At 34.3% G+C, this 52,636-nt stretch overlaps 9 protein-coding genes and 2 non-coding genes across 12 annotated transcripts; 3 read left to right on the top strand and 8 right to left on the bottom strand.

Moving 5' to 3' along the window:
• Window positions 1–11,718: 11,718 nt before the first annotated feature.
• On the bottom strand, window positions 11,719–13,289 carry LOC118051228 (probable sugar phosphate/phosphate translocator At4g32390). The gene has a single exon (XM_035061837.2). The coding sequence runs from the start codon at window positions 13,148–13,150 to the stop codon at window positions 12,101–12,103; it is 1,050 nt and encodes a 349-aa protein (XP_034917728.1). The 5' UTR covers window positions 13,151–13,289; the 3' UTR covers window positions 11,719–12,100.
• Window positions 13,290–21,434: 8,145 nt separating this feature from the next.
• On the top strand, window positions 21,435–21,506 carry TRNAG-UCC (transfer RNA glycine (anticodon UCC)). The gene has a single exon. It is a non-coding gene; the product is annotated as a tRNA-Gly (tRNA).
• Window positions 21,507–22,294: 788 nt separating this feature from the next.
• On the bottom strand, window positions 22,295–25,111 carry LOC118051233 (L-type lectin-domain containing receptor kinase S.7-like). The gene is made up of 2 exons (XM_035061846.2): window positions 24,254–25,111; window positions 22,295–24,062 (listed from the first exon to the last, which is right to left on the bottom strand). The coding sequence occupies exon 2, from the start codon at window positions 23,237–23,239 to the stop codon at window positions 22,634–22,636; it is 606 nt and encodes a 201-aa protein (XP_034917737.1). The 5' UTR covers window positions 23,240–24,062; window positions 24,254–25,111; the 3' UTR covers window positions 22,295–22,633.
• LOC118051285 (probable L-type lectin-domain containing receptor kinase S.5) lies at window positions 23,338–24,740 on the bottom strand. The gene is made up of 4 exons (XM_035061913.1): window positions 24,254–24,740; window positions 23,988–24,062; window positions 23,702–23,834; window positions 23,338–23,572 (listed from the first exon to the last, which is right to left on the bottom strand). The coding sequence occupies exons 1-4, from the start codon at window positions 24,738–24,740 to the stop codon at window positions 23,338–23,340; spliced, it is 930 nt and encodes a 309-aa protein (XP_034917804.1).
• A 3,733-nt stretch (window positions 25,112–28,844) lies between the features above and the next one.
• On the bottom strand, window positions 28,845–33,959 carry LOC118051225 (DEAD-box ATP-dependent RNA helicase 15). Its single transcript, XM_035061833.2, has 12 exons — window positions 33,815–33,959; window positions 33,558–33,678; window positions 33,321–33,421; window positions 32,678–32,850; window positions 32,344–32,575; window positions 32,108–32,226; window positions 31,501–31,557; window positions 30,814–30,998; window positions 29,903–30,047; window positions 29,704–29,787; window positions 29,555–29,618; window positions 28,845–29,186 (listed from the first exon to the last, which is right to left on the bottom strand). Exons 2-12 carry the CDS (start codon window positions 33,671–33,673, stop codon window positions 29,176–29,178), a joined length of 1,287 nt encoding a protein of 428 aa, XP_034917724.1. The 5' UTR covers window positions 33,674–33,678; window positions 33,815–33,959; the 3' UTR covers window positions 28,845–29,175.
• A 676-nt stretch (window positions 33,960–34,635) lies between these two features.
• Window positions 34,636–35,776, top strand: LOC118051235 (protein BUNDLE SHEATH DEFECTIVE 2, chloroplastic). 2 transcript variants are annotated; one of them, XM_035061849.2, is made up of 5 exons: window positions 34,636–34,738; window positions 34,817–34,920; window positions 35,061–35,124; window positions 35,225–35,321; window positions 35,426–35,776. In XM_035061849.2, the coding sequence occupies exons 1-5, from the start codon at window positions 34,678–34,680 to the stop codon at window positions 35,502–35,504; spliced, it is 405 nt and encodes a 134-aa protein (XP_034917740.1). In that variant the 5' UTR covers window positions 34,636–34,677; the 3' UTR covers window positions 35,505–35,776. The 2 variants fall into 2 exon arrangements, with proteins under 2 accessions (XP_034917740.1, XP_034917739.1); XM_035061848.1 differs by having other exon boundaries at window positions 34,684–34,920.
• Window positions 35,777–36,332: 556 nt separating this feature from the next.
• Window positions 36,333–38,268, bottom strand: LOC118051229 (probable carboxylesterase 6). Its single transcript, XM_035061838.2, has one exon. The coding sequence runs from the start codon at window positions 37,403–37,405 to the stop codon at window positions 36,473–36,475; it is 933 nt and encodes a 310-aa protein (XP_034917729.1). The 5' UTR covers window positions 37,406–38,268; the 3' UTR covers window positions 36,333–36,472.
• TRNAR-CCU (transfer RNA arginine (anticodon CCU)) lies at window positions 37,767–37,839 on the bottom strand. Its single transcript has one exon. It is a non-coding gene; the product is annotated as a tRNA-Arg (tRNA).
• A 142-nt stretch (window positions 38,269–38,410) lies between the features above and the next one.
• Window positions 38,411–40,702, bottom strand: LOC118051230 (SPX domain-containing protein 1). Its single transcript, XM_035061839.2, has 3 exons — window positions 40,226–40,702; window positions 39,494–39,620; window positions 38,411–39,066 (listed from the first exon to the last, which is right to left on the bottom strand). Exons 1-3 carry the CDS (start codon window positions 40,505–40,507, stop codon window positions 38,624–38,626), a joined length of 852 nt encoding a protein of 283 aa, XP_034917730.1. The 5' UTR covers window positions 40,508–40,702; the 3' UTR covers window positions 38,411–38,623.
• Window positions 40,703–40,896: 194 nt separating this feature from the next.
• On the top strand, window positions 40,897–47,307 carry LOC118051216 (RNA-dependent RNA polymerase 6). Its single transcript, XM_035061820.2, has 3 exons — window positions 40,897–41,207; window positions 42,499–45,283; window positions 46,059–47,307. Exons 2-3 carry the CDS (start codon window positions 42,557–42,559, stop codon window positions 46,932–46,934), a joined length of 3,603 nt encoding a protein of 1,200 aa, XP_034917711.1. The 5' UTR covers window positions 40,897–41,207; window positions 42,499–42,556; the 3' UTR covers window positions 46,935–47,307.
• Window positions 47,308–50,358: 3,051 nt separating this feature from the next.
• On the bottom strand, window positions 50,359–51,711 carry LOC118051234 (ethylene-responsive transcription factor SHINE 2). Its single transcript, XM_035061847.2, has 2 exons — window positions 51,430–51,711; window positions 50,359–51,211 (listed from the first exon to the last, which is right to left on the bottom strand). The coding sequence occupies exons 1-2, from the start codon at window positions 51,507–51,509 to the stop codon at window positions 50,752–50,754; spliced, it is 540 nt and encodes a 179-aa protein (XP_034917738.1). The 5' UTR covers window positions 51,510–51,711; the 3' UTR covers window positions 50,359–50,751.
• Between the last annotated feature and the right edge of the window lie 925 nt (window positions 51,712–52,636).

Here is a 52,636-nt window from a genome sequence, read left to right as displayed (position 1 = left end):
TAGCTTTTACTTTTATTGGAGGACGGCTTTATGCCATCCGTCCAACCACTTTAAAACCTTTTGTTTTCAATCCTTCTAATTGTGTATCAAATATTTTATTTATTATTATTTTTTAATAATACATTAACTCATGATAAGGAGAAATCTCAAGATCATGTGGATAACTATAAAAAAATTAAGACGCTACATCACGAGAAAGATAAAAAAGATAAACAAAAGAGACTTAGTACAAATTATAAGTTTTTGCACAAAAGATAAGATGATACAAAAAAGACCACCCATAAAAAAAAAAAAAAAAAGAGCTCTTCCCAAAAAAAGAAGAAGGAAAATAGCAAAGAAATTATCATAAGAAGAATGCATCAATCCGATGAACAGTGAGATAAAATAGAATAACCATTTGAAGAATCAAATATTGAAAATAGATGTTTGGTTAAAGAAATGTGTTAGCAGTTATAAGAGGATAAAAATAACTAAGAATTGACATGTTAGAAAAATATAATTTTAAAAGATAAGCATACGGGCTATAATGGCCATAAAAATAGTATATATTAAAACACATAAAAATTAAAATTATGGTGAGTATGAGGGGTGTGTGTTAAGGAGATAATCAAGATAAATATCCTTGATTATTTTATAATTAATTTACTTTAAGGGATTAAGAAATTGAACAACTCAAGATAATCATTAAGTTATTTTAATAATCTAATTAAAGGAGATCATCAAGCATTATCTATAATTTATTTTATTCCATTTCCTTATATATTTTGAATGTAAAATATATATTAAATTATCAATGATAACATCCTGAATTTTCTTCATATTTAGCAGTTCGCATTCGTCCTTTGAACTGTGCCCTCTCCTTTCCACTGACCCAGGAGTGTCGAGTGGGATCTGTAATCTGTCCCACAAAATGACATGGTCAAAGCTCAGCTAGGTGACTATCCTTAAAAGGGACAGTCTTACTCATTCAAAACATCGATACCTTCTTCAACAACTCTTCAAGGGTTCATATTGGAAGTTACGAGTGCGCATGATCATCGATCTTTGTCTTCTTCTCGCATGCGTCCTCCTTAACTTTAGCTCTATTACAGCTTCTGGCTGATGTTTGGCTGTGATTCTAGCATCAATGAAACCTATCTCTCGAAGCTTTCCACCTATATATCCATAGAGCTGTCAAATCTTTGGCTGTGTGTATATATATATATATATATAGACTGATCATGGGCACCAGTAAACCAGAGTGACTCCTCAATCATGGCTATCTTATCACGTAGTTAGTGGTAGAATAGTTATCTCATATATAGTGGTCTAATACCTTGTTGAAAATGTGATTTTTGAAATCACATTCGAGTCCTAATCATAGAGCATAATGCTCTGGGTGGTGAGATCCATCATTCTTAAATAGCAGTCATTCAAGTCAAAGCATCATCCTGATGGGGTTCCCCTTCCAACTAGGGCATATTAATATGCACAAAATTAAAGATCACTCCTAAATTAAAGAGAGGCTGGAGGAAATATGAATCATTTCATCTAATAGTTTAAGTTATTAGATGAGTTTCATGATATAATTTATATTATTTTCTAACACATCTTCTTAAGTGAAAGTTTTTTGGACTTGAAACTTGCATAGATCCATATTACATTATACTTGATTTTTTTATCAAATAAATAGGAATGGTGAAATTTAAACTTGTGATCGCTTAGTCATCAAAGCTCTGATATCATGTCAAAGAGATATCTCAACCTAATACATTAAACTATTAAATAGGGTTCAAAATATGATTTATATTATTCTTTAACGGTAAATTACTTTAAGCTATATGTTTTTATTTTTGGTAGAGTTGACCGTGGCATAGTGAAGGGCTGGGTTGAGTCGGAGATGACAATTCGTAATTCATGGCGTTTACTTTTAGGTCAAAAGATCCCACAGAAGAATCCTTTCTAGCTGGTTCTAAAAAAACTGGCCTCCTTTTGCAGCACCAACCAACCAACCAAATTTCTTATCACATCACGTTTCTCTTCATGATATTCAAATTGTGTGAGAAACATTGGGTGGATCAGTCACCTTCGGGTCAAGAGTGCTCACCTGCGGGTCAAGAGTGCTCACCTTAGCAGCAAGGAAAAGACAGGCGGTGTAACCATTTAATTTATGGCCCTCATAGATGGCTGCGATTGACAAGGCACAATACCAAAAACCTGTTACAAATGGAGATGAAATGGTACAAATCGATCTAACCAACGATATTTCATGCTTGAATCATGCCAGGGACGACAAATAAAAATGCTAGAATCATGTCAGGGACGACAGATAAATTTACAGCCCTTATCTGTAATTAAAGGGAATTATTAAAAAAAAACTATTATATATTCTAAGTGTTTCTTTTTTGTAATATTTCTTTTTAAAAAAGTATCAAAATCCTAATTAAATTGAAAGTTCTAAGCTAAATATAAAAAATAAAAAAAATCTGAAATAGTATATCCTAATTCAAGTATGAAAACAAAAACAGCTGGAAAGCCAACTACACTAGTGTCGTATAACTAAACCTTTAGAATTATATGGCAAGATTTCAATTATATAAAGCATTATGCTTGTTTTTCTCGTGTAGCACATTGAACTCGTTGGAATCTTCTTAAAACCTAAAAAATCTTAATAATTAAAATTTTAACATAATAAAATAAAAATAAAAATAATAAAAAGTGATGTAACTTAACTGATAAAAACTGAAGATTCTAAATATTTAAGTGAGAATATGATATTACTAAATGAAATTTTGATTTAAATAAACTACGTGGATGATCTAATATATGTTATTATGGACAGTTAGGATAAGCTTAAGTCAAAGAAAATATTTAATCACGTCATATTACATTAGCAACTTAAAATTAAGATAACGAGAGAATCAATCGTTGGATCGGTTTTAAATTTTTTCAGATAATTCCAAAATCATTTTTTTTATTTAAAGTCACTACATCACTTTTCAGACTATTGAATTTTTATAATCAAGATGTTTGGGCTAATTTTGAAAATTTTTTCTAGAGTGTTTCTGATTTATTATTTTATTTTATGGATTCTGTTTTTAATTTCCTTAAATTTGTTTTGGATTTTATGTTGTATTTTAGCGGAAGAATATTTTTTTAGCATATTTAAAGATCTTTTAAATCTCTTAAAGTGACATCTACCATAAATCTAAATTTCAGAGATAAACTAACACACACACACACCTGCAACTCTTTTCGGTTATTAAATTCTTAGTATTTTTTTTATATATGTTATTGTTGTTTTATTATCTTCCGCCTGCATAAAAAAAGTTCCCACGTCAATTACAACATCACATTCTTGTGTTGGAAGGGCTAAATATGGATTACAAGTACGATTATATATTTAGTTCCCAGGACGATGCTCGAGATTGAAGATTGCCTGAATGGTCATTTCCAAATCCTTGGTGTTGCTTCTGGAAATAAGGATGAAGACTACGAACACCTTTGAATCTTCATCAAACGAGAAACCTACATGGACAGCTTGTATGTTAATGTGATATACGCAATATATTCTTTGCTATTTCAGTCTACATAAACAGCAAAGCATCATTAATTGTATGTTAATGTTATATACGCAATAAATAAATTCTTTGCTATTTCAGTCTACATAAACAGCAAAGCATCATTAATTGCTATACATTCTAAATATTGATGATTATACAAACCCCAAACGTGACATTCTATCCAAAATTTGCAGTGGGATGACAGTGGCTGGCAGACACCATTTAACTTAATCATGCCTTCTCTGAGCATCATGCATGTGTGGCAGATAGATGATTATATCATAATTAGCTACTGATAACTGCAAATACATTGAGGCTCTGAATCTCAAGCTCATGGCCTACCTGCTATGGCGGCAGTCTGTTCGTTTTCCGGGCAAGATCCCCACATCTGCAACAGAAGGAAAGCAACACCGCATGCATTCATAGTGCACCTAGTGTTGATTTCAAGAGAACCCATCTGCTATATCCCATTACGGGAAGTCTCATTTAGTTTAAAATTCCCATATCATTTTGGACCATTTTGGACTCTGTTACCTGGCAGCTTGCATTATAGGAACAAAGCAACGGTTCATGGCGTGTGGAAGCTCGTTAAGTTTTTCCAGTTTTTATATTCTAATGATACGTCTCTAAGTATAATATTTCAACCTTATATATCTAATAACAGTGTTTCTGTGAAAGAGGAAGGAAGGCATGAGCATGACAAAGAGGAAGTTGTGTTGAAAGGAAGAGGAACACAACTTACAGCTACGTGGAAGGCAAACATCTCTTCTTGTCTAGATAGCATAGGAACTGATGAAATATCATTATATCTTTACTTAAAAAAAAAAAAAAACATTGGATAAAGAAAAAGAGTATAAATTTTTCAGAATATAAACATTTCATAGTGAAGATGTACTGGATTTGACGTTAGTCACAATTGGACTTGATAATACACAAACTCCCAAGCATTGGATCTAATGCTGGTTAGACCCAACCACGATTGGGCTTGATAGTACACCAAGTCCCTAACCGCAATGGGCTTAGCTAATGCATTAAGCCTTGGACATTGGATCTTGTGTTGATAAATTTAAGAGATGATTGAGTCTAACATCATTAATTTTATAGATTTTTATATAAAATCATAAATAAATTATTTCTCAATAAATAAGTTTAATTAAATAAGTTTATACTATACTAAGATCATGTTAGATGCATTAAAGTCTTTCATCGTCATTTCTTTATTTTTTTTTAGTTGAATAAAATGAATGGAATACAACTCAAAAATATTACAAAAATAAAGTTACACTCTAATCTCCTTTCTCCACAAAATAACAATTCATGAGTTATAAATACATCATGAGAATTTTAGAATAAATATTCACAATCTTCATTCTTCACTACATATATATTTTCATAGCATTTCTCTAGAATATTATTATATATATATTTCTTAAGAAAATACTTACTTAAGTATCGGAGAGTTTTAAAGAGAACATTTTACATGTATTAGTCATAAACTATCTTGACCTAACAAGTATCAAATATAAAATATCAATTATCTTGACTAAGAAAAATAAATAAAATTATTAGAACTAATTAATTAATTCATTATTCAATTCTGAAATACTTGAATTTTTTTGTAACAAGTAACTATCCTAGATGATGCACCTCCTGAGCCTACATTGCCTTCAGCTGAAACAGTTGTGCGAAGTTTTCCGCCTTCTGTCTCTATTTCAAATTGGAAACTGGAAACCATAAAAGTAACAGGCTCATATGATCATGAAGACATCTTGGTAATATTGCAGTGATATAAAATGTAGTGGACATACATCAATGGAGGTTTCTTTTTACTTTATTTTTTGGATCATGTATCTACTAACTGTAAAAGGTTGGAAAGGGACGACACAGGAAATCTCACAATCGAAGGAAGATTCAAGCTGTAATCCAGAATTATATCAGGTAATCACTGTTAAGCTACACAAACCTTTAGAGGAATGAATATGAAGAAAAGAAAGGAAATAAAAGAAAAGAAAAGAAAAAAGAAACCCTGATTTAAGTCCCTCGGTGCTCGATTACTGGAGGCCACAAGAACAGTTCCAGTAGTCAGCAATCTGCTTAGAATTCCCAGCAAGCTACACAAATCTGCTTAGAATTCCCAGATAAACAACTTCTTTAAACAATCCCCTATTGGATTTCTTGCTAGAATCTAGAAAGGCAATCCAGGTAGAAGTTTGAAGAAAAAAGTTAGCCACAGACTGCCATAACATTCAACAAGATGCAACAAGATTCTCAACCAATAGCATATCATGAATTGATTCAATGGAGACCTATGGCTGCAAAAGCACAAGCTCACAGCTACAAGTACAATATGCAGAAACTCCCCGGCGATAGGTTTACATCGGGGGAATATATAAAAACAGCTTAAACACCGACGGAATATTTCGCAGATGAAAATCATTGTTTTAGTCATGAATAAAAGGATTAGAGGTAAGGAAATATAAATGATTTTCTTAATAAATTTCTCATGTTACCTGTATTTCATCAAAGCAAAGAATGCTAGCCCCTCTTTGATCTGCTTGCTGGTCTCTGAGAAACTCATCTGCTACAGCAGGAAGAAATTATTTATAAGAAATTAATTTTTGTCATTAAATTATTTATTTATATATGAGTACACAACAGTCAAATCCCAAACTACATTCCAATCCCTGTAGATTCCGAGATGCTCAACTTCAGCCGTATGCATGGTTTCCAGTTTATCAATGTTAACCCTCAATTTCTCTTGAAGTTCTCTTAATTAATGTTTATAAGCTATATTGTTAACGTTGAAAATTGTTTAATTGTATATAGGTTAAAGTGAGATCTTTATGAATTTATAAGGACTAAAATATACTTTACCCCATCTATTTAACCCTTCGAAGCAATTTACGAGCCCTTTTTCCTTTCAAATGCAAATCCAAAACACCAAAGTCCAAAAGTGTTAAATCACTGCTAATCCATACAACAACCAGCACCACCAACCACCAAGGCTGCCGGAAACACAAGAATGGCGGGGCAGAGCCTGCAAAAGTTTCTCATAACTAACCCAAATCCACACTCACATTCTCAAATCAGGTCTCCAAAACAACCCATTTGTCCTCACCAAATTCACTGCCACATCCTCTGATCTTCAAGCCATGAGCTATGCTATTTTTTTCTATTCTCACCGAATCCGATACCAGTCAATATGATATATTTTTATACAATACTACCATCAGGGCATATGCCCAAACTAGTGGTTTAAAGGCTAAAGCTATTGATTTGTATAATAATGTCATGCTTGAAAGAAAAAATTGCCCCTAACAAATTCACTTACCCTTTTGTTCTTAAGGCTTGTAATCGTATTGGGGACTTGAACTTGGGTAAATCGGTTCATGGGCTGAGATTTAGGTTTGGTGATGAAGTTAATGTGCAAAATACTTTGGTGCGTACATGTTGTTGTGGAGAGGAAGGAGGGGTTGAGTTTCCACGAAAGGTGCTCGATGAAATGTGCAAGTTGGATTCCGTTTCGTGGAGTGCGATGATTGGTGGGTACGTGCAGGTGAGGAGGTCTAGTGATGCGATTAGTTTGTTTAGGGAATTGCAAATCGAGGGTGTTTGTCCTGATGAGATCATAATGGTTTCAGTTTGAGTGCGTGTATGGGTTTAGGTGTGCTCGAGTTAGGGAAGTGAGAGGAGTCTTACGGTGAAAGGGTAGGGTACAGAAGAGTGCTGAGCTTAGTAAAGCGTTGATTGACATGTTTGCCAAGTGTGGTGATGTTGATAAAAAAATGTACGATTGGGAAAAGAAAACTAGGATTAGAGAGGCAATGGGCATGAACGGGATGAAGAAGATACCTGGACATTATTTCTGAAGAAACAATTCTTCCATGTTCATATCATAGGACAATGTAATGTCATTACAGCATGCTAATCAATCCACATCTGTGGTCGATTAATAATATTGGCACTGGTCTTTGTATAGCCTGCAATTGGCAAAATTGGTGGCCCTTGTATAGTTGTAAGCGATCCCGGGGGACATCGAATCGCAAGGGGTGGATATTCAAAAGCCAAAAACACATGGTCAAAATTCTAAAAGCAGGGAAAAACATACATAAATCAGTTTCCTAAGGCGTTATTGGGACCCTCTTGTGGACTTCTTGCTCGATCCAACGGGCAAATCCACAGGAAAAATCGATCAACCAATACTCTTATAACGAGGACTCCTTGACGTCTTTCGCCGGTCAAAAAAAACTTCTCAGCCGATATGGGTTGTTCGAATAAACTTGGATTCCATGAGCTGGAAACGTAAGAATTTTCCATGAGCTGTACATGGAGGTACTTCTATGAATCAGCCGGCAGCAAATACAATGGAGGTACTTCTATTTCGCAGCTTCCGGGGGGAAATGCAGCCGGCAAGAGTTCACTTCCGATTATGACACCAAGTTATTGCCCCTCTGGCGCCACGATTGCAGCAGATCAGCTAGAGAGTGAGACATTTTGATCCAAAGGGTTCATCACTGTCATCATTATTTCACATATTAGATTTAAAATTGTTAATGGTCTTCACCTTTGAAAATTCCATTTTCATATATATGAGTTGAGAGAGATTAGATGCTAGGATTATCAATTTCACTGAGTAAAAATGGTTACAGCCCATGAGTCCAAGACAAGAATGATAAACCTTGAAATCCCCATGTATTTTTCTTTGAGAATCCCTTTTCCCATGTGCTTCTAGTTGACTGTAAATGGCATCTCTGGTTTTCAGGAACAGCAAAGGGGTGTCCTCTTTTCTCATAGAAGAAACTTTGAACACCAGACACCACAACAGACTGTCTAGGGCAAAATATTGCAAAAACTAGCAGAAATTCTGAAATTTCGTTAAAAAAAATTAAATTGTTGATCTTGGTTGAGATAGGGCCGTCTATAATTGGACAAACTAATAGTGAAATTAATGTGTTTGATATATAAAAATAATTTTTAATTTTTTTTTTTTAATATGACACATCAAAACTATTTGATTAGGTGCACTCCTGTTGAAATATAGATAGGAAAACTCCATTCAGTTCTCTAATTCAATATCCATATAATGATTTTTTGAAGATATTTATTACATGTAATTATTAAAATATGTTAGTTTAAAATAGTATAATACACAACTTACTATTTTAAAAAAATAAAATATATAAAAAAAACATCTTAGAAAATATAGAAATCTCTCTAAGTGGTGCAAACATGTATGTTTTAAGTGGACTCTAAGCATATATATATATATATATTAAAAGAAGCTAAGTCGAAATAGCATCGTAAATTGTGAATTAAAATAATATTAAAAAAAACTAAACCGAGGAGAGAAACCACTATAGCGTTTTTTTATTGTTCGCTTTCTTATAAATCATAGTAAATTGGAGTAGTGTTTTTCATTTAAAATTTTTAGTTTGATACTAATTTTTTTTTTTTTTTTGAGTTCTTTTGAGCCTATATTCACATTCAATTACATAGAGAATCAAAGTAAAAATAATATTTAAAATAGATGGTGATTTTGAATTTTATTTAAAAAGTTTATTTTAGTCCTTCATTGTTTTTATTGGATGGCCGGTCCCTTTAATTGTTCCAAATTCAATTTTAATACCAAATTTTATTTTATTTTTTAGTCATTTCTTCTTCTTTTTTGTGAGAGGAGAAAAAGGCTTGCCGCATTCTAGTGTAAAGAAAAAATAGTTATTCTCAACTATTCCGACCATAAAAATGGTCAATATTGATGTTAATAAATTTTATTTAATGAGAAAAGTTTCATCTTAATTTTTTTTCCTTCAACTTTCTTGATGAGGTAGATCTAATTGCGAGAAGAATTTTAGGTTCGGATTGATTTCAAGTTCTTTTAGTCATTTATTTATTTATTATTAAAAATCATAGATAAATTTATCAAGATTTTTAGGGTGTCTAATATATGCTTTTAGTCAAAATAGATTGAAAAACAAGCTTTTTAAATATAAAAAACCAAATGCTTGATTTTTGGGCAATGGGGTGCCCCTTTAAGAAATATAAAAAAAGACAGACCCACACATAGGGGTTGTGCTGTTTTTTTTTTTTTTTATATATGTTGAGGCCTACATAATTGTGCCTCTTGTTTTTTTTTGTTATTTTATATTTGGTTTAAAAAATTAAAAAAATAAATTATTGAGTCCAATTAAGTTCATTTGTCAAATGGCAGGCTTAACAAGTTAATCCACAATATTCGAATTATTATTATTATTATTTTTTCAATGCTTTTTATGTCTCTCAATTCAATAAAAAAATAATTTTTATTGGTAATCTATTTTTTTTATTTAACTCAAATTTAAAAAAAAATACAAATTTATTATTTGTTATCTTTTACTACCTTTACTATTTAGGCCGCATGCGTTTATAACATTTTTTTTAAAAACTTTTTAAACATATGTTCCATAAAAATAAATTATGAAAATAATATTTTAAAAATTATAGCTGCTTTATTTAAACATAAAACCGCCCCAACGCGGAAGGCAGGTACAAAACTTGAACTTCCTAATCGGGATACAGAAACGTTAACTCTCAAATTCCCAGATCTGTTGGCAAAGCAGTGGGTATGATTTAGTCAAGACTTGAAGGAAGGCTCTTTATCTTCAAATCCCCCTAGGAAGTGGTCTTTGCACTAGTTAATAATCAAAGGATAATATCAATAAATAGAACCGGAAAACACTCAAGCAATGCCGGCGAGCAAAGTCAAGCAAAAGAAAGGAAGGACATGTCTCATTGCCGTGGACGACTGAAGTTGTTTTTTCACCGGCGCTGTCATCTTCTCAATTTTACTGCCTTTTGTTACAGTATTCCTCCCCATGTTCTTCCAAGGACAAAACCAAACGACATGAGTGGTTTGTTTTTGTACATGTTTTTTTTTTATAAAAGGCAGAGAAAAGTGATTGAACAATCCTACGCTTTTCCATGAGTCAATTGACCAAAGCATCATGACATACAGGCTCTTTATGGAAAAGGGTACAGAAATTGCTTCGAAAATTTACATTGCTGGGGAGTTCTTGCCTCATTGACGAGCTCCTATGTCACTGGCTTCACGATTCATGCATTGCCCTAGAACATCGATGACCTTGACTATTCCCTTGCACTAACCAAGCTACAGAGGCATTAGTCTAGCTGTTAAGGACACAAGTAGAGGCCCCGTGAGCTGGAAGGTTCAGGTTTATGGATTGGAATGTGTACAATTCACTTTGTCAAATCCATTTCTTTATTATGCGTAGCAGATGGTTCATCGAAGATATAAAAATGCTTTCAAATTCCATAATCGAAGCAACTTAAGATCAGAAAGATGCAGATCTGATCCAGCACATGTCAGACCTTGCGATGAGCTTGGGGTTTTACCAGGGCTACCAAGTTCCAGGAGATGGGGAACACTCATCTGACGACATGACAATTGCCAAAGCACAGTCCTCGCCAGAGCCCCCTATGTCCAAATGCAAGAAAATTGCATTTGACAAACAAAGTCTGATTTCCGTGTTCCTCGTTCTGGGTGAATTCTTTCACTGTCGTTTTCTTAGAAGGACTTTTGACTTTCATCATAGATAAATTCTTAGTTCATACTGAACAACAATGCCATTTACTATGGTTAGAGTTTCCATTTTGAATCGATGATTTCGACATGACGTGGCAAGACAAGTGATTGCCGATCTAACCTCGCCGGAATTAGAGGGATCAGCATTGGCTCAACTTGGCTCGTGGTAACCTAGGGCCATATATGCCCAAGCTGGGCCAATCTAACCTGTGTGCAAGAACAGCTGGCAGCAAGAATCAGGGTGGCCAGCCTCCACCACATCTAATTGCAGACCAAAGGCATTTTCCCATTGTTGGCAGTAAATAAGGTTGATCCACATGCAATTGACTTCAGATAAATTAATGGTTTCCTAGCAAAAACAGTGATTTATCTATATTGATTAGTAAATAACTCCACAGTTCACAAAGATTGCATTTTCGCATCCCCGAAGATGCACAGCTTCAACTGGCAAAATTGCACAGATCAATGCACAATGCATCAAAAAAGAAAGCAAAGTGTGATTCAAACCACAATAGGATCCACCTGTGATGTAAACATAGCATCTCCACAATAGCATTGTGTCGAGAAAAGAAAAAAAAATCCATAAGAAGAAAGTACTAAGAATAAATAAGAACTAAAAACACTTCATCAATAAAAGATGTTCCTACATCGGCACCAGTAATATAAATGATCAGAAGGTAAAAAAAACAAAAATTAAAATACAGGCATTTGAGATTCATCCTCTGTTGAGAGATGTAATTCGGCAAAGCCAGCAAATGCAGATCTCAAATCCCTAACATTTAACTGACTAAGACTCATAACTAGCATATGACAAACATAAACCTAAAACCAACATACCGAATGACCAAAGGCAAACAGAAGCATAAAACTCCCTTCGTTTCAACACCAATCCTTTGTAGTCCATTTCTCCCTTCTGCTCTTATTTTCATACTCTCTTCATCCAATCCTTATAACTAAATAAACTCTTTATAATGAAAAGTTAGTCTTCCGATTCAATTCTCTTCACATTTCCCTCAACTTCCCTCTCCTCCAACAACCTTCCAGCCTCCTCATCAGCCTCCTGAGCCTTCTTCTGTGCATCTTTTGCCTTCATAGCCTGCAGCTTAGCGTGATTGTAGTATGCGACGCCCAAGAACGCAAGCCCGTAGCCAAACAAATTGATGGGGGTCACAGTATCCTTAATAACGGACCAAGAGAAGGCGATCAACAACCAATCCTTAACCACACCAGCCACGTTCATGGTCAACGCCGAAGTCTTTCCCACAAGCAAGAACACGGCGAGATTCAAGGCAAAAGCACACAAAGAATTGGTCCCAAAGATGACAAAATCAAAATGAAAACTTGAAGTCTCCTTCAAAACAGGATATTCCACGAAAATCCATGGGATAAACAAGAAAGCCAAACAACAAGGCGCTACATAGTAAAGAGAAGTAATTGGATTCAATGTGATTCCTTTAGATGTAAGCAAGATTTGAATCATTACCAATCTTGTAGCCTCAAAAGCTACAGCACCAAGTTGAAGAATAACCCCCCAAGTATCAAATCTTGCCTCACCATAAGCAGCAATCCCAACCCCAAAAGAGATTGACAACATATTAGCCATGGTATTACTCTTAAAGTTCTCTTTTTTGAGCAAAACCCCAATAGAATAAACAGCAACAGGCATCAGGGCTTTTAACATCTGAATGAAAGAAACAGATAAGTAAATATAAGCAGAGTTAGAAAGCCAAAGACTGAGAGAATATAGAGCACCGATGGGGACAACAGATTTGAGATAAACATCTCTTGACATAGAGACAGGTTCAACAAATTTGAAAACTTTAATGAGAAGGATAGCAAGAGTGGCACAAAAAGACATGTGGATCATGGTTAGAGAAATTGGGAATGGCCAATTATACATCTTTTTGTCAAGGATGTATTTGTTGTAAACAATAACAGTGAAGGAGAGGAAGATCCAGATGGCTACATAGGTGTAGGAAAGCAAGATCTTTTTCAGAACACTGTCACTCAGGGATCCACCCTTGCCCATTTTGGCTGATTTAGTGAAGCTGCCGTGGGACGGCGGTGGAGAGATTTGGGAGGAAAGGTGTGGCAGGGGAGAGAATGGTGGTGTGGAGATGGAGAAGGTGAGGGTTTGGGGTTGTTGATGTAGAGAAGATAGAGGTGGCAATCTTCGAGTGTGCGCTTCTACCCGATGTATGGATTGTGGGCTTGGGCTTTTTTCGTTTGACTACATTTCTGTAATATTTTTTTATTTTTACTAATATTTTTTATTTTTTTTATTGTTTTTACTTTATAGTATTTAATAATAGGATTAATCACTTGTTGTAGGGTTCTTCATATAAAAAATAAAATAAAAGAAATGCTAAATCTGTGAGCATTAATTATTTTCAAGCTGATCGACACTTGCATTAATCAAATATAATTATTTTTTTATAGCTAAAAAGTTATTTTCTTATCATTCTTAGGCAAAAAAAAATTAATTAATTGATCAAATAATTATTTTTACCACGATACCATTAAATTAATTTCAATGCAAAAAGGCCCATTTTCGAGGGCAATTTTTGTTTGGAGAAGGGGATAAGGAAAGTGAAAATAAAATTGGAAGTTTCAATCAAGTCCTTAGATTCGGAAATAAAATAGGAAAAACGCTTGTTTTGGGGGAAATAACGGTTCCAAAAAAATAATATTCTACTCATCACGTGAGGCAGCATCGTGTGCGGTGCTGGCTATCCTTGCAAAACTAGTGTGACGTGCGCGTGTTTAGTCAAGTGTGACCGACCCTTTGCTTCAAAAAATGAAATGAACACGAAAAGCCTCCTTTCTTTCCTAATAAACCCTCACCTTTCCCTTTAATTACAATTCTACTTTAAAACAAAAAAAAGGATTTATTTATTGATTGGAAGTTTAAACAGAGTAACAGATCTTTTTCTTCTAAAATTGGAAATAAAAAGTTATGTTTTGGTATCTAATAACACATGTTTTTTTTCTAAACAAAGGAAGAAAAAGACATTAAAAGTCTTTTTGAGATTGTGCGGGTTTATATTTATATATACAAAGAGAAAAGAAATAGTGCTAAAAATCTATTTAATCAAAATATATTGCAGGTAAAGTCATTAAATTTAATCTGGTCTATCAAGTCGAATTGAGACTTTTTTTATTAAAAAAATCAATGTTTTTTTATTTTTTTAAATAATATTACTTTTATTTACTTAGATTAACTCGTTCAACTTTTAGCCCCGTTTGTTTACTGAAAAATAGTTTTTTTAAAAAAAAATGAATTCCAGGAAAGTGAATTATGAAAAAGTAAATTATTTTTTTATGTTTGGTTGTATAATAAAAAATAAGTAGGAAAACACTTTCCAGTGTTTGGTTATGTCATGGAAAATGAGTTGAAAAATAACTTATTAATGTTTTATTTTTTGCAAGTTTATTAAAATAATGAGGAACAAATCTTATAAATTGAAAAGTTGAATGAGAATGAAATTAAAAAATATATATAATTTCATAAATTATTTCAAATAAAATAAATAATAATCAAACTAATAGAAATCAAATCAAAATAATATAATTTTTCAGGAAAATACTTTCCTGGAAACCAAGCTAAATTTTTCTTTGACTAGAAAGTGTTTTCTGTTAACTAATTTGTATAATAGCAAACAAACATAGAAAAATTTAAAAAATTATTTTTAAAAAGTTATTTTTCAGAAAACAAATATAACCGTAATTTAAGTTTTGTACCAAATGGGGTTTCATTACTCTAATGGTGGGAGAAAAACTGTGAGTTTTAGAAATTTTTTTGAGTTTTTATTAGGACAGAAAATGAAGCAGGCATGATAAGTCCTGCTTTGAGTCGAGGAAAAGCGAGCTTGTATGTAAATAAATGCCATCTAATAATGCAAGTGTGTGACTCTATCGATGGCTTAATTGTATAGTTTCGAGCTTAATTGTGGGAGGACTGAGCAAGATTTTGCTTCAAACCAAATGAAGGGAGGTGGGACTTCGAATGGTTGATTTAGAAGGAAACCATGTCTTCATTCCACTTCTTGGATGCACGTACGTAATGTTTTCTCAGCAAAAAGTTAGCAAAGATTATAATCTTGTTTGGAGAATTGTATTTATTTATGATAGGTAATGATGCATTAAAGGTATATTTGTATTTGCGTTTTAAAAATATATTTTTTAAAAAAATATTTTTTTGTTTTAAATTAATATTTTTTTGTGTTTTTTTTTATTTTTTTATGTGCTGATATCAAAAATAATTTTAAAAAAATAAAAAATATTATTCTAATATATTTTTTAATAAAAAAATATTTTAAAAAACAACTATTATTATACTTCCAAATACTTTCAAAGTATCCAAAGTTTTTCTATTTTCAAAGTTGAGTGTTTTGATATTAATTTATATTAATGGGGCTGCTTATATTATTTATTGATAACGGTGCAATTATATATCTTCATCTTTTTTATGATATAAAAATTTATAAAATTATTTGAGATATATATAAATTAATCTAAATATCCATGTTAATTAAAAAAAAAAATCAAAACTACTTGCCATATTAAATCTTGGATGGGCACTTTTAATTGGGATTCGAAGCTTTCTTTGTCATGACTTTTGTTATCCTGCTACTAGGTTGATGCAAATTTAATGCTGCCAAACTCATTAAAGACGAAGGTCATGGAAACATTAGAAAAGCTTTGTTACGGGCCGGGAAAGGCGGGACCATTTTGTACAAGGGAGAGGGAGGATGTAACCGGGTCCATTAATTCATAATCACACAATAACTTTTCCTTTTAGAATAGAGCAAGATCATTTCCCATGTATTATGTCGAGGGTCGGATAAAAAAAATTTGGATGTATTTTATTTATGTATTTTTTAAACAAAAAAAATAAAATTAAAACCATACAAAGATTGATTTGATATGATTTTAAGGATTGATTTGATATGATTTTGTTAACTTGATAAGTTAAAAAACAACTCAAATGATCGATAAAAATATAATTAACTAAAACAAAAATCAAAAGGATATATTTATTTAAATATTAAAACAATAATATATTATATTGACTTGGACCAACTCGAACTAATCTATCAAAGTTGCTACCCAAATCATAAAATCCTGATAATTCTATAGAAAATAAATTTTAAAAAAATATTAAATCAAACTTCTAGTGAATCTAATGTTGAAGAATAAAATTGAAAATAAAATTTAACTGAAAAAATGAATAAAGTCAACTTGGGTTAAGCTGCTAAACTTGGATTATGAGACTAGGATAACCTTATAGAAAACAAGTTAAAATAAAATCATGAGGTTCAATTCTCAATCAACCTAAATTTAAATGATGAAATTATTTATAAAAAAATCAATTAAAAAAAACAAAAAAAAAACTCGAGTCAACTATCCAAACACATGACCCGGGACACGAGATTGATAACCTTGTAGAATGCAAACCAAAAAAATTATGAAAGTTAATTCTCAATCAACCCAATATTATGGATGAAATTAAAATAAATCAACTAAAAAAGAATAAAAAAACCTGTGTCAACCGAGCTAACTTGTGACCCGGGTCATAAGATTGTAATAACCCCTCATAGAAAGTAAATAAAAAAATTATGAAATTCAATTCTCAATCAACCAATATTGAAGGGTTAAATTAAAAAAAAAAAATAACCCAATTTAATTTGGATTAACTTGTCGAACTCGAGTCAGGAAACCAAAATAACTCTATATAAAACAAATCGAGAAAAACTATAAGTTCAATTTCAAATCAATCTAATGTTCAATGATGAAATTAAAAAAATAACACAAAAACCCGAATCAACTTGGCTAACTAGCAAAACTCGCGATCCAGATAAAGAAATCGTGATAACCTCATAAAAAATAAATAAAAAAATAATTATGAAAGCCAATTCCTAATTAACTTAATATTAAAAGATAAAGTTGAAAAAAAAATTAATTAAAAATAAAATAAAAAAACTAACTCAAGTCAATAAGATTAATCCACAAAACTTAAAGGACTGAAATGAAACCATCATTAATATTCCATGAGTGATACAAAGGACTTGATCCAATGTGCGGAACGTGGTAACACTTAAAGTGTTGTTAATGCATGACTGGTGTGCTTCCTTTTCTTTTAAATGGAATACACTGCTCAAGCAAACGCTGTAATTATGAATGGATTGTACAGGAATTTTCCTGATTGTTTTTATATTTTTAAAAAATTTAATTTTTTTAAATTAATATTATTTTAATATTTTATTATTATTTTAATACACTAATATCAAAAATAATTTTTTAAAAACAAAAAAAATATTATTTTAAATAAAAAATATTTTAAAAAATAACTGTAATTGCTTTGAAAAAAAAAATCTGTAAATGCTCACCAAACAAATTCCGACATGAAATCATTAATGCTAAGCTATTAATTAAAAAAAAAAACAAAAAAAAAAAACTGTGAAGATAGGGTTGTACTTGTAAATACTTGTCAGAGCATATCGACTATTATTAAGTTGAATACTGCCCGCAGGGCGGAGTCTGAATTAATTGAAAACAAAAGGGTTTGGTAAAATATTCCACGAAAAATACCTAACGTAGTTAAAGACTTTAGACTTTTTCATGCGTGTGGTCTCCACCTCTCAGGCTTTGAATTAGTCCATGCTCTATTGGTCAGGTTCCTGACCAATTGGATTGGACCAAGTTTAGGCCACTGCCCATTTCTTCTACGGTTGGACGAAGTCGATAGAGAACCAAGACCAAATCCAGTTTACACGTATTGCTATTCAAGGGACCACAGTACCAAAATATAATTACCGTTATTTTTTAAAGTAATTTTTATTTAAAAATATATTAAAATAATATTTTTTATTTTTAAAAATTATTTTTAATGTCAATGCATTAAAATAATCTAAAAAATAAAAAAATATTAATTTAAAATAAAAAAAAATTTAAAATACAAAAACAAATAAAAATAACCGTAGTCAGCATTTCGACCACAAATGGATCAGAGGGAACCCGTTGATTCGAATAAATTTTATTTATAGGAGTCTCTTTTGGCTTTGACTGCGGTGATCTTTAAGGCTCGTAAATTGTGCAATTTGTCAAATTGGGTATGAGCTCACCAGTTTTTTTTTTTTTTTTTCTTAAAATAAATAGCAAGTGGGTGAAAAAATATTCAAAATAGCACAGTAGAAAACTTAATTTCCAAAATAATATTGCGAGGACGCACAAGTGGCATATGCTTTACTTGTCAGCAATTATTTTTTACCGTCCCGTGCGATACGCACATTGGCATGCTCTTTTTTAGTCTGGCGCGTGTTACACGAGCCAAAAAAACAAACATGCCATTATTTTTATTTTTAATTCTGAGAATAACTTAATTATTTAAGTTCTAATTTTTTTTTTAAGTTTATCAATTTAAATTTTATAAATTTTATAATTATTGATGATTTATATAGTTATTAATTTCAGAATTTATAAAATTAATTTAGATATACGATTCTAACTTTCATATTAATTAAAATAATATTTTATTTTTAATATTTATGGATTCTATCTCTTCTAAAGCTTTTCAATAGTTATAGGAATGTTGTAATAGAGTATCTCCGACATCTCATTCATTCATCCCTTTTCTATTTTTCTCAATTGCTTTAGTTATTGTGTCGGCTAGTAATAATTTTTATATTTAGTTAACTATAGTTATATCATTATGATTATTTTATTAATTAAGCTTATTTTTTTTATTTAAGTTGGGTAAAAAAATAACTATTTTTTGAGAAAACAAATTAACTATTATTTTTTAGCAATCTTATTTGAAAATAAATATTTCAACGTAAAAAAATGTCTAGGCGTTGTTTATATTTTTTCTAGTAGAAACAAATTAAAACATGTAACTTGGTCACTTTGATAGGTTTAAAAACAACCTGAATAACTAATAAAAACATAGTTTGACTCAAAGTAAATATTTAAGATAAATTTTTCATGTACAAATACTAAGACAACAACATATTTAATTGATTCAGATTTATTTGAGTTAACTTGTATTTGAGTCATGAGACTATAATAAACTCATAGAAAATAAATTATAAAGATTAATTGTCAATAAATTTAAAATAAAAGGATAAAATTAAGAAAAAAATCAATTGAAAAAAATGTAAATAAAGACTCGAACCAATTAAGTTAACCTATCAAAATCACGATCTAGGTTATGAGATTAAGATAACCCAATAAAAAAATAATTGAAACATGTCATTAAATTCAATTCCCAAATAATTCAATATTGTAAGATGAAATTAAAAAAAAAAAAACTAATTATTCTTTTAATTTCAGTCCATGAAGATTAATGGAAAACACTAGCTTTGTAAAACAAGAGAGAAAAAGGCAAGAACTACTGTTTTACCTCATATCCTCTGAAATTCTAACTCTTTACTGTTAGATAATGACCAAATTAAGAGCAAATCAAACAACATGTAATTCAGACGGCAGCTCTTGTTCATGTTCAAGTAACCAATCAAAGACACTGACATATTTATCATATGAAACAATAGACTCCCACCATCTTAATCTGTGTTTTACTCCATGTCTCACACGGGCTGCAAACAAGTCATTCTTCCACGCTAATTTACTGAACAAACAAAAAACTAGTCTTAGATTACACTAATCATCAATCCCAAAAGCAAAAATCACTTTTCTTACCTGGTTTTGGGATAGACAAAATATCTGATCCTTCCTGGATTGTCTAGCCTATTCAATATGGCTGTGTTAGCTCTAAACCGAGAACATATTGTAAGAAGAGTATCTCCATGTGGAACCAGCTTGCAGATTACCATGTCTGCATTGTTAGAACAGCTACATAAAAGATCAAGAGTCACTACTAGCGATGGAATCAACACCTTTTCTGGCATTACAACCACAGATGAACCAAATCTCAACGAAATGGTCTCCCAAATATCCCCCCTTTAGACCTCGTACCTAGTCGAAGTGCCAGGTGAAGAATCTGTTCTCAGCCAGACAGCTGCAGTTTATCATAACCAGAAAACCATCACTGGTTCTCTTCACTATATCATCATCTACATTGAATAATGAAGCTGTTTCATCGAGACTCCTCATCGGACGCAGGGCATGATGCACCAATTAAAGACACGCGTTGCATGCATTGCACTGGAGAGACATGAAAGCTGTGGCAAAAACTAAAGAGAGAGATCAAAATTACGAAACTAACAAATGTGTCCTTACTTACAGAAAATGGGAAACGCATTTTCCCAGTTAGTAATCAAACTTGCTCCCCTCCCTTTTATAGATCACTATATACCTCAAGCAAACATTAAATACCAACTAGTTACATTGAAAAGTACAGCAGAAAGTTTGTGTTCTTTCTCTCGAAGAAACAGCAAAAGACATCTTCTTTTCATCAAAATGATCAATGGAGATAGACACAAGTAAAAGGGTCTCATGTGTGAATGAGCGAGAGGAGGTGTTACTGTAATGGACTTGATAATTAAGGGAAAGATTCTGGAATTCTTATTGCTTTTCTTGTACCTGAGCCTTAATGTAAAAACTGGAGATATTAAAATAACAAATGAAACGAAATATTTTAAAGAACTTGAATTGAAAGAACAATGCAACGTAGGTAAACTCTAATCTAAATTTCTGGGCAACTTTGAGGTAACCCGAGCCTTTGAGTGAATGAGATTTGCTTCAAAGCAATTTCCTGTTTATCTGCAACCATTTCCTCCCTTTTTATTATAATTCTCGGTTAGTTGAAAATTAGAAATAACAGATGGGCTTCCCAACTGTATTTATTTATCTATTTTGTATTTGAATTCCTTTTCTTCTTCTAAACGGTGCTGTTTATCTTTGAACTTATTCCCTGCCAACTGTAAGTCACAGGAACTTCATTATCTCAGCCCTCCATGTAAATACTTCTTAACCAATCTTGACCATACACGTGCTCATCTTATCTTTTTGCTGTAGGTAGTCTTTTCCAACACGCCTCCCTCATTTCTTCTCCAGCTTCAACTTGGGTCTTGCTCCTTCATGCACTGCCGGACCGTCACAGTTACCTGGTGGGTGGTTAGATAAACGACGTTGAAAGGGAAGAAAGAGACATGAAAGGGAGTCTATAGCCAAGAATTTGACTTGGATTCTCGAATTGTACTTTGATCTCATTTATTTTATTTTTATTTTGTACCATGTTTTCAACATCCTAACACTACAGCCGGCCTTTGCTTTCTTCTCTGTCCGTTTCTTGACGATAGCTCATATGTATCATACTGTTATATCTAAAATATATATTAACAGTACATCAGCAGGCGTTTGTAGTCCAACGGTTAGGATAATTGCCTTCCAAGCAATAAACCCGGGTTCGACTCCCGGCAGACGCACTTTTGCATTTCTTTTCTCCTATTTGATCTCACTAAACTCTTCCTTTAAGGTTTCATTTTGGCCCCTGTAGTGTTAAACCTCTTACTTTCAATCCAGATTTTCCAAAAAATTTCAATATAGAGCTTTGTTGTTAAGTAGCTGATGTCAATTAAGACAAGATCACCTTTTCGGATTTTTTTTGTTTTATATTTTAGGGCTTATTTAGGAGTATAATTGTGGTTGTTTTTCAAAGTATTTTTATATCGAAATATATTAAAATGATATTTTTTTATTTTTAAAAATTATTTTTGAGATCAACACATCAAAACAATCCAAAAGATACAAAAAAAATTATTTTTAGTAAAAAAAAAAAAATTTTTTTGAGAACACGGTTTGCACTGCATTCCCAAACAGCTTCTTAAATAGAGAAAAGATAGGAGAAAAAAAATGTTAAAAAAATAGCATTTTATATATATAACTTCTTTTCTGATATATTGTGAAGGAAAAAAAAAATTATGTATAAGGTATTTATAGGAAAAACACATCATAATTTATTGTCATCGTCAAACAATGTCATTAGAGCCACAACAATTGCAAAAGCCAACAGCATCATCAAACCAAACTTTAACAACAAAAGACATAATTGGAACTTGTATGAAACTGAAGAGTTAATATTGCAAAATTTCAATCTATAGGGACCAAAGTGGAACATTGCAAAATCTACAAAGTCTAAAATGAAAGTATTTTATATATATAATTATTTCTTATAATAAACTGATCTATCCACAAATCTTAAAATTAAGCGTGTTGGCTTTTCTTTTTTTGATCAAAGGAATTGTACGTGTGTTTATGTAATATATTTATTTTTTTCATACAATTTTTGTAACTATCAAATTGGTCTTGCAGGCAGTGAAGCAAGGAGACACCATTTTTGCTGGTCAAAACCTCTTCACTGGAAGTGAAACTACTTCTGTATGGCTGGAGGTAAGAGAATTACATCTGTTGCTAGTCTTTGATTATAGTCCTCTGTCAGCTTCTTTCCAAGTGTAAATGATAAAATTAACAGCTGAAAAACGTACACAAAATGCAGATGGAAATAAGGAAATGGAAGTAAAATTCTATCTTCAACACCCACAAGAGCACAATTTTATATGTCAGAATCTTCATGGTGGACAACAATCTCATCAAGGACCATCTCTTCAGGGGTTGACTGCAACAAGACATCGTCGTCACTTTTAGACCCAAAATCAGTTGCAGACCTTGTGGTTGAAGCAGAGGAAGAAAGAGGCACAAAAAATGCATTTGGCCTCCATTCTGGCACCTCCATCAGAGGCTCATCGGGGTTCAAGAAAATCTGCTCTACTTTTCTAATAGTTGGACGAGTCTTAGCGTCAGGATGCAAGCAAGCAAGTCCAACAAGTAATGTCCTCTTCACTTGTTGTTCATCGTACTTGCCTTCTAGCTTTCGGTCAACACCTTCAAGCAATGTTTTTCTTCCATGTGAACTCCATACATAATCTAGTAATCTATTTTCTTCGAAAATACCCCTTGAGCGTTGTCCTGTCACGACTTCTATTACAACCATGCCAAAGCTGTAGACATCAGATTCTGGTGCAGCCTTTCCTGTGTAAGCTACTTCAGGAGCCAAGTATCCAGGAGTGCCAGCAAGCATTGTTGTAACTGCAGAATCGCTGCTGAGCAATCTTGCAAGGCCGAAATCGCCTAATCGAGCATTGAAATCGGAGTCCAACATTACATTATTCGGTTTAACATCTCGGTGAACAATAGGATGGCCACATTGCTCATGGAGGTAAAGTAATGCCTGATGCCAGGCCTGTTAATAATTTGTACCTAGCTAGTTGCTGAGATCTTTTTTACTGCTAAGATCATGGGAGGATCCGAGGAAATGATACCTTTGTAAACACTTCCAAAACCACCAGTTCCCAACAGGTTTTCCCTGCTGAATTTAAGAGTAGCCTTTGAGAGTTGTCTATATGTAAACATTTTGGGTGCATTTGCTGCTCTCATTGACCGGCTTTCAACTTCAGCTCTCCTTTTACTCCTCTCTTTTCTCTTCCTTAAATCCCTTAAAGCAAGCGGTAAAGTGAATAGTATCAGCACCCCCAATCCTGCCACGACAATTGCAACAGTCAAGAAGAACCTTTTTCTATTTTCTTTCTCAGAAGCTTTCTTCAAGTCTGGCAATGATGTTTACTGAAAAGTCCAATTCAAAACCTCATGAGCCTCTGCGAAAGGCCCTGTAGCGGCTGAGAAGCCCACATAAACAGAATTCGGAACCCATTTTGACATGTCAATAGACTGATTCAGGAAACTCACTAGTGGGTTCCCTGCATAAGCAACAAATATTGGAGCTCCTCTGTCGAGCTATCGTAAACAATTTGAACCGTGATATCTCTTCCACTTGTAAGGTAAATGCCTGTTCTGTTCAGACTCTTAGCTGCTACTGGATTTGTTATGCTTGCTGTATCAATGCCCATTGCCCATATGGTTTCCATCTGTATCGAACTCATTCGGGTAAGTGTCAAGCTCCACAGCTATCTGTCGAGTAACACCACCTGTCTCTCATTTCACAGAGAGAAAATATTCTTACGAATTAAGCTCTTGATTAGGATCAATCAACAACTGTGCTACATGAATTTTCCTCCTGATGCATTTAGATTTGTGATGGACTAAACTATGCAGACGCTCAACATCAACACATGATCAAAAAACTTACATATGCATGCAGTTTATAGTGGAGATTCACCTTCTGTTGACTTATCCAGGACTCCAAGATATGAGCCCTCGCTATCAGGTGGAGAAGGACTGTTGTTCTGAGCCATTATAAACGCCATCCCATCTCCATTGGTGGCCGTATTTGGAAAGGCAAAAATCCTGACTGTGAACGTTGTATTGATATACGAGAGCCATGCAATCACAGGGTGATGAAATAGAACCCTGCCAATCTGGTCCTTCAGCACAGGTTGTGTCGAGTTCGAATCGACTGGCAGTGGTTCTGGTGTAAGTTTCAAGCTCCTGTCGCCAACGCTTACTGAGCCCCTACATATCAGAGTAGAATTGCAACTATCAGCATCGAACGAGGGGTACGAGAAGGATGTCTCCTTCACACTGGGATCTAAAGAAGCTTGGTTTAGAGCTGCTTCATTGAGAAAGATGCAGATTAGGAAGAGAAGAATACCCCTTGCTGTGGCTACAGAATAGAGCCCAAGACTTCTGTTATTTTTCTTACACATATATAAGTCCTGACTCGATTCTACAGGCAACTGAAGTGTCTGTTGTAATGTATTGTTGTTTTCTAGTTGAAAACAGTGATGTTTGAGGAGAGATTCGGATTATTGGACAATATAAATTCCTCTTTTTGTATGCATTTGGAAAGCTGTGAGTGGTCGGCGCTGTTTTGATACTTGAGACCCAAGAAATGCAATTACTCCTAATCTTCTCACTCTCATTGTTTTGGAAAATTGACAATTGATGGAGACAAAAGCTCATTCGACAAGTAGAACAAATTCAAAACACTCACCAGGAGAAGAAAAAATGAAACTACTTCTAATATCGATCTTATTTGTTTTACTTAGGTCTTATCAGTTTAGAATGAAGAATTATCAAGAAACTCCCACAGATTTTCCCCCCCCAAGATTGCAGAGATACTCGTCGATCGATTTGGTTCATTTTCTAGAATGCACAATGAATTAAATTTCATGTTCTATAAGAACATTCGTGTCATTTACCAAATATAAAATACCGATGGAAAATACCAACGAAATGGATGATGTGATATTGTTATCAAAAACTTGCTCGTCAGAGTTTTCTATTTTTTCAGTATTTCCGTTGTTTTCATTTTCATTTTTTGGTTTAATCTCTGATGCTACCAGTAGTTCTCCTTCATCTTTTCTTTTTCTAGCTATCCACATGTTTTTAAGTTTGACTCTGCACTAACTTTCCTAACATAAGCACCTTTTCCATCAATAATTTACTCTCAAGCATCAATGTATTGACCAAAGACAAGCTGGCACATTAATCAATGACTCGTGTTCTAAGAAATGAAATATTTTTTTATTATTTTTTCTCTCACCAGGTAAGCTTATGTGGCTTTTGATATCTATAAATATCATATGTTACCAAGTAAAAAGATAAATTCGCCCAAACATACTTGACACTATATATTACTCTTACTCTTAGTACTCCACACAAACACTACCTCATTACCAGCTTCGTTTGTTTGCAGGAAAATAATTTCTTTTTGAAAAGTGAATTCTTAGAAAAAGTGAATTCATGAAAAGTGAATTCTGAAAAAGTATTTTTCCGATGTTTGGTAGTGTTATGAAAAACACTTTCCAGTGTTTGGTTGTATTATGGAAAATGAATTGGAAAATAATTTATTAATAAATTATTTTTTTTTTCAAATTTATCTAATATATATAAAATATTTAATCACTTACAATAAAAAAAAAATCTAAAATGTATAATGATGAATTTTTTTTATTATATTCTATATTCGTACATAGCTTATTTTATAAAATATAACTATATATATCATATCATATTATAAAGAAATAAGCTTGTGAAATATTTTTTACTATTCTATGAAATCCATTTATAATTTCATTATGTACGAAATACATCCGACAAAAACTATAGTTTTAATAATATTTTTAGCATGTAATAAAATTGGATAAAATATTAAGGTATAAAATTCACTCTAAACTATTTTTTTTAAAATGTTAAAAAAATAGTACACTTAAAAAAAAAAAAAGAGTTCCCGCAGGCAAGTGAACAGTGCACTAAACTGCACTGTTCACTGAACAGTGCAATTAACATGAATAGTTACAGAAAAAACATGACAACGCAGTATTGGCCCACATCAGGAAAGTGTTTTCCAAGAATTAAAAGCGGAAAACACTTTACTTATGTTAAACTTAACCTTTTTCTTTGACTGAAATTGAATTTCCTTTGACTCACTTTCCATGTATTTGCCAAACATGAAAAAGTGAGGAAAATAATTTCCAGAAAAGTGAATTTCTGAAAACAAACGGAACTTAGTACTCCACACAAACACTATCTCATTACCCATCTCTTTTTTCACACGCATTTCTCTTACATTTGTCAACTTAAACAATTGAGAATCTCATGTCCTGATAAGAAACTTGTTTTACATTTCAGTCATTATCTCGAGACTTAGCCAAAAAAAGTCACAAGTTTCAATACTCCGAGCCTCCAACTCACAATGTGTCAGATTTTAAAATCTCATTGTTCATAGCACATGATTTCTATACAATTGAAATTAGTTTCCAACATAAATTATCATCAATTTTGATATGAATTAATTAATATCTCAATATAACCTATGATGAGTTGAAGAAACAATTTAATGTTCATAATATTTTTTAAGAATTATTTAGCATTAAATAATTGGTCATCTTAAACATCCTTGTCACACGATAATTGTAATTAAAAGCAATTTAATTATTTATTTTTTATATTTCTAATCAAATTTTTATATATAAAAAAATTATATTCATTAATAAATAAATCAATTAGATCTAAAATTTTTTAATAAATTCTTGTCTAATTCCATTTCTTAACTATAAAGTTTCATAATTCTAGTCGTAAACGAAATCTTTTTTATTTTCTTAGTATTTTACATGAGTATTACAAGACATGTATTATGAGTGTAATAAGAATTCAAATTTAAGATTATATTTAAATATACTACAATCACACCGCCATAATTATAAGGGAGGGTGGTGTGCCTTAAGGTTGGTCTTCAAAAGATAAAACCTTGTAGCACTCGTTAATCTCTATTTGAAACAAGTTTAAATTGAAGACAGTTGTTCATCATCTGATCCCATACAAAATAAAAATAAATTTTTATAAGTTTTGTGCATGCATGATACATCATATTAGAACACAAATACATTGCATCTATGTTGTCACACTATAAAACTGGTGTAGAAGATATAATAATGTATAAAAATAATTTAAATTTTTAATATATATATATTTATATATATATAATATATATTATTTTTTCAATATAAAATTTGAAACCTTTTAATATATATACTCCATATTTATAAGAAAAAAATTATGTTTTTTAATGTGGAATAAAATTTTTTTTTTTTAAAATACTTCAACTTAAAAAAATTAATATAATATCTTTTTAATATGTAAAATAAAAAAACTTTTTTTTTAAAATATTTTTTTAATACATTTAAATTAATCCATGAAACCTAAAACCTGATCCCTTAACCCAAGTAAATCTCTAAATCGAATTTAATAACTATGCTACCAAGTCCAACCTTAATATCCCTAGTCAACTACCAAGTCAGGCCGCCACCACAATCAAATTAATAGATCCCTTAATATCCCTAGTCAACTACCAAGTCAGGTCACCACTCAATCAAATTAATAGATCAATAACAAGAGTTTAGGTTTTTAAAAAAATGGAGAAGAAATTAACCTAACCAAGATAAAAATCTAAGAAGACCTGTAACTAATAAAACCCACTGATTTTATTTTTTTTAAATCTCGTTTTGATCTTTTCAAAAGATATTATATAAAAAACATAAATAGTAAAGAATTAACCAAGTTTGTCTTATCCATATCCCTTTTAATAGACAAATTTATCCACTGGGACATTATCTAAACATAAATAGATTGTCAGCATACTACTAAACACTTGAAAAGACTTCAAAACAAAATCTTAGTTGATAGAAGGCCTCAAGTCACTAGATGTGAACCTGATCTGCTAGCAACTAGCAAATAATCATTCTAATCGCCCGACTCTGATTTCCTCAGCTCAGGATCAATACATCAAGATTTGATAACAAGCTTCGTATTAGTAAAGATAATAAATCCTCTAGTTTAGTTTAGGATTATCGATAGGATGAAGATACAGGAAAAAGCCAAAACACGTCATTCATTTCACCCTGATATCAAAGGGTAAAAACAACACATCACCAAGCAGACATGACTTTCTACTATTAAACAGAATGACCAGCATTTGATCGGGTATTCAACAAAACCTAATGTAAAGCAACTACTACTTCAAATTAAGAGACGAGTAAAGGAAGCGAAGGGGTAAATTCTGAGATGATTTAATGACCCCATGACCCGATTGGACATGCTTGACCACAACGATTTTTAAACACCTTGTATCCATTTAATCTATATCTTTTATCTCCCATGCTGAATCTCTCCATGCTTATTAGCCCATCTCACCTCTACCTATACATTAATTACACGCGTTGCTCAATCCATTACTAATACCACCCGAATAAAATCAAAGCACACTCGCGCTCATGTTACCACTAGCAAATCCCTTATATAGAAAGAACTTAATAAAAACCTTGCCGATCAAACGCCACCAAGGCTAAGCTAACATTAAAAAAGCGAAAAAGCACTAAAAATATTTCAATTTTAGCTTATCTAAAACATTAATACATAAGATAATATGGCGCTCTCCTGCAAATCTAAACTAGTTATACTGCGAATAGTTACGCAAACTCCACGTCCAAAAAAGCGCGGCCCCAAGAGTTCCCAAAGGCTACAGGGAGTTCAAAAGTAGCATACACACCATTGAGTAGATTCACCAATACAAACCATTAGGCAGTATGCAGAACAAATAAGATAGAAAGGGACTACCACCATATGCTGATTGAATCTCCTTTACGATGGCACTGCAAATGAGAATGTTTGCAAACAATGAGCATATAGTGCCATATTATTCCAACAATGCCATAAACATAAAGAGTTAGGAAACGAAATTGCAGGCCAATAACAAAAGGGTGAAGCCTATTTAGGTTGCACGGTTGCTCTCATAATTCCCAATTAACCAGCAAGCACGCTCATAGTATTGCTGGTTACTGTTACTATCCCACAAGTTTAAAAAGGACAAGAAGATGCCAACAAGGACAGGAGAATGGAAAGCAGGGTCTGTTCTTATTTGCTTTTTGGATAAACATAGAAAAGGTAAAACAAAATAATGAAGACAACAAATTCTTACAACTTTTTTTTTTTTGAAAAAAATGTGCATTGAGAAACTTACTATATGTAGATGTATCAATCTGCTCCGGTAGCTCCTTTATATCCACCTCAAACCTCTCTTGAACCTGCAATCAAAATAGTAAGTTTTAGAACAAGCAAGAAATTTAAGAAAACGCTACCAATTTGATGAAACAAAATTAATTGCAGGACCTGGTTGAGAACATCAGAGTCGGAAGCTGATGATACAAAGGTAATTGCAAGGCCCTTTGTGCCAAACCTACCAGCTCTACCAACCTGTCATGGATTTTTTTAATAAAAAAAGCACAACTGTAAGACATTTCAACAAATATGATGCGCTGGAAAGGAAAGCCAGCAAGCAGATATGTTGAACAAGTTCAATTGAATTTACCCTGTGCAAGTAGGTGTCAGCAGAGTCTGGCATATCATAGTTAATAACAATGTTGACACGTTCAATATCAATACCCCTGCCAACCAAATCAGTGGCAACAAGAATCCTTTTATGACCCTCCTTGAAACCCTTGTAGCGCATCAACCTGCAAATGAGATACATTCAGCATATAGAACATGTCACTACTAAAACTATATTCCAACTACAGTACACATGCTAACCAAGAGCCAGAACAGAAGCGCATTATATTATTGAAATTAAAATACACTAAAATGACAGTCACTTCTAAGATAACAACCGCAAAAATCATTTTCAATGAGCTCATAAAAATCAACATAACCCCATAAAAAAAAACAGCATCCGATGCATGGTGAAAAGTAAGGTGTAATAGCCTAGAAAGAAGCCAAGTAAATTTCAATTCCATGTCAACAACACACATTCCATACACAATCAAATCCATACCAAAGAAACAAACCAATACAATACAAAATAACAAGTTTACTATGCATATTCTAGCTTCTCAAATGAGGTTTCTAAGACTACATCCAAGGCAAAGGAATATATGAAGCACTCAAATTTTGATTTTTTCAAAACATGGGTTTGCAAAAACAAACCAACACCATTTTTACGTTGTTCTGAAACATCCAAAACCATGGTAATAAAACATAATCAAACACTGAAAACATGATTCATGCACCAAACCCGACCCAACTCTCAAATGACCCTAGACTGGCATTCACAGAAATACCATTGACATCAATTAAAGCAATAAATTTCGTCCAGAACAAATGCACCAGCAGACCAAGTAACCAAAGGCAAAACAAAGTAGATTACAACATGAGGGAAAAAAAGACCATTAATGGCTGCAGCAGAGGGTGTTTATAATAATATAATATGTAAAATCTACAAACCTTTCTTCCTGTGACATGCCAGAATGGATGCAAATAGAGGGGAAATTACACTCCACGAGTAACTTGTTCAGCTCAGCTGCTCTGCTCACACTTTTAACAAAGATAACAACTTGATTGAAGTCCAATGCATCAAGAAGATCGTTCAACTTCCGATTTTTCTCCAGCTCAGTCAGTTTGATGTAGTGCTGCCATTCCAATTTTGATAGTCAGATGGAGGTTCAAAAACTGGTATAGTACTGTCTTGTCAAGAGGAGAAGAATTATAACATTGGCATGGCATCACCATCCCCCAACCAATTGGATTTCTCAATGTGGAGCATTGTTTTAAAGGTTCAAAGATGAACACATCTCTCACAAAGAGCCAGACCTGTCCCCAGTGAAAAGCTAGCCTCAATGCAATTCCTTTATTTCATACTTGAGACTTTATTTTCTCTCATTAATCTATATCCTCTCTCCATATGGTAAGACCACATCTCCACTTTCCATCTTCTTCACTCATTCTACATCTCTCTGTAACATCTGCTCTGTCCCACCTCTCTTCTCCTTCCTACCCTCTTATTTCTTAACCCATTTTTTCCCTCTCCTCAATATCTTCTCACTCAAACCCCAGCTCTATAGCATTGTAGCCTGGAATTGTCTAGCTCCTTTAAAACCACTGTAAAACAACAACACAAATCTGAATGCATACCTGTACAAGACCATGGAGGGTCAACTTGGCTTCATCATCGACGTAAATTTCCATTGGCTGAAAGGAACAAATGTCACAGTAAATCATATTAGGAGCCTTCGTGAAGCTAATGCTATCCAGAAGGAAATGATAGATGGATTTGCATCCCTTCAATCGAGATTCTGGTCCATATGAATTGTCTCCTTGCAGATACTTTTTATAGTCATAACAAGCAAGGCCACTGTAGCTCAACAGAACTCTATTTTACAACTGAAGGCGCCACAGATAAAGGAGAACCCCCCACCCCATCCACCAAATTCCCACTCCCCAAAGCCCCCCCCCCACCCCCAAAAAAAAAAAAAGTAAAAAGGGGCCCAACCTAGCAGCGGTAAAAAAAAAATTAAACAAAAAAAAAAAGACACAACCACACCCCACTTCAGCACCTGCCACAAACTTGAGGCTTGTGATTCCCAGCCCAACAAAATACAATTTCCCCACAGTGACCACTTATCACTATTCCTGATGGAGAACTAAATCCTAAATATCTATAGAAGACTCACAGAGACATCTTGCAATATTAAAAAGAAAAGACTTCTAAATTCAAGTAGAACTGGCCATAGGACATTACATCTTGCATGAATTTTTTGCAAACTGGGCGGATTTCTTTGCTGAGTGTTGCAGAAAACATCATAACTTGCTTATCATGAGGAGTCATCTTGAAGATCTCCTGAACATCTCTCCTCATGTCTGCAGAAAATATCAATTATACAAAGAAATAAGGAGTATGCATGATTAAGACATTAATATCGAATTAAGATGGAGAAAAAAGGACCTCTGGGCCAAGATTTTAGGATAAAAACATACCGAGTGATTCCAGCATTTTGTCACATTCATCAAGGATAAAATGCCTGACATTCTTCAAAGAAAGGTCTTTATCTCTAGCCAGTGCCAGGATTCTTCCAGGAGTTCCAACAACAATATGAGGGCATTCATTTTTCAGTAGATCCTTGTGAGTTTTGACATTGACACCACCATAGAAAACAGCAACCTTTGTATCGGGCAAGTAAGTACTGAACCTCTCAAACTCGTGACAGATCTATTAAGTAAAAAATAGTAAAAAATGAGGAAACATGCATTGCAACACGGAGCAAAAGTATCATAAGTAAATGGGAAGTCAAGTTTGTTACTTTAAAATTACCTGGTAAGCCAACTCTCTAGTGTGACATAGAACAAGGGCAATAACTTGTCCAGAGGTAGGCTCAATCTGCTGAAGAGTAGACAGAACAAAAACGGCAGTCTTTCCCATTCCAGATTTAGCTTGGCAGATGACATCCATTCCCAAGATGGCTTGGGGAATACACTCATGTTGCACTGATGAATTACCAAAGAAAATTGTACGGAAGGAACCCTTGGTAAGTAAAACATAACCTCTCTGATCCTTTAATTGAAAGGGCTTAGCATAGAAGAATACAGCTCCAAAATCAAGATTGTGATAATTGTATATTACCTGAAAAGATAAACACCACAATGATTTAAGGGTGCAAAAAAGGCATCAACGAACATGGGAAAGCTACAAATGCAGTTAATTAAAGTGCTAGCGCATTCAGATAAAAGCATAAAAAAAAAAAAAATGGTGCTATGCATTCCACTTGAATTTATATATTAATATGCATGATGTCATTGGAAACTGTATACTTTTTTGGGCAGATAGTCAAAGTTTATTAGCACGGCTAAAAAACACAATTTCAACACAAATCCCTCAGAAGAAATAAAACTTGTACATTAAAAACAATACTAAAGTAAAAATTGAGAAAATCAGAAGAGCTCTAGCAATAGATTACCTTCGGAAGGATGCTCAAAACCCGAGTCAACAATGGACCGAAGAAGCTCTGGCTTCAAAAGGAAGTCTCTGAATCCCGAACTGTGAATTCCAACATAACCCCTGTACACCAAAAAATAAAACACCAACGTTAATAAAAACACAAACAAAACTACACGACACAAGCTTGGACAACTGATCTATCAATCTCCATCAAAATTTATAAAAATCCAGCCTTTCAACACAAAAAAAAACTCACTTCTTAACGGCTTCGCCGTTAACTTTAGCTCCGACGGAGTCAGGTGCTTTGTCATCTTCTTCTTCGTAGTCGAGAAGCTCCTCCTCGTAAGCATCGTTGTCTTTTGTTTCACCCATGATTTCTACAACAAACAAACACAGATCTCGAAATTAGTGTAAATGAAATTTGGGTTTTCTAACGAAAACGAAGATAGATCTAATAAATTAGGGTTTTGCAGTGAAATTGAGTTGTGAATTGGAGAGAGAAAGGGGGAATACCTGTGAAAGTAAAATGAAGACGGGGTTTGGGGGTTTAGGGTTAGGGTTTGCTGCAAAGTAAAACGGTTAGCGAGAAATTTAAATAAAATACTTTTTTTAAGAGAGTTAAGAAAGAGAGAGAGCAAAGCCCGAAGCGTAGAGCGCAACAAGATAGAAGTATAAAGCTCTGTGATGGTAAATGATTTTTATAGTAAAGAGGGTGTGAGAGATTGAGAGAGAGGCAGGGAGATATTTTGTTGGAGTTGACCTTGATGGCCCTGTGGTTCGTCGTTAATTTCGATTGAGCTTTTTGTTTTTCCGATTTATCTCTTACACTCGCTTTTTCTTCTTCTTTTTTTTCTTTAGCCAGGATTGGATTTTAATGCAATTTATTTGGCAAAGTCTATTTTTGCGTTTACACCTGTATTTTAAAATATTAAATTAATTTTTTAAAAAATATTTTTCATTATTTTTTATATGATAATATTAAAAAATAGTAAAAAATCTTTTTTAATATTAATCTTGTTTTTATGTTAATCTTTATTATTATTATTATTATTATTATAAACAAGATCATTGAGATTTTTTTAATAACAAGTATTTTTTATTTTATTTTAATTATTATTTTTTTGAATTTTTTTATTATCATTAGTTTTTAAAATTATATTATTAAATTAATTAAGATTATTGAACTCTTTTAAATTAATAAACCGGGTTCTAGATTTTCTTAATCCTTTAAAAATATTATCCTTTTTTCGCTAAAAACAAATTCACGTGGAAGCTAATTTTGAATTGAAAATAGCCCAGCCCACCAAGACTACAAGAAGCCCATTTATTCACGATCTAATCCTCAAGATTGCCAACCACTGCCAAAACTGTCTTCTATGGCCATGGCTTCATGCTCACCATTTGTTCCTCCAATTAGAGCCAAGCAACCAGATTCAGGTAACTGTCTCAAACATCCATATACGACATGTTCTTCAAGTATAGCGTTATATATCCACTCTGAATCTTGTTTCACAGGAATACATGGAACCAATTCTGGTATGCAAGAAATTAAGATTCTTGGGGTCCGTGATTTTTTTCACAACTCTTCAACTGCTAGACGTTGCTGTGTTAGAGTTAAGGTCAGAGTTCATATCACTCTTCCTGTTTAAAATCACAAGTCTTGCTTATATTATGACTCTCTGAGCTCCAATGGTGGAGTATTCAGACTTGCAAGAGCATATATATGTTCATTTGTTGCATTAATTTAGTGTGATGATAGGCTGCTCCAGGTAATCAAAACACGAAGCCGAATAGTATGATTTGTGCTGACTGTGATGGAAATGGTAAGCTAACTAAAGTTAATTAGCCCATCTTAGAATTGTGATAGAAAATGCATGAACGCGGCTACTGATTTAGAGTTTTGTTTCGTTGTCCGATTACCAGGTGCTGTTCTGTGCTCTCAGTGCAAAGGCAGTGGAGTGAACTCTGCTGATCTTTTCAATGGCCGATTTAAAGCTGGTGATTCATGTTGGCTTTGTGGGTAAGTACTCATCGCAGACCAAGGACCACAGAGTTTAATTAGTACTTGATCTTGTGGACTGTGGCACGCATGAATCACTTCTTATTTGTTGAGTTATCTTGCAGAGGCAGAAAGGAAATGCTGTGTGGGAATTGCAATGGAGCTGGATTCATCGGTGGTTTCATGAGCACTTTTGATGAGTAGAAGCATCTGTATGATACAATTGGATGGAGATATTCATGAAAATGCAGCCAGTCATGTGTTTAATCTGTTCAAATGGATAAAAACAAGATCCAATATGGGCTCCCTGACTGTTTCTGTATAGGTTCAACAGTATATAATGATAAAGTAGATATCATGTAATTCTGTATTGATTTGCATAAGATACTCTGATATTTCTTGAAACTGCTGGTGTACAAAACCAGACAGATCATTCGGTAATGGAAGGAGTTGAGGTTTCTACCTTTCACTCTGAATATTTATTGCGATAGCAGTCCTAGAGAATCCAAACAAGACTAGTATTTTTGCGTACTAGCTTTAGACCCCAAAACATATCATTAATCAACACGTCTTCTCTTTCTTAGTCCTTTTCTCACTCCCGAAACAAGGATGAATCAGCACCAATCCTTTGGTTTTAATATTACAATCTCCTCTCCTCATTGTTCTGATTGCAACCTGGCGTGTTATGTTTCATCCAGCGCTATCTCCAGAAAGAAACAATCGGAGAAAGATCAGCCTGCTTAATAAGCCAAGGGTCAGAGCTCGCATTGTTACATAGACATTCAAGTGAGCTGAAACAATCATCATAACCAATCGGAAGGCGATTCTGCGGTGCCAAATGATAGTCAGCAGAAAGGACAATAGACTGAGACGCCACAGATAAACCTCCAAGGAAGTGATGGATCCCAAGCCATGTGGTTGAGCAAAGGCGAAAGCAACCTCCATGAAAGGGCTGAATCATGGAAAGTATCAAGTTAGTTATGTTCTTAGATGAAATGGTCAATCTTGAATAAACCAAACCGTGTAATGCACTTCATTGAGAATATTTATTTCAATCTTTATTTATTAGAATATCAGAGCTAGAGATCCTTCCTACTAACATTTTGTCAATTTCTATGATTTAGCAAACTGGAAGCAGGCACCTGCGATCTATATGGAAGACTCCTGACATGCTAATGGATCTTCATAAACTCACTCATCTGTTGTTGAAGAACGAGAGTTGCCTCAGATTTGGGATAAAACACATGAAAGACATGATTTTGCCCCTCAGCTTCCACCAGTGTCACTTCTTTCACCCCTTTCTTTGCCAGAAACTGTGCATACATCACTCCCCTTTCATTCAAGAAATCCAAGCCTGCCACATAAACCGCCACTGCTGGAAAAGCACTCCACTCAGCTGCAGATACATCTTGCATCTCGAAGTTACATCCAAAGTAATCTCGGTTAGACCCTTCTGGTATACTTAGACCCCAGAACATGTCATTCATCGCCAGGTCTCCTGGTGCCCCTTCAGACATCTCTTTCTTAGTCCTTTTCTCACTTCCGAAATAAGGATGGATCAACATCAATCCTTTGATTTCAACCTGATAGGTTTTACTCCTTACTGCCCTGATAGCAACCTGGTGTGTAATGTTCCCTCCAGCACTGTCTCCAGATAGAAACACTCGAGAAAGATCAGCCTGCTTAAGCCAAGGTTCAGAACTCACATTGTTACTTAGCCATTCAAGTGAGCGGAAACAATCATCGTAAGCAATAGGAAGGCGATTCTCCGGTGCCAAACGATAGTCAACGGAAAGGACAATGGACTGGGATGCAACGGAGAAGTCTCCAAGGAAGTGATGGAATCCAAGCCAGGTGGTTGAGCAAATACAAAAGCCACCACCATGAAAATAAACCACAACTGGAAGCTGACTCACAGACCCGTGAGTATCAGGAACGAACAACCTCGCGGTTATTGGCTTCGATGAGTCAATCACCACATCCTTGAACTTGAATCCATCGGAATATGATTCCGCTGAGTCAGGGACTGCTTCTGAGGCAAACCGTTTTACAGAACCATCAGAAAAGACTTGGAGGTATCCAGGTGCTTCTGCAACAATGGACATTTTTGTAAAAGATGGATATATTCAATGATATTAAGGCCTTGAAGTTTCACAGAAAGCAATGGAGACTAAGTGCAGGGATATAAAGGATCATACGGTTCTGCTGAGATACAAGTAAAGGTGATGGGCAGCAGTTCAGAGTCAGAAGAGGAACAGGATGGTCATTTAGAGGGCATTAGGAAATCAATATTATTATTAATAAATAAGCGGAATTGGCATGGAAATTTCATTCAAGAAATGAAGAAGAAGATGGAGTCTCTGTTAGGTTGATCACGTAAAAATGTGCAATTAATTAGTCAACCTAACCTTCTCAGGTGCAACAAAAACCAAATTCATTAAAAATAACAAAAATTATAGAATTTAACGCGCCAGATAGGGGTCGAACCTATGACCTTCTGCTTAGGAAACAGACGCTCTATCCACTGAGCTACAGGCGCTTGTTGTTGCTATCAGTTTGCAGTAAATATTATTTACCATTGTTGACAATCATAAGTCACAAAACTTGGTAATGTCCCGCTTTTCAAAGATAATAAAATAATATAATTTAGTTTTAATATTACCCGACCAATGTTTTTTTGCACTTTACATAAAAATTAGTTAAATCACATTACCAAATACCCCGTGATGGCAATATGGATATTATTAAACACAACTTAAAATTCAACACAGATATATACAGGTGTATGTGTTACACAGCATTGATATACATAATATTTATAATTTTATTATTTAATATATGTATATATATATGCATGCATATTACTCTTTTATTTTATATCGTATAATAAATAATATTCAGTTAATAAATAATTGAATAAATATCAACCTATCTGAATATATAAATATAATTGAACTGAGCCATGAATATTCATTTATTATTAAAAGCAAAAACCATCTTCCCAGAAATATAAAACCAAAATTGAGTGAAGCTGAAGTACAGGATAGATACATTTTGAGGCACATAAGTTGATAAAAATGATGTGAAATTAATTATTTAACAGCGACATAAAAGTCACAACCAAATTTATATTCCACAAAAAAACAAATATCAGGGCATCCTTCTAATATTTAAGAATTTACAGGCATACAATGGAGAGTCACTAAGCTATGATTTAAGCACACCAATGTCACGGTATCAGAATCCATGTGTATAAAATATAAATGAAGAGAAAATTAACAAGTTAGCTATTCTGATTTTCTCGAAAAACAGAATGAAGAAGTCTATTTGGCTGCTTGTTCCAAGACATTAACTTTCTTCCAATCCCCCTCCTGTGTATTAATTTGCAAAGGGGGCAATGAATACACGCTTACAGTTGAGCTTCCACTCCGAACATCCTTCAAGACGCGAAGTGCTGACAGTGTTAGCTTCACGTACATGCTTTCCATATACTCTATCTCTGGGAGTTCGCCGGGAACTCTGAGCGACCTCTCTGAACTTTCAGTTGAAGTTTTGGTATCAAGGCCGCTTATCTCATCAGTTATTTGAGGAGAGACTGATGGTTCTTTTCTGGAGAAAATATGATCCAGCATCGTCTCGCACTCCTTAATAAGCTTGTTAAGTACATGAGTTGTGTAGAATGGCTGTTGCATAATCCTTTGGATGAAGGGCATGCGGACAAGAGCTCCAGTTCTCTTATCATATTTCTTCAGTATCTTCACTAGTCCTGCAAACAGAATGCAAAGATTCAGAAGAATCATTTCAAGTTGTTGAATGAGAAAAACCTCCATTCCAAGCACTTCTTCGACTTAGGCCTGGTTTAGGATAAGTAGCTGCCTCAGTGGCAAGTTTCTTTGTTGCCCTTTTTTTCCTCCCACTAAACAGGTGACCCTCATGCACGCAATACCAGAGACTTATCTCTATACAAGTCTAAGCAATTCCCATCAAGTGGCACTATTGAGCTCATGTCAACTTAATATGCATTCTTATTTGCCATAGTCTCTCGATTTGTAAGCCAGTCACCATAACATTGACAATGTCACCGGAAGGCTAGTTGCTCACAAGGATATAAATCATATTCAATGAACTGTCCATGACGCTTAATCCACAAAGATCACAGGATTTCACCAACCACAGAAAAGGGAGACAAATACCTGTATAGTTGAGGGCACTGTAATTCTCCAACAACACCATCTCTCCATGAAAATCCACTATCTCTCTCCCTACTTTCATCAGCTCTTCATTTGAATCCTTCGCCTTTTCTGCTCTATCTTGTAGCTCCTGCATTGCAACCACAGCCCGAAAATCACGTTTCAATTAAAATACATGTCAACTCCAACCACATTCTCCCAAATCCCATCACTTTATAAAAAGAAATGCACTTCAAGTTTATAAATTTCACTCTCTTTTACATGTTCATGTCAACCAATCACTTGGATTCCATATCAACCATTAAACACACAAATTCCTATCTTCTACAAATACAATTCAAACCCAAAACGTTTATTCAATGCACTCGATATCACTCGCATGCAAATGAGCCCTGAATCCAGATTACCTCCCTCTCGCACACATGCGGGACCCACTTGAAAAGGAGGGAGCATGATCCATGAGATAACCTGCTTTCTTTCTTCTCTTCTCTTCTTCTTCTTCTTTTTTTTTTTGTTTTTTTTTTTCCATATACTCACTAGCAATTTCATATAAACCGTAAGAAAAAATATATTTTCTACCCAAAACTCAATCACTGAAGACATATTAATATTGAAAAAATAAATAAATAAATAAACATATAATATCAATTAAAAAAAGGCCAAGACCAAACAAACATGAACTACAAAAATAAAAACTAAATCGAAATTAAAATTCAAATAAGCAAAAAAATATACCTTCCATTTGATAACATAATCCTCTTCTTTCTCGACAATAAAAGAATTAAACTTCTCCATCTCATCTTCCAAAACCCTAACAAAATCAATTACCTCCTTCTCCACCTCACCACTGTCCATTTGATCATCATCCAATCTAGGCCGTTTATTCAGTGGCTTATCACCCTCCTTAGGATAAATTAACTTCAATTGTTTCTTCAAATCTTTATAAGATAAGAACTTATCTCTCCAATCCGGCAACGTTTCCTCCATTAAATTACTTAAGCTCTTCCAGAACTTCATTGTTTTCCTCACCGCACCAGATCACTGCCGCTGGAGAAGACAATCGTTAAATGATTGGTGATGGTAATTATTTATTTAACTTTTTTTATCATGAGAGATAATTATGAGAGAGAGAGAGAAGAGGAGAGAGAAATTAGAGGCGGCTGGCTGTGGGTTAGAGAGAGAAAATGCGGGGCGTAGTGGAGAATAGAATATTCGTAGGATCTCGAATATCCTCTTTGTGCTTGTCTCCTCAGAGAGTGAGAGGATATAATCTTTTCTGATTATTACAAATTGATCCCTAAACTATAAATTATCTTTTCATAATGTCATCAAAGTTTCAATATTAACCGGAAAAAAAAACATGTTAATAAGCAAAAATACCAACCCCAGGCGGGGAAAAGAAAAGGTGACCTCAGCTTAAAAAAACATGTTTACTTTCTCTCGGAACAACTTCTCATAGGAGGTAACCACAAGTCGAAAAGAACTTCAAATGCAGGCTGTTGACCAAAACAGCTTCACAAGCAGGCTGTTGACCAAAACACCTTGACGTACAAGCTATTAACCAAAAGGTCCAAAACCCATGCTTTATATACATCACCTTTGTTCTCTTTGTTTAGCCACTCACACTATCCTCCTCTCTAACTCACTGAAAACCCATGAAGATTGTCTCAATTCTAGCTTGATCAGGATCATAACTTTAAAAGGGATAAACAGAGAGGTTAGTACTTTTATTTTGATGATACATTATTGTGTGATTCATTTTGATTTAGATTGTGCATGTGTATAATAATGTGTCCTGGGTTTTGCTACGGGGGAACGGGTTCTTTTTTATGAAAAGGGTTGATGGGGTTTGATAAAATGGTCTTTTTTCGTCATCTTAATAGTATATGATGCATTGGTTTAGATTGTTCATGTGTTAGCAAGTGTGTCCTGGGTTTTGCTATGGAAAGATGAGTTCTTTTTAATGAATGGGTTGATGGGGTTTGTTGAGATCCTGTCTGGTTTCTGAGAAGGTGTAAAGAGAACGGAACTAAGGTGTTTTTTTATTTTATTATTAAAGCTGCAAACTTTCGCAAATGGATTGTTTCTAATTGGTAAACTTGTTACAAGCATGGGAAAGCGCCTGTTTTTTTTAGTTTAGTAATAAATGATCATGTTTTTCACTGGTTTAGATTGTTTATATGATAATTAGTTTGTCCCGGGTGTTGCATTGGAAAAATGTTGTTCTTATACGAAATGGGTTGATGGGGTTTGTTGAAATTCTGTTCGGTAACTGATTAGTGTTAAGAGAATTGGAATTTGGGTTTTTTTTAAAAAAAAATTTCAAAAAAAAAGAGTCAAGGCCCCAAACTTCTCAAATGAGTTGTTTCTATTTGTAAACTTGTTAAACGTATTTTGCTTAGCGGGAAAGAGCTTTTGTTTTGTTATTTTGATGTATACGATATTTGACACGTTTGATTTATTTTGATTATGTGTTAACTAGTGTGTCCTGGGTTTTGCTGTGGACCAATGGGGCTTCTTGTGGAGCACATTAATTTGGCTCATTTGAAATTCTGTTTGTTACTGAGAAAGTAGAAGGAAAATTGAAACAGGCACTGTTTTAGATTAAAGCCCCATGTTTTCAAATGGGTTGTTTCTTTTTGGTGATTTTCACAAGTATTTGAGACCATGTCTATGTGGGAAGTTGAATACTTTGGTTTTGTGTTAACAGGGCTAAATCAAAATTCTGTTACATTTGAAATATGCAGTCAGAGAATGAAATTTTGATAGTCTGTGTTGTAAATGATTAGTGGCATGCCACATGCCTTTGTTCGTAACTACATATTTAAGATTCTTTCTGGAAAAAATTTCCAGTCTCGAGCTTTATATTTCGTTTGTTGTTGGCACTTGTTGTGACTTTGTTATTTCATTCGTTTATTTGGGAGAATGCGTGGGGTTGATGTTCAATGTGTTGCAAGAAAGTATAAGCTTTAATATCTCTGTTCTTTTTGTCATGTTTTCTTTAACAGGTTCTTGGTAGAAGATTTTGCTATAATCTTTAGCAGCAGGTGAATCTTTAACAATAGAATGGAGGCAGAAGGAAGTGCGAAGGAAACAGTGGTAACCCAAGTTAGTGTTGGTGGGTTTGACATTCATGTCACTGCAAAAGATCTTATGGAATACTTGGACAGAGCTATTGGACTTGTTTGGCGGTGTAGATTGAAGACTTCGTGGACTCCTCCTGAGTCCTATCCCAACTTCGAGATCACTGACATGACAAAGATCGAAAGGACAGAAAATTATAGGAGAGTGGTGCCCCATGCATTTGTGCATTTTGCCTTACCTCAATCAGCAACTTGGGCTATGGATGCTTCAGGGCGCTGCGAGCTCTTCTTGAATGACAAAGCATTGAAGGTTAGCTTGGGGCCTAAAAATCCTTTCACCTTGAATCAGCGGAGGAGGACAACAACTCCCTTTAAGCTATCTGATGTGGGCTTTGAGATAGGGAACTTGGTTAGTCGTGACGAGTTCTTTGTTGGTTGGAGAGGACCTCCCTCCGGTGTTGATTTTCTAGTAGATCCTTTTGATGGAACATGCAAGTTTTGTTTCTCTAGAAATACTGCTTTCTCCCTCAAAAGTACATCCGAACATGCTGTTATAAAATGTGATTTTAAAGTGGAGTTCCTAGTGAGAGACATTAATGAGATCATACAGTATACTGAAACATCATGTCTAGTTCTTTTGTTGCAGCTGGCCTCTGCACCATGGGTCTGGTATAGAACTGCTGATGATGATATTGAAGCATGGGTTCCTTTTGATTTGTTGGATGATGATGATCCTTGGATCCGGACCACAGATTTTACAGTGAGCGGGGCTATTGGTCGGTGCCATTCTTATAGAGTATCAATCCCTCCTCGTCACGGTTCAAAGTTGAGAAAGGCTGTGAAATATCTCAAGGAACGGAGGGTTGAAGTCCTTCAGGAGGAAAACCACAGACGACGGATCAGGATTTTGGACGAACCGGACTTTGGAATGCCCATGTCAGATCCATTCTTTTGTATTCATCACAAGGAGGGAATAGCTTTTGAGGTATTGTTTTTGGTGAATGCTGTCATGCATAAAGGCATATTCAATCAGCATCAATTATCAAATGACTTCTTTGATTTGTTGAGAAATCAACATACTGAAGTCAATGTGTCTGCACTGAAGCACATCTGTACTTACAGACGCCCAGTGTTCAACGCTTATAAGAGGCTTAAAGCTGTCCAAGAATGGTTGCTGAAGAACCCAAACCTTTTTAAAAATCCGAAAGAGTTGGGCGACCTTGTAGAGATTAGAAGGCTGGTCATCACTCCAACTAAAGCCTACTGCCTTCCACCTGAAGTCGAACTCTCCAATAGGGTTTTGAGGAAATACAAGGATGTTGCTGATCGATTTCTCAGAGTTACCTTCATGGATGAGGGCTTGCAGAGAATGAATTCAAATGTTCTAAACTATTATGCTGCTCCTATTGTCAGAGACATCACATCTAACTCCTTCCCTCAGAAAACAAGAATCTTCAAACGAGTGAGGAGCATTCTAACTGAAGGGTTTTATTTATGTGGTCGGAGATACTCCTTTCTGGCCTTCTCAGCCAATCAACTGAGGGACCAATCTGCTTGGTTTTTTGCTGAAGAAAGAAACATAAGTGTGCTCGATGTTAAAAGCTGGATGGGGAAGTTCACCAATAGGAACATTGCAAAGTGTGCGGCAAGAATGGGTCAGTGTTTCTCCTCCACTTATGCGACTATAGAAGTTCCACCAGAGGAGGTTAATTCTGATCTTCCTGATATTGAAAGGAATGACTATGTTTTCTCTGATGGCATTGGCATTATCACTCCAGATCTTGCCAGGGAAGTTGCAGAGAAACTCAAGTTAGATATTGATCCCCCCTGCGCTTACCAAATCAGATATGCTGGTTGCAAAGGAGTTGTGGCTTGTTGGCCAGGGAAAGGTGACGGTGTCCGCTTGTCTTTGAGGCCGAGCATGAACAAGTTCCAATCAAACCATACGACTTTGGAAATCTGTTCTTGGACTAGGTTTCAACCTGGTTTCCTAAACAGGCAGATAATTACGCTGCTCTCAACTCTCAGTGTTCCTGATGCAGTATTCTGGAAGATGCAGGAAACTATGGTCTCCAAACTAAACCAAATGCTTGTTAACTCGGATGTTGCATTTGATGTCCTCACTGCATCATGTGCTGACCAAGGGAATGTTGCTGCTATAATGTTGAGTGCAGGTTTCAAGCCTGATAGGGAACCTCATTTACGAGGAATGCTATCTTGTGTAAGGGCTGCACAGCTTTGGGGCCTTAGAGAAAAGACTCGAATTTTTGTTCCCTCCGGAAGATGGTTGATGGGCTGTTTGGACGAGCTAGGGATGCTTGAACAAGGCCAGTGCTTTATTCAAGTGTCAAATTCATCTCTGGAAAAATGTTTTATGAAGCATGGCGCAAAGTTTAGTGAGGCCAAGAAAAATCTTGAAGTCGTCAAAGGGACTGTGGTAATAGCTAAGAATCCCTGTCTTCATCCTGGAGATGTAAGGGTTTTGGAAGCGGTTGATGTCCCAGGACTTCACCACTTGTATGATTGCCTTGTCTTCCCACAGAAAGGTGAGAGGCCCCACACAAATGAAGCTTCTGGAAGTGATCTTGATGGGGATCTCTACTTTGTCACTTGGGATGAAGACCTAATTCCTCCCAGTAAGAGGAGCTGGATACCCATGCAGTACGACGCTGCAGAAGCCAAAGTTCTTGCTCGTCCTGTCAATCATCAGGTAGGTATCTGTGTGCTTTATTCAAATATTAGCTCTGAAGTTTGTGGAATATTGTAGTGCTTGTAACGTTATCTGCAAATATATTTTTCACTCCTGTTACCTTGAGAGAGTTTCTTCACCTCCTTTACTCTGTAAATTGGGTAACTCATACATGTCCCTAATCTTAAGCATAATACCCATGTGAAGAACCTTCATGCCAGTTTTAACTTTCATAAACATACTGGGAGGATTTTTTGTATTTTTGTCTCTTTTAATCCAGGATATATGATAGCAGTTCTCAAGTTCAGTATCATCCAACTTTCTGAGCTACAAGTCTTGTATCTGCACCTTCTCTAAACCATTTGCATGCATCAGACATCAGGGGGAACTAGTTCATGCAATGTTAGAAGTTTGAGCATTATAGGAGTGCAGGTTCTGATTTTAATAGAAACCTTTCTGTGTAAAAATGCTGAAGGATGCGAGTTTCCAAACTCCTTTTCCCTGGATTCCACCTGAAGGAAGGTTATAACCGGGTATTAGTCTTTTTCTTATAAAAACAAGAAAAACATTGCTGCATCATTCTAATTCTACTACGTTGCTGAACTGGAAGATCAGATATGAGGGAAAATCATGCTTGGCAGAAACTGATATATTTTGTATCGTGTATACATTTCTGAATACCGCTGAGGATTCGGATTGTAGGTCATTTAATTATTTTGTGGTTGGGGGATAAACCTGTAGAATGCCATGCATGCCACTGAGTAAATTACTAATATTTTGTATTTTTGTCATACAGGATATTATAGAATTCTTTGCAAAAAACATGGTGAACGAGAATTTAGGGGCAATATGCAATGCACACGTGGTTCATGCTGATTTGAGTGAGTATGGTGCTATGGATAAGAACTGCGTAACACTGGCAGAGTTGGCCGCTACAGCTGTTGATTTTCCGAAGACTGGGAAAGTTGTTACCATGCCTTCATATTTGAAACCCAAAATGTACCCAGATTTTATGGGGAAAGAGGAATACCAGTCCTACAAGTCAGAGAAAATTTTGGGAAGGCTATATCGCCAGATAAAAGATGCTTACAATGAAGACGTAGCTGCGTCTTCTGAGCTTAATCTCGTGCCTGGTGATATCCCTTATGATTCTGATCTTGAAGTGGTGGGAGCTAGTGATTATATCAGTGATGCCTGGGATCAAAAGTGCTCATATGATGGGCAGTTGAATGGCCTTCTTTCTCAGTATAAAGTGAAGAGGGAAGAAGAGGTTGTAACAGGGCACATATGGTCTATGCCGAAGTACAGCAGCCGGAAGCAAGGAGAGCTGAAAGATAGGCTTAAACATTCTTACAATTCTTTAAAGAAAGAATTCAGGCAAATCTTTGAGAAAATGGATTTAGAGTTTGAGCAACTTGAGGATGGTGAAAAGAACAAGCTTTATGAGCAGAAGGCGTCGGCTTGGTACCAGGTTGTCTACCATCCTCATTGGGTGAAGAAGTCTCTGGAGTTACAAGATCCAGATGGTGCTGGTACTTCAGTGATGCTGAGCTTTGCTTGGATTGCAGCTGATTACCTTGCTCGGATCAAGATTCGGAATAAGGAAATGGGAAATGTTGACTCTGCTAAGCCTGTCAACTCACTGGCCAAGTTTCTTGCTGACAGAATGTGACCAGCATCTGAAAGTGTTACCTAGTCATGTTTTGTGGCCGCGATACTCTTTGGCCGCAATGCCACTCTGCCACAATATTGTTAATACTAGTAACTGTCGTGTTTTTGTTATATAAGATGCTGGATTTTGAACTGGTATCATCACTGTTGCTAATAGTGTTCTCATGTTGTAATGACAGTCCTTTGGAATGATCTAGTGGTTTTATTTCCTAAGATCAGGTCAGAAAGCTTGGAAGTCATTTTTTTCTTTTTCTAGACATGAATATTTGGCACCAGACACAAGAACATATATCCTAGTAGTTGAGGTATATCCTAGCCGTTGTATATCTGATAACTTTTTTTAGTGAAGCAGGTTTGAGTTATAATGATTTCAATTTCTTCTGTTATTATTATTTAATGGGGGAGATCTATCCTCTATAGTGTTGCCTGAGGCTCAATGGGCCTACCGATGATGTTGATTCAGTGCACAAACTGGAGCAGTAGGACTGAACTACTGCAACCATACACTTTCATGTTTCTGGTTTCAATGGAACTTCTTCTTCTTCTTCTTCTTCTTCTTCTTCTTATTATTATTATTATTATTATTATTGAAACTTGTTTTTTTCACAAGTTCATATAGCGTATGATGTGGATTGCTATTGTTCAGGATTTATAATTTTTTAGTTGCCTGGTTAAGTTTTCCAGTTGGCTCTTTTCGTCTGCTGTAGGAACCCAGAAACAGTTCTACCATACTAGCACGAAATTAAATTAGGATCTATCAGTTCTTTTTTAGAGATGGTTGGCTCTGTATGGTAGCTGGCTGCTCTACTCTGTCCTGATATACAGAGCAAGAAGAGAAGATTGGTCAAATTGTTAATGTGTAGTGTGGCTTTTCTTAGTTATAATAGTTGTATTTGGCAATACATTTCAAAAGTATTTTTGAAAAAAATTAATTTTTTTTTTGAATTAATATGTTTTTTATGTTTTCAAATCATTTTGATATGCTGATCTCAAAAATAATTTTTAAAAAATAAAAAATATTATTAGTATATTTTTGTAAGTGAAAAACACTTTAAAAATTAACCGCAACCACATTCTCAAATACGCATAAGAGAGTACGCATTTGATGCAAAAAATTTTGCATTTTTTTCTTATCAAGTGAAATATTATTTTGTTGAAATTGGATATCCAAATGGATATTTAGATTTATATAAGAAACATATATTTTTAATCTAACAAATCATATCTAGAAGTGATTTTATAAAATCTATTTTTTTTTTCACCGCTGCCACAAACAAAACCAAACATGCATTGAGAATATCAAATTAATTATGATAGACCATAAAAGGAAATGTTAAATGAAGTATAAAGTATTTATCACCGACATATTACATGCTCCGATATGTTTTTATTATGGGTGAGAAAAAGATCAAAAAATTAATTAAACTGAAAAAAAAAAATAATTAAAAAAACCAAACCATAAAAAAACACTGATTATAATTTTAAATAAATTAACCGGTTCAATTTTATAAACCTGAAATAAAAAAACTAAAACCAGAAAAAAATACCTGAGCTAAGCAAGGAAAAAACTGACCCAAACCAAAAAAAAACGGAGCTAAATTAAAAAATCGAGCCAAACCGGTTTGAACCAGTTTTTATTCTAAAATAACCAAACCGAACCAAAACCGGTCGGTTTGAATCGATTTCTATTTTTTAAAATAAAAACCAGTTTGGTTACTTTTTTAATAAAAACCGAATCGAACTGAAAATAATTATTTTTTATTGAATTATTTTTCAGGTAAATATTTTTTCATGTTACAATTATTATTTTGTTTGAGGAAGATTTCTACCCCTAACATGCTAATTTTTACGAGGCAGAAATAATTTTCCAAAACTTATTTTGCCGACACGCATCTCTCTTCCAGCAGATATCTACATCGATCCTCCGAAATTTCAAGCTCCATCTTTTTTTTTTATTTTTTGGAAAAGTAATATAAATTAATATTTTGTAGAAAAAACACACATTTATAATATATATTTTTTTATTATTAATATGAATATCACTATCCTCAACTAATCTTATAAACCTTAAAATTAATAATTATATAAATATCCGGTAATAATTATATTCACAAATATATAAAACATCATTATCACAATGGATATGGTGCCCTTTGTTTGATTAATTGGATGAAAAATGCTTTTTAATAATGGAAAGTGGCATAATTAGCTTTCTGTGGCAGGCACCGAATTAATTAATGTTTTGTTTCAAAAAGGCTTGTAAACGTAATATAGTCGCTGCTGTACAATACTGACTTTTAGCTAAAACGAACGCATACAAAGCATTATTTTTAAAATTAGCCATTATCGTCATAATTGCATCCACACCGAGTTGCCACGGCTCCCTTATAGAGTGTTCTTTCAGCTGGATTTCTCTTTCAAATACACAATTAATTGGAGGATTGTCGCTGTCTAATCTCTGTTCTTGTACTAATTTGTTCTTGAATATATAATCACACTGTCTTAGTCAAAATTCTCCTGTCTATTGAGCTTACAGGCTTCAAGTTCAATGATGATCCAAAATAGGGACATTTACATGCATATTGCTATATTTACGTGAGCAATAATATATATATATATATAGATATAAAGAATATTCAAGCTAGACCCTTATGTGTATAAAATATTTGAAGTACCTGAAACTATATAACTAAATCTCCATTGAACCCTTAAAGGGTTTATGTTTGATGTTTAAAGAATTCTTAATTAAATTGGAGAAATTATTATATAATTTTTGTTATGGTGTTTTATGTGCATGGATTTTTGGAGTTAGAGTAGATATGCTTAAACCGCATGTTCTTTTTTAAGTGTGTATTTAATATTATGATGCATAGTGTTTTTTATTTGAAATTATATTAAAATAATTTTTTTTATTTTTTATTTTTACTTCATCACATTAAAATTATTAAAAATAACTAAAAAAAACACTAATTTAATATTTCATCAAGTTAAACGCATTCAAACCATTGGAAATGGCTAAAAAACATTAATTTAATGTTTTCTCCTGTTTTTTTTTGTTTTTGTTTTTAATGAAAGAATGAGTGTCAATCTTACATGACTTATGATAAGCCAAGTCCTCTTATCTTTTGTACTAACCATAGAGGGTTAATTCTTGAATCTTTTCTAACAATCAATAAAAATGACAATATCATATCTATATAGCAACGTATTTTTCTACAACTTCATTTTCACATGTATTTAATTACTTGTATTTTTATGACTAAATTCGCGCACCTATAAACAGGCAGGTAGGTATGCATGCCCCATGTCACGCTCATCTAATTAAAACTTGAGCGACTCTTTAGATAAAAAGGATATAATTTATGTACCTTTTCCACGACTGTAGCTGCAAATGCACAAAATCACAGATGAACACCATGTGAATTCACCATGCTATTGGCTGATCATTCTCCTTGCAAATCAGGCAAACTGGTTTTATAAACACTCCACAATAAGTTATATATTTCTAGGCTTGTGGTCCCTAATCAACACAACTTGCATTGAGAAATTGTGGAAGGGTTCAAAGCAAGTGATTATTAATGGTTTGTACAATATTTCCAGCCACCAATCACAAGACCACATGAGTTCCCTAAACCATGGAGATTATGAGGTGGGATTCTGTGATTGGCAACTATACTTGGAGGAATTGGACAACTTATATAGGAAGAGATTGGAGAAGGGATTCTTATACTAGCTAGCTACCATGTAGGACATGCATGGAAGAAGGGTCAAGGAAGGTTTAATGTCTAAACCCCACAAGAAATAGAGGTGAATTAATGTCAATTCCGATTAAGCAGCTCTTCTATCATTTGCATAGCAATTCTATTCTCTTCTTCCGTACCATTTTCCGGCTCCATCTCAACCGTCGACGATGACTCTGTCTTCTTGTTGTAATTTCCAAGCTCCACCTTCATGACCCAATTTGAACTTGAGCGAGAACCAGCTTTCTTCTGCCACACACCAATATGAGAGTTATCATTATCAAGCCTCAGGCAAGTGAGCGAAGGAGAAGGGTCTTTGCCGCAACACTTTCTTAGCTTTGAGTTGAGAAGCTCAGCCAGTGCCTTGGCAGGCAAGGGAGAGTTGTTGTCTTTGCCAGGATTTGTGTCTTGATCGAGGTGAGTACTTGTCGGGAAATTGGTCTTGGCATTCTGTCCATTCATCAATATAGCTGCTTGATCATACGCTCTAGCTGCTGCCTCAGCTGTCTCAAATGTCCCCAGCCACACCCTCCTCTTCCTACACACAAAATAAACAAGAAACATTGAATTAATACCCCAAGCTAGCCCATACCACACCCTTCTCTCTACATGAAAGAGAAATGCCTAGATCATAATGTGGCTAGCTAGCTAGCTAGGTTACACACACACACACACACACACACCCTGTTCTTTATATTGCCCAAGGAGGTAGATGATCTTATTAATGAAGAGTGAGTGGGTGAGGGGGAGACTTACAGTAATGGGTGGCGAATTTCAGACACCCAAGAGCCCCACTGGCGTTGCCTGACGCCTCTGAATTTCTTTGATTGTACCATGTTTCAGGAGAGGCAATTTAGAGAAATATTGCAGAGATCATAATGATAATGGTAAGTACGAGAGTGATCGGAGAGAAGCGAATGTGTTGTGGTGAAGAGGTAATGAAAAGTGGACCTTGCGCTTCATATGTAGACAAATTTATGTGAATTGTCGGTGAATTGGATGGGAAAAGTCTAAGGTCGCAATAAAGATTTCACCTACACATGAACATGGTGTTATGGAAAAATAACTTTGCCTACTTTCATACCAACTGGAATAAATGATAACATACACTCATTGCTTTGCCCAGCTGAGCAACCTCTAACATGTTCTACCAATCAAATCAAGAGGAGCCAAGGAGCTTACATAAATGTCAACACCATACTCTTTAAGTACACATGCGTGCAAACATGGCGCATGCTACGTGCTGCTGGAGAAAATAATTTCAAGGGTTGAGTTAATTTTCCATGGCTGCAGTGTCTTCAGCTGAAATATGCATGCTTTAATATAGGCTTTGTTTATGAGCTTGGATGTTCTTGTTGCAAGGACAAAATTCTTTTCAAAACATAAGATTCTCGTATCGTTAAGTTAATAAATATAAGAGAAAAAAATAATGGGCAAAGAAACACAGAGAATATTTGTTGTTGAATGAGTTGGTGTGAAGTCCTCGAATGAGGTTTAATGGCTTGAACTTGCCTAGCCATGTTTTACTCAGTGATCGAAAATATTTATAAATTTTAATCACGTCAACTTGTCTTATAGAGTATGGAAAGTGGTGTTGCCTATATTTTATGGTGTATGGAGTTGTGAGTGCCTCCTAATAAGTGAAGCAATATGATAGAGAATGACCTCGTGGTGAATGGAGAAAAAAATAAATACAATTAGTGGTAAGATCGATGCTTATAAACTAATTTTGGGTCCTAAAATTTTTTCCTAATTTTTAAAAATATTTTAGTCAAACAAATGTTAGAAAAAGAATTGTTTTCAGTTTGCAAACAAGTGATTTGGGGTCTTGTTGAAGAAAACTGGAAGAAATAGTTGAAATCAGTCATAATTGCACAAATTAAATATCCAATTAAACCAATTGAGGGTCTAATTGAGGAGAAAAATTAGGATTGCGGGTAAAATTGGCTAATTTTGCAAGACA

Source organism: Populus alba, chromosome 18 (genome assembly GCF_005239225.2).
Source record: "Populus alba chromosome 18, ASM523922v2, whole genome shotgun sequence".
NCBI classification, from domain to species: Eukaryota; Viridiplantae; Streptophyta; class Magnoliopsida; order Malpighiales; family Salicaceae; genus Populus; species Populus alba.
The sequence above is the reverse complement of the archived record's forward strand: the minus strand, read 5'-3'. Positions and strand labels throughout refer to the sequence as shown.

Bases quoted from the DNA above. Each gene is read 5' to 3' on its own strand.
- LOC118051230 (XM_035061839.2), bottom strand. From the start codon at position 40,507: ATGAAGTTCTGGAAGAGCTTAAGTAATTTAATGGAGGAAACGTTGCCG. The intron at 39,621-40,225 runs GTATATTTTTTT...GTTGCAATGCAG, and splicing joins ATTATGTTATCAAATGGAAG to GAGCTACAAGATAGAGCAGA. The intron at 39,067-39,493 runs GTATTTGTCTCC...TTCTGTTTGCAG, and splicing joins CAGTGCCCTCAACTATACAG to GACTAGTGAAGATACTGAAG.
- LOC118051234 (XM_035061847.2), bottom strand. From the start codon at position 51,509: ATGGTACAATCAAAGAAATTCAGAGGCGTCAGGCAACGCCAGTGGGGC. The intron at 51,212-51,429 runs GTAAGTCTCCCC...TTTTGTGTGTAG, and splicing joins GAAATTCGCCACCCATTACT to GAAGAGGAGGGTGTGGCTGG.
- LOC118051225 (XM_035061833.2), bottom strand. From the start codon at position 33,673: ATGGGTGAAACAAAAGACAACGATGCTTACGAGGAGGAGCTTCTCGAC. The intron at 32,576-32,677 runs GTAATTTTAAAG...TTTACTTAATAG, and splicing joins CTAGAGAGTTGGCTTACCAG to ATCTGTCACGAGTTTGAGAG. The intron at 29,619-29,703 runs GTCCTGCAATTA...TTTTGATTGCAG, and splicing joins ACTCTGATGTTCTCAACCAG to GTTCAAGAGAGGTTTGAGGT.
- LOC118051229 (XM_035061838.2), bottom strand. From the start codon at position 37,405: ATGTCCATTGTTGCAGAAGCACCTGGATACCTCCAAGTCTTTTCTGAT.
- LOC118051285 (XM_035061913.1), bottom strand. From the start codon at position 24,740: ATGTGTAAGAAAAATAACAGAAGTCTTGGGCTCTATTCTGTAGCCACA. The intron at 24,063-24,253 runs GTGAATCTCCAC...AATGAGAGACAG, and splicing joins CCTGGATAAGTCAACAGAAG to GTGGTGTTACTCGACAGATA. The intron at 23,573-23,701 runs GTAAACATCATT...GCTTGCTTTAAG, and splicing joins GTTTTGAATTGGACTTTTCA to GGATTTAAGGAAGAGAAAAG.
- LOC118051235 (XM_035061848.1), top strand. From the start codon at position 34,684: ATGGCTTCATGCTCACCATTTGTTCCTCCAATTAGAGCCAAGCAACCA. The intron at 34,921-35,060 runs GTCAGAGTTCAT...GTGTGATGATAG, and splicing joins GTTGCTGTGTTAGAGTTAAG to GCTGCTCCAGGTAATCAAAA. The intron at 35,125-35,224 runs GTAAGCTAACTA...TCCGATTACCAG, and splicing joins TGCTGACTGTGATGGAAATG to GTGCTGTTCTGTGCTCTCAG.
- LOC118051216 (XM_035061820.2), top strand. From the start codon at position 42,557: ATGGAGGCAGAAGGAAGTGCGAAGGAAACAGTGGTAACCCAAGTTAGT. The intron at 45,284-46,058 runs GTAGGTATCTGT...TTTGTCATACAG, and splicing joins CTCGTCCTGTCAATCATCAG to GATATTATAGAATTCTTTGC.
- LOC118051228 (XM_035061837.2), bottom strand. From the start codon at position 13,150: ATGGGCAAGGGTGGATCCCTGAGTGACAGTGTTCTGAAAAAGATCTTG.
- LOC118051233 (XM_035061846.2), bottom strand. From the start codon at position 23,239: ATGTTGGACTCCGATTTCAATGCTCGATTAGGCGATTTCGGCCTTGCA.